The following is a 72,089-nucleotide window of genomic DNA, read 5'->3' as shown; positions in this document are numbered from 1 at the left end:
CCTGTGTGTATATCAATGTTCTGATAACATGGCGATTAACACAGCTTTAGAATAAGGGCATCACAGTGTATCATTATAAATAATATTATTGACATCCAGGTTGGACTGGTTATAATACTGCTATGAAAAGATCAATTTAACTGCAGGTGAAACAAACAGCATATCCATTGACACAAGACTGTTTTTACAAGTTTAACCTTATGTGCAAGAATTATCGACTAGCAGCACATATATTAAGAAATAAACCACATGATGTGAAATAAAATTTTAAAAAGATAAATGCAAAGTGTTCAGTGTTTACATAGAGATAAATCGAAAAGGAAATTTAATTATGTGGAAATATGTGACAGTTTCGCGTTCACTCATGAAAGTGTGGCACTCAACGGAAAATTGAAACGGATCCATCATCGAAAGACTTTAATGCACGTTATAAACCATGACATAATGGTAGCTAGGATGGTCAAATGTGTGATAAGGTACTAGCAGCAACAGCAACAGAAGGTAAGGTCACTTAACAAAAGCTGTCTCAGGAAGACCACTTGTGTGCAATGTATGCATTATCTTACGTTCACGAAGCAACATCAATGATAGTAATATTAATGGATATATGGAACATAAACCTTTACAAATGACTTAATATATTAATGTTTTATCTCTGTAAATTGCTAAGAACCTAGCAAAGATTCCTAAGATTGTTTTGCACGTCTTTCAGGCTGGTTTTCTTAGTACGCCAGACCACATTGGTGCATTTTAGACTTTGAGTCTATTTCATACAAAATCATTGCATATAAGCACATATACATGAAATGTTGACATGGGCTGGCACTAAATACACATTCATTCTGACACTGACTAACGTTCCTTAATTAAAGCTTTTTTTCTTAGCAAGCTTAAGTTCGATACGCCCTTTCTTTGCCGGTAGCTCTGCCATTGCGATAGATAATGACAAGCTAGGTTTACCGTTATTTATTGACACGCTCGTGACACGTACAATGTAGTTAATCTAAATAACCTGAGTTCCTGATGAACAGGTGAGTAAATTGTAATTAACTAACCGGACAACAAAGTGTTAAGATCAATAGAATTTTCATGCATGATTACCATTGTTGTTTTAGCTGACAATGACTGAGCTTACTTCAAAGTGCGAGAACATCCGGTCTGATCCAGTCAGAGAGAGAGAGGGAGACATATTACTGCGGGCCTTGTGGCCCAAATTACAATTTGTTGTATCAATCTTTGAACGAGACATTCTTGTCCACCGAAAGTCTTACTTTCCTGCAGCAGAAGATCAATGTGCCTATTTAAAGTATCTTGTAATTGATATCATTCGACCACACACTCTTAATGAGCTATAAGGACGTTAGTTGCAAGCAAAATCAGTGACAGCACAGAGAGGTTCTAAATTAATAGTTTCAATGAATGTATGTAATCTACCATCTGGGATCTTGTTACTGATCCCAACAATACCTATAGCTTCATTATGCGGTTAATCTGTAGGTATCAAAGAAGGTGAATCCTTGTTAACTCGAAGCCATGGGTAACAGAACATATATCAATAATCCACAGTTCGATACAAGCAAATTGAACTCAAGCGGAAGAAATTGTGTAATAGTAAAATCGTTTCTTTCTCTTCTGAAACAACAATGTCTTGAACCTTCTGTGACATCATCAACTCTAGAAATTATCAAGAGAACAGGATATGGCGATGACAGACAGGCGAATGATTGAGCGTCATATTGCTAGTTTCAGTTGGCATTTCCCAAGAGACAGTAATTCTATTTTCAGAGAAACTTGAGAAACTATGAAGAGAGTATCAGCTTAAATGTATCCAAAGCGTCTGACATCAGACCTGATGCACCAGGCAAAATATGTCTCGCGATAATCTATGCCTGTTTGAAATGTATTCAGAAAAAAATCTTCCAACGATTTGAATCACATGTTTCATCACTTCCCAACAACACATAGTGGAAGCATTTGACATCACCACCAATAAAGGCAAAGAATGTCCAATCAGCTGGACATGTTATGGCCTCCGTTGTCTGGGATGCCGAGGGTATCATCATGGTTGACAAATCTTCCAAATGACCTGACAATACACGGATCATATTATGCTGCACCTTTGAGGCAATTGCGTGATGAAAATAAGACTACGACTCCCGGGAAGCTGATAAAAAAGTGCTGTTCCACCAGAACAATGCGCCAGTGCACAAATCAGTCATTGTCATGTCCACAAGCGACAATTTTTAGACAGCCAAGAGAAACACTTTTACTAACCTGGGATAACATCCCTCCAACATCGTTGGCAAAAATGTATCAATGTGGAAGGGGATTTTGTTGAAAAATACTTCATTTTATTGTCTTTAGATCAAAGTTTTCTATGTTAGTCTCATAACGTATCAATTTCCCCTGATTTGTTTCAAGTGAATGGGTACAGTGCTCACAGTGCAATACAAACACTCATCCTTTGATAACAGATCATGTATGAGCTGCGTTTAGAAGATAACATATCTTCAATGTTGCTTGTTAAAATTAATGGAGAAGCCATCGACAAAGACTACAAAGAAGGGCGTCATACGACTCTTGCTGACGTGATGTTCTTGCGGTAACGTGCATAGTATGTGTGAACCAAGCTGGCACTTGGTGATATCTACTCCACTGGTAGCTTGTGATAATAAAAGCGACAAAAAAGAACGCAGAATGCGTTGTATTAATCGAACCACATCATAAGCATGTGTCCAATAATTACCATAAATTAGTGATGATACCAGGTGTGCACGAAAATGTGAGCGTATCTTGCCACACCAGTGACACATCATAAATACATGCAAAGGCAAGTCAAGGATTCACCTAAACAATTGTGGGGAGATATAGTAGAAGTAAAAAAAAGTTAAAAGTATCATTTTGCTAGGCGATGCGTCAGGTTAGGAAAAGAACTCCAGATGTCTACCATAAAAAAAATTGAAAACCTTTACGAAGACCTAGAATGGTGTAACCCTGATGAATCAACCTTTTTAGCAAGAGTTGCATGACGCTCTTGAAATCTTCGAAGAAAGAGCATGCTCGATTGTAAAGCAATATTGCTCGACATGAGTGAAAGTTGACTATTTGAAAGTGGAAGTCATCCCTCCTGTCATACAGTTAAGGGGAGAATTTTAGTTTGCTTTGACATCTTTGAAGACAGAGCATGTGCGGTTGCATGTTGTGACGTGTAATAGCTGCTGGAATATTACTCGATATAAAGGGAAAAGTTGACTTTTCGAAATTTGACAGTGGCGAATCAATTTCATACCATTTAGTTAACATTCAGTGTAATACTGATGGGATAATGATTCATAACCCTATTATACGAATGTAATAATGTAACTGTGCATTATATAAAGTGGTGTAAATGTTTTGTCTTTGAAATTAACGAAGTGACGTTCCATCTCATCCCAGACATGTTCAGTGGCGGAGAGATCCGGAGAAACAACCGGCCTTTGGCAGTACAACAATGATATGCTGCCTCAAAAAGTCTGATACAACACGTGCAACATGTCGGCGGGCAGCATGATGTAACCTTATGCATTCCCATAAAGGGCAGAACATGATCCCTGGCCATGACGTCCTGGCAGCGGAAGCCATTCAAATCGCCATTAACGATAATGAGTTGTCTTCTGCCGTGAGTTGTGATGCCACCTCATAGCATTACACCGTCTTCCCTCCCAAAAAGTAACTTGAGTAACGCAAGAGTCGCTAAAACATTCTCCGTGACGCCTGTTGACCCTTGCCGGGCCATGAGACCTGTCCACATAAAACGTGGACTCATCTGTGAACAGTATACCGCCCCAATCGTGTCCAACTCTTGTCTACACTGAGTGAGTGAGTTGGGTTTAAAGCCCCTTTTAACAGTATTCCAGTTATATCACGGCGTGTCAGCTTGATGTGGGAGGAAAGCCCGAAGTGATGCAGGTCTCAGACGTTTACCACTTCGGTGAAACCCACGAGCACGGGTATGGTGCTGACAAACCTAGAAACATATCGGGGCGAACCGGGATTCAAACCCACAATCATAGGTTTCTGGCGCGCCCAAGGGACGCAACTCTGCGCAGCGAATCGCAGCGCCTAAGACGACTTGGCCACCCGTGCCCCCATGTCCACACTCAGCTAAGCGTACTAAAACTTGGAAGCAAAAGGGGCGTATCGTTAGACGTTGAGGCCGGACGAAGTGCTCCCCAAACCCGTTGCGTACGTTTTTCTATTACATCGTGTCTACCAAGGAATTATCCGATCTGTTGTAGCAGTTTGGTATCCATTCCGTAAACGCACCATCAGAATATGGTTGCCTTGTTGACGTGACGTCACATGTGGACGACCAGTTTGTGGCTTGTCGTGAGTGTTGCCCTGCTGTAGATAACGTTTCCAAAGAGAATAAAATGTCTGGCAACTTCGTTTTGCTCCATTTCTGTTTGCAGCATTCCCCAGGCACGTGGTCCTTAGTTTTCATTGTGTGCTGTTCGCACTACAGAAACACGAGTGTGAGTACCATGCTCCCAACAAACAAGTTGTGAATAACGACCTTAAAGTCGGAATGTCTTCATGAATATGTGTTAAAACATCCATTATTTTATTTCAGAATAAATTTATTCTTATTAAACTTTTACTACTTTCTCTTACTATACATTTTTTTAATTAATTGTTCGATTTATTATGGGAGCCCTGACTTATACTAATCAGCGTTTAGTTATATACTTATCAACATGTATTTTACGTGTACTCTTCACATCACTATAATGAGAGTTGAAAGAAATGCGTGCCTAGGCTGAGTTAAATAGAGCTTTTTTCAGATTGATTGTGAAGTTTAAAATGTTTCATTGTCAGTGCTGGTTGTTATTTAGAAGGTAATGGACGAGTAACTCTACATTCCTTAAGACAATGGCGCCGATCGCGAGGAACATAATTTGTAAGGAATTGAGAGTTACGAGGATATTCCCCAACTTGAAACACATCCCTACTAGTAGACTTTCACAAAACACTCTCATTTGAAAAGATTTGAAAAACAAACCAGAACTCTTAGTAGCCTGTTTTTATACAGTGGAAGTCGCCATTGCGTGATGCGACTTGAATACGTTCTCTGCCACAGTGGCACGTGTGCCAAGCTCCTGCTGACCATTACCATGCATGTGCATACACATCTCTTTACAATTTCATGAGGTCCTAAACGAGTATTTATCATTCGCCTGTGCTTTTTAACAATGCGTATGGAGATAACAGGGAATATAGAGCCCTCAACAGGGATGTTCACCTGAATTTTTGGTTGCCAAAGGTTTATCTAATTGCTTTGAAGATGACATCGTTATATATGTAGGTAACATGCTGTTACACAACATTATATATATTATTCTTTTTAGCATATTCGGATTATACAGATAATTGAACATACTTAATAGTTAATTTCACACGGTACTGCCATGTGTCATACTTCATACTTCACTTTATTTGAGTACTTGTTGGCCACGGGCCTTTTTGTACAGACGAAATACAATTAATGTGCCATGTGTCGTCGTAGCAGAGCTTCCTCAAATCATATAATGCGGGATCGAACAGCTCTGGCGGAATTTGAAATCATTCACTTATCAAAATTGAATAAATAGTTTCCAAATACTCCAAATCTAAATTAATTTACAGTTAATGTTGGTTTAAAATAATGAATATCGTAAACAACACAATGACGTCACGAATGTGTTTTTAAGCAATAATAGTCGTGTAAGATGCGGAGTAATGGGTCTCCCTTGTCGACAGTGAGGTCTGCCCAATTTCCTGCATAATATCTCAAGGATGTTCTAAGCACGTTCCGCTGTGCCGACGTCTGAAGCTTGGCTGAGTAATGATAACCAAAGATGCCTCGTCAATGGAAATTGTTTCAGACGAATCGCTGCGATGGCATTGCTGTAGTGGTAGTGGCGCCTGTCCTACAGGGTAACGTTTTATGAATGATCCTATTAATGATCACTGGTTTCACTCTGGATGACGTAATCATTTTTAACAGCAACCGCAACGCACCTGATCTTGAACGTCCATCGATCAAATAAATCGAAATTATGGGATATTCGTCTGGAAGACATTCGGACAGTTCAAGATTTTTCACCTCCAGGGTGGCCCTGTCGTGCAGAGTTGCGTCCCCTAGACTTAACAGAATCCAAAGATCCGGAGTGCGAATAACAGTTTTTCTGTGATTGTGAGTGTTGCTTCTTGACCCCAAAGCTCGAGCCCCTTGGTTCTATGTGGCAATGGTGATGTGATATAACTACAAAAATGTTCGACGTGACTCACTCACCTAGGTGCCTTCAAATATACACCGATATTGAGACCGTGTGGTGTTTCAAATGTGTACATTGTAACGTAGTAAATAGTGCCGAACAACTAAAGCAAAATTTGGTGTACTCGTATTAACTCGTAATAACACGATACCAATACACGTAATTTCGTCTGTGTCAACAAAGACAGTGGCCGACGAGGCTCTTGTTTATAGATTTGTCTTCAGTCCTCTATGCTGCATTTAGATGAGCAAATTGAAAATGCTCGTCTGTAAACATACCGTTAATATATAAACAGACGCCTGCCTTGAATACACGCAGGGTCAGGAAGACTCGCCAAATGAAACAGAGAGTACAGAGATATTTCCTTCTCGTTCTCAGCTAAGTGTTTTTGGAACGAAAGCCGTTATCATTCAAAATGCTAACCACACACGTTTTATTCAATGAAATTAAAGTAGTTACCGTAATTAATAGACGTGTGCCTTGAAAAGACATCTCTGAAATAGATTCCTGCGTGTCTGTTGAAGAATTTACTTATGTCACTGAATATACTCAAACAATGGATGGCAATTAGCATACTTTAATCGCATAGGTTGAGGCACTCACAATTATAATAATATCAATTCATATCATGTGGTTACAGTCACACGTAAATCAACACCAAAAGAGTCAGAACCAAGCCATGCAAGGCGTCGTTCTGAGTAAACATCCCAATTAAATATGGGCGTCATATGATTGTGAGACGATAAACGTATTTGACAGAGGAGCGCAGCATATATCAAGCTGGCTTCCTTCAAATAAAACTCGCGTGTCGTCATGTTTTCTGTCCATGTTAAATGGTCAATTGCTTAAGATATCCCACGTCGGAAAATTGCCGACTGTGGCGTTAAACATCACGAAATAACATATTTTCGTCGCCTAGAGTGCTAACTTACAGTAAAACATTAAACTGCCTTCCGCTCAGCATTGCGAAAGAAATAAATGACGCGGTTGCCCGCAGGACAGACTGGGCCAGAACTAAATACTTCTCGGCACATGTGCTTTGATGATGTCGTACAGAGGCTTATCACAATTACTGATACAGGACTTAAATACAAAAAAAAAAATTATTTTGATTAAATCTTTATCTCGTACTTACCAAGCAAATTGTAGCATTATCCGTCACGATGGAAGATATGAAAATAGATCTGTATTCACATTATGGACAGTCGAACCTATTTGATTACAACTCATGTAATGATCAGTAATTCTCTAGCCACCCGATACGAGACGGGATTATATTGTCTGCAAAATGTATTTGATGTATTTGAGTGTTTCTGTTAAAAAGAATGTTTGGTTTGGTGATTTATTTCGTTAAAGGGGAAGTGTACACGCAAAAATCACTTTCTTTCTTTTTCTAATCAAAACGCAATTTTAGAATTAGTTAGTATCTGTGTTTGAAAATATACACTCATTTTTTTTCACAGTGAAAGTAGGAAGCTCACAATAGTGTTAAAATGATATGCCGTTATGAGGCCTTCGTCTTCCGAGACAAACAGGCCTGAGTTATCCCCCTTAGATTATGACGTAATTGGTGCCAATTCAACTGGGTCCCTGTCTATTCTCAACGCAAAAGATATCAAGGACCAGTTTGCGGTAAAACAACATGGTCTACGACACACTCCGGCGCAGTGGTGACTCAGCATAACACAATTCTGGCTGGCATCTGAGACGCTAGAATCACAAAACTGTACCTACACCACGCGAAGCGGCTCTAACAAAGCATGATGACGTCATAATGTTTATCAATTGGCACCAATGACGTCATATTGCAAGGGGCGTAAGCCATGGTGTTTTTGTTATGGAAATAGAACACTTGGTAAATGTGAAAAATATAAATCGTTTTAGTGCAAAAAATATGTTAATTAAATATGATGTTTTTATATTTTTGTCTATGACACTTCCATGTTAACACTTTTAATGTGGAAAAAGTACAAGAAAAATTGGTTCATTTCCGTGTGAACTTGCCCTTTAACCTATTCCCTTATATCCTAGCTCGTGGTTTGAACACAAGTGGTAAACGTCTATAACGTCATCGCTTCAGGCTTTTCCCAAATATAAAGCTGACACGCAGTCATAAAGACTTCATGGAGTTTGATCAATGTGTTTTCATCATCCGGTGGTTGCCAAGACAGGCAGTAATTATATTAATTAAAAAGAAATCCTTTCAAATGTGGCTATAGAACCTACACACCCCGAGGCAAACCTTTGAAACTGTTGCCATTGTGAGTCTTAACAGAGCAATCCTTTGGACATGTAATATGAAATGAAGATATTTCAAATCAACTGACAAAAACGTTTGGATAATAGATGACATAAATCAGATAAACATAATAAATTTACAAAGATAGATCGTCTTTCAGTTTAAGTACTGGTTCGATTTATGATTAACAATCGTTATATGTTATAGTTTCAAGAACAATTAACAAAACGTAATTCACAGATTCACGACACGTAGCTGATAGTTGTCTGACTCTCTTTGCCTCAATCTTTGAGCAAAGGAAGCGCTCAGCATCATCAAAGAGGACTGCATTTTGAATCTGGAGTGTATATGTTTGATGATGGCTGTTCACGAGCATGTTACACTGAAACCACGAAAGCCAAGTGAAACATCGATACATGTATTTACCCATGACCACTCACTTCACATCTTAAGGCCATTAACGCAGCAAATACAATGCAGGATGATCTGTCCGTTTAAATATTCTTGGCTCCAGAAAGGTCGGGGTGATGGGGATAGAGCTAGGAAATTGAGCATATATAGGGACAGATTTTGACTCGGGATTATATATTTGTGTCAACTCATTCGACCTCTTGACAGCGTGAAACCTCTACCGGTGTGTTAGTATATGTGCATGAAGTGCATTTGAACTTACGAGAGGATGCTTAGTCTAAACGCCCATATATACTGAACAACAAAAGTTCCTGTGACATTGAATAAGAATCAATGCAAAGTTATGTTTTTTACCTAATCTGAAACAATTACGGTTTGCAACAGTGTTCAAATGGTTTAATTTGCCATACTGACTTCAGAAAATGTCTGATTTCATAACAAAAAATGAACATGCAAAATGTAAATTTACAAATCAATAGAGTGTGTGTCCTCTGGTTGCGTTGCAAGCAACACATCTTCGTCTCATGGAATGGACCAGGCGTCGCACAAAGTCCTGTGGGATATATGTCCATATCTGCTGCAACATGTTTCTAAGTTCAAGGAGTGTCTGTGGAACACGTGGATGACGTCGAAGGCGCCGACCCATCTCATCCCACATGTGCTCAATTGGTGAGACATCAGGGGAGCGAGCCGGCCAGGGGATGACATTCACTTTGTTTTGTTGAAGGATATCCTGAACAAGTCGAGCAATATGAGGCCGGGTGTTGTCATGTTGAAAGGTAATGTCATGGCCATGACGACGCAAAAACGGTAGAACAATAGGGTCGATGATCTCGTCGCGGTAGCACTGTCTATTGAGATTTCACTCTACAACTATCAAACGGGTCTTCTGTATTGGTGTAATCCCACCCCATACAATAACGCTGCCGCCCCCGAACCGATCTTCTTCCATGACACAATGATTGACGTAACGTTCACCTCGACGTCGGAATACTCGAATCCGTCCATCGCTGTGGATGAGGTGAAACGAGACTCGTCAGTGTATAGAACTTGTCCCCACTGCATGGCCGTCCGGCGTAGATGTTGTCTGCACCACTGTAGACGTGCTTGAAAGTGGTTTCCTGTCAAAATGGGACGTCTGGCGGGTCTTCTGGCGACAATCCCTGCACATCTTAGGCGACGACGTACGGTGGGTGAAGATATTCGTCGAAGGACAGAGATGCTTCTTGCAGTCACTGTTGCTGGCTGGAATCGATTTCGTAGGTGTGTTGTTCGGATCCAGTTGTCTTGTCGATTATTGGTTACGCGTGGCCTGCCACTCCGAGGGTGGTCTCTGACTGCATTCGTCTGTTGCCAACGTTGCCATAAACACCAAATGGTGTTTCTGTGGACGTTAAATTGCCTTGCAACATCACGTTGACTCGATCCTGATTCAAGCCTATCAATTTTCAGACAGGCGTGGCATTTCGTAATGTTGAATAATTGCGTAATGTTTTTGTTTTTCTGAGTGGTTGTTGTCACCACGATGCTAAACGATGCATTTGGAATCCCGTTAACGCACATGTTTTTATACCCATTCTTCGGTAGTGAAATGCATAGGGCTTGCATAAAAGTCAACTTTTGCATGGAATGCATGCTTTTCTGTAGCATTCGCGTTTTTGGTGACTTGATGCCATATATGCACTACTATATTGAAAACCAGTTGAAGGAACTTTTGTTCTTGAGTATATGTTAATCAAAACGACATACATGATGTCTTTTTTGGCTTATATATAAATTAAGAAGGAAGATGAGGATTTTTTTTACACACTGGAAAATGTCAAATTAAAAACTAGCAGAAGCTCTCAAATGAAAATATTGCCATGAAATATATTGGACCTGTCCATATACCTGAGCAATAGAACAGTTTTCCTTCGTACGTTTGCAACTTGATTGACATGCTATTATGAAGAAGGAATAAAATGAAAGAAAAAATCATTTTACAAGAAGTTAAAAAAAGCAAGTCCTATTGGGGCATTTTTACCATATGTTTTTTTCTGTTTAATCAACATCACCCTACTAAGTCAACTTGCATGAAAGAAATAAAACGCACCCCGAAAACTTCCAAATCAGCCTTTGTGACCACAATGTGGCCTTACTGCTACACTTTGTATTCTGATGTGCTGTTAGTTGAAAGCATGCACGTGTTGAAAAGTCTAATTGTCAATATCCAATGTATCCTAGTTCAGGGCTCGCATATTGGTAAACCTGTACTTCTGTCTTAATCCACTTAAATTACCAGCCTTTCATTTCCTTTAGCCAATTCGATTGGCTAAGCTACTAGGTCTAACGACCAATGCGAGTTTCAAACCAGCGTTGGCGGTATCAACAACAAAGCGGCCAGTCCTATTGATTAAGATAGAGTTTGACAGAAATTTAACGTTGAAAAACTGACTGACACGCAAAAGAGAGACCTCAAACAAAGATTTGATAAAAAGGATGTCTTCATGTCAATAAATACTGGCGATGGTTTTGATTTCTAGGCATTACGAGTTACCTCCCTTTCCCATTTTCTTTTTCCTTATCTCGACGTTCAATTGGTCGATAAAATCAAGTGCCGGTATTTGAAATCACGGAAATCTTGTGGATCGGTTCAGGTGTCTGTGAAGGTTTACCGAAATGCGAGCAGTGGAGATATAGAAGATGAATTCTCATTCATATGTACGCGGCCGATTACGTTTTTGTCGATTCTCAAACTTTGCAGATCTTGTGGCCCCAAATGAGCCCTTATCAGATCATTATTGTCGTAACATTTGGAAAAAACAATCTGTATAGAGAGTCCACCTTACAATGTCTGTTTTGTTATTTTTTTCTCATGATATACATGGAATATATACACCAGGAAAATAATTCAGCACAAATTTCTATTACTATCGATTATAAAAAAACCATGTTTTAGAAGCGTACCATGGCACTAGTCATTTGACTACTGACGTTTCGGTGGGTATCAGTGGTATACATGGCATTTTATAATAATGAGCGAGTATGGTTTTACAACGCCTTTAGCAATATTCCAGCAATATCACGGCGGGAGACACCAGAAATGGGATTCACACAGTGTACCCATGTCAGGAATCGAACCCAGGTCTTCGACGCGACGAGCGAACGCTTTTATCACTAGGCTACCCGACCGGCCCAACGGTATAATAAATACAGAATGGGTGGTAAATGTAGATTAGCAAATTGATTGATTAAACGTACAGTACGTTTAGTCCTTCAGACAAACTCGTCTGGTTGCCTGGCTAATTTGTCGCCGATTTTGTCCAGGTACCTGACTACGTTGACTCATTTGTGCTCTTTTATTAATGGCATATGTTTTTTCACTCCAGATGTTTTCCCTTGATGTTGCGAGATACCAATATTTGAAATTGTCAGTAGTGACTGTAATTTGATAAGACCGTAGCGTGTACATTGTATGGAAAAGTACACAATTACAGTTTTCTTTCCAACATGTGACACCGTGTAAAGACAAATTTTCTTTCGCACAGATAATGGCGCCAAACCTTTGGCAGCTGGAACTGTTTTGTAAGCTCCGAAATCGCATCTTGTTTATTTATCATTTAAGGCCTGAAGTGTACGGAATCGTAGTAGAGCCACGGTGAAATTCATTTGTCCAAGTATCTCCTACGTAGGACCTACTATCGCCTACGTAGGACTTACTATGTCCTACGTAGAACTTAGTATGGTCTAGAATCACTATCTCCTACGTAGGACTTAATATCTCCCACGTAGGACTTACTATCTCCTACATAGGACTTACTATGTCCTACGTAGTCACTCTCTCCTACGTAGGACTTACTATCTCCTACGTAGGACTTAGTATGGTCTAGAATCACTATCTCCTACGTAGGACTTATTATCTCCTATAATAGTATAAATAAAGACTAAGATTTCAAGTTTATGCATTCAATGCTACATTTCGGTACCTGAACACATAACCTTTATCGAACAAATGATTCTTTTGAATATAACATTTCCACTTCTCTGAAGTCCTGTTGTGACATTTGTCAAGGATTCCGATCTATACAAACACAGAAGAGGTTGTTTAGGACGTGATCTAACATTACTCCTATACAGATGTAACGGGAGACGTTTTTGGAGTAAGGTTTAATAGTGTAACTTGTGCACCAATTTGACAGACGCAATGACATTACTTCATATTCATAAGCGAGATATTGTTGTAACAAAAATTGAATCAGCATAATACTACCGACCAATATATTATTTTTCACTTGTCAATGTAAAATCCCTTTATGAGGTAAAACAATTCTGCACGTACTTAAATTTGTTTCCTTTATTAAAATTCAGTAGCAGGCCAAATGTGTATAGGAGTTATCATTTTGAAATTACTTAAACCGTTTTCCGACGGAAGAAATGTTACAAACACTATGAAAGTAACATACAAGTTCAGTACCAATGGCAATTCAGCGTATATCCATTACAGAATAACAATATGATATATACCATTTAAAAGGGAAAAAACATTATACAAAAACATGTTAAAATATCTTACCAGCGGCATATTCTTCATGCTACATATATAAGACGACAATAACGGACACGGTATCAATCAAAAGTATGGACGATACTTAAATGATTACCACCTTCAAGCAGTTTACATCACATAAGATCTCACTTCCTACAAATTGTACATACAATGTCTTTCAACAACTTTTGGAGTATCACTACTTAGCTTACTGAATCGATCATCTGAACCATTTAACTGCGTTCTTTTGAAAGCCAGTTTGATCTGTCCATTTGAGTAATCCACTGTCATGTGCTTTGTGCTTGAATAGTATCTTTTAAGAAGCTTCCGACGAGTCCTGATCAAGGACGAGCAGGTCAACATTATTCTGATCCTTGCTCTCATCCGCTTGCTGAAGAGGCAATATACAAGAGGATTCATGCAACAGTTGGACGTCCCCAGCCACTGAGCCATGGGGATTATGAGATCTTGTATGATTCTCATTTCTTCGCTGTGCATATCTGGACTGTTGAAGGACAGCTTTATATTAATGGCGTACAAGGGCATCCAGGATAGAGCAAACAACAGCACAACAATACCCAACATTTTGGCAACTCGAACTTTAGATCTATGTATCACGACGTTTTCAGAAAATATTCCTCCAAGATCTCTGTTCCATACTTTGAGTCCAATCAAAGAGTAGCATATGACGATGAGTAGGAGGGGGAAAATGTAGCAAAACAGAAAGATGGCAAGGAAGAACTCTTGAGCTTGTTCAGGTCTAGGCCAATCCAGAAAGCAGATGTAGAGAACCTGTAGCGCTGTCTTGAACTCTATTTGCTGGTAATAGATAATCCATGGAATCATAATGGAAGCAGCCAATGTCCACACGACACCCACTGTAAACCGGACAGACCTCATCGTCAGCTTAAACTCAAGGACGTGGCAGATTGCAATGTATCTGAAATGAAATTAGAACATTATTTTACGTATGCAAAGATTTCTCCACATCGTACATTATAGAAATAGTGTTTACTTGAACAAACTCGACCTGGATAACTCTCTCTTTGAAATAACAAATGTAAGTCTTCTTCACGACAATGCCATCCAACAGCAAATGTATATTTTCAAAATGAAATGATATATTTATCTTTTCAGTTACATTGTATAAGTGTTTGTTTTGATAGTAGTGATTATCATGTTTCAGATAGTTCGTATACTCACAGACTAATTATGATTCCCATGTTGACGTTGTGAATAATAATAACGTCAACGCCATAGAATACCCAGTCTCGATTATCCGTCGAAACAGATGACATTGCGCGTCAAAGGTAAACTAGAGGTGAAAATTGCATGAATCGATCACTTAAAATCAGTGACGACACCAGGTGTTAACGAAGAGGTTAAGCATGTCATGTCTTACCGGTAGCATCCGCCACATTTTTAATTATTCCAGTCTATTTACAGATATATGTGGGTGGGCATTTTCATGTGTGAACTTGATTAACATAGGGTCTTCATCATTTTGGATAAGGACAACAATACTCTATCTATATGTTCAATGTAATATTTGCTATATCAAGGCAACATCAATTTAATAATTCAAGTCAACTGCAATGTAGCACTACTTCATATTGAAATGGAGTTGGCTGCCATAGAAATTATTCCTGGAAAAGTATGCGGATAAAATAAACACAAATTGAGCCATGATATTTTGACAGCAACGACAGAAGGAAATGCTTACTTGTAAGTCGTAAAATCAATAAACAAACTGGAGTTTGCACCTATGTGACAGCTAGTTGGCAACTTCCCAGCAAATATCGACCTTATTGCAAAAGTTATTCCACCTATGTTGTCATATATATCATAACATTCTGAGCCGACCTGCTTCCACTTCGAATTAAATACAAATTTGCCTATACTAAGCTAAACCTTTAAAGGAAAACACCTCACATAAACATACTTTCTTTAAGTCTGTGAATGATAATAATTGACAACATATTTCGCTGAAATGTTATGGTTATGGTTTAAAAGTAAATTATGTATAACACCTGAATCGTATTTCTCCTTATACCTGAAACACCCGTCAGTTAGAGAAACACTGGGCTACGCACAAATGGCGGTCTCGCCAAATTTGCTGCAAACAATTCAGAAACCCTTAGTTTGTCTACAAAACTAGAAAACTGTATTTCAATTGAGTATATCAAGACTTCACTAATTATATACAGATAATGACTCAGCTACAACCATGGAACTAATAACGATGTCTGGACGAAAACTTTTAATGAACATCCGCTCACAAAGCATAGTGGCCCATCTTAATGAATATTCCCGACATGTCGTGACTTGACTTCATAGACGACGATAGGAGACGATGTATCTAGTCTGGCAATCCGCTTTGCAATGGCATCGAAAATTTCTTTGATGTCGGAGGTAACTCTTGTTACAAACTGATACAGTGTACATAGATTTCGTGTGGTCGGTCGGTCGATTCGGTCGGACGTTCATTGATTCATATGAAGTTGACATCGCCTCGAAATATTGTCGCAATCTTGTCGATCGATTCTTTTCAACCAAAATCGCACACTAATACTGATGAAGGCATATAAGAGTTCCAATTAGACCGATCACGTACGAAGTCAGCAAAAGGTTTCCTACTAACACCATCCTTATTAGTTTCGGGTATTCTCCAATTTATTAAGAGCAGATCAATGGTTTTAGGGCAAGTAACAAACTGTGAGACCCACAGAAAGAAAAACAAACAAATCATAGAACCGTTGCATGGACATTTATGAAGTTGTGGGCCAACATACTATTTTTATCAAACATAACGTGCATAACCCTCTCACACTCCAATGGAAAGCTTGATGGAACTGCTCACTGATGGTGGCATATCAGACATGAAACTCTCATAAGAATTAGACATGTGAGATTCGTATAAATTTCAATATGGTGTTGCACCCTTATTTGAAAAGGATATAACAGCGTTAGTGTGATTGAAGCGTTTACGCAAGACAATTAAATTGGAACCAATTACGTCATGATCTAAGGGGGTTAACTCTGACCTGTTTAGATCCATAAACGAGGGCCTCATAACGGCATAATATTTTCACACTTATTTTGAGCTTCCTACTTTCAAAGTGAGAAAAAGCAGTGAATATTTTCCAACGCCAGAAAACGATCGATCTCTGCCTAAACAGATTCTATTGGGCGTAAAAGGCAACATATCTGTGAAAGATATAAATGGATCCCTGGTGTTGGTTTAATAGGTAAGCATTTCGGTAGCACCAGCCACTCACACAATCTTCAAAAAGCAAGTGTCTGTCTGTTGCCCGAAGCCGCAAAAGAAGGTGATGTTCGGAATTAAATGTTTGTCATTTTTTAGTTAGATGATTTAAAATAGATTATACCGTAAACCAATGTCATATTTCAGCATATTCTATAAGTTCTTTTGCTTTTGATAGTCAAATTATGATGTTCATGGTCGTGAGTGAACGTCATATCCACATCAAATATTTCCCTTAACCAATTGGGTCATGTTTGTGTCTGTGCTTATGAGAGGACACTTTTCATCTCAGTGCATCGGTTTTCTCCTCATATAACGGCCCTTGATCGAAATGTTGTACAATAAACTATTTTCTCGAGGATAAGTGAGTATCATTATTGCCACGCCGAGGGCGTCAGAACGAGGTCACATGTACGCATATTCAATCAGCGTGAAGGTAAATGGATGTAAATAAATAATGAAACCATTTTTTACTTCTTGTTTTTGTTGGAACACGAGTATATAATGGACTTTTATCATGTTCGGGCCTTGTCTGTTCTCCGAAAAGTAATAATCTGGCATTTCTCAGCTGAATACGAAGAGTGATCCTCACACAGTAAACCCATAAAGTCAAAGCCAGACATGATAATTGATTTACATACATAACACTGACAGTAACGTCTGCAACATGATCGCAGTTCATTTCAAGACTAGGTCATGCATTATGGCCTAGAGGTCTGATGTCTTATTAGTGACAAGTAGCGTGTTCAGTACGTCTCATCAGGACCGTCTCCTGGTAGAATAATAACCAACTTTCACTTTCGAAATACCAGTGCTTACAGCTGGTTCAGCAGGTAAGTAAGGTAGATGCATTTACCTGTCTATTGCTATAGCTGCCAGTGTGTTGACTGAAGCACACACAGACACTCCTTGAAGGTACGGAACAAGTTTGCAGAGCAGTGCCCCAAACCGCCAATCTGAAACAAAAACGATAATGTCATAACTCTTTTTTCTGTTGAAGGTGGAAACCTCATGATTATTTTCTTGAATTAGATGAAACGAACTGAGAGGCAGATCGATATATTGATGAAAGTGACACACACACACACATAGACATATGTTGAAAATACATTTTTCTTTGAAAGATGGAATGTCCAGAATGTCAAATAAACACACACACACACACACACACACACACACACTCACACTCACACGCACACACTGAGCTCTCTTTAGAATACCACATGGTCGGCTCCTAATGGGTAATCTAAGATTAAGGCACTTGATCATGTTCATGTGACAATGGTCGATTGAATGAAATTATATCCGGATACAAAATATGACATATTTCTACAGACTACCATTGTTTTCTATGAGATTTTGCTTGTTGTTTAACGCCGCACTCACCAATATTACAGTTATATGAAGGCGGTCTGTAAATAATCGAGTCTTGACCATACATCTTGAGTCTTGAGCATCTATCTGCGCAATTGAGACACGATGAAATGCATCAACCAAGTCAACGAGCCCAACCACCCCATCCCGTTAGTCGCCTTTTGCGACCAGGTTAATTGCCTTTTACGGCAAGCATGGGTTGCTGAAGATCTATTCTTGTTAATCAGTCGAGAAAGTTACGTCCCCAATAATTCCTGGTACGTTTTCCAGGCTGAACGTTAACTCCTAAACCAGTTACACACTATTGTTAAATTTGTTTAAACTTCGTGTACATATATATTCTTATTGTACTATGTCTCACCAACGCGAACAATTCTATCTAAAAAGTAATTAGCCGTAACAGTGTTGTGAATCATTTATCGGAATATACACCTTACGATAACAAATCCAATCATAATGAAAATGTTTCCCCTGAAGTAATTAGTTTCTTGGAAAATATCGTTGACCTTGGGACTTTATTGAGTATGATGTAAAAGAACATATCGTAATTCTCCACAACAACTACCCTACTTTGGTTACTAATTGATAAGTCGTGAATAAATATGATAAGAACAAGTCTCATTTTTGTCTTAAATGTACAGACTTTATAGCAATCGGATGTCTTTTAGTGTAAAGTAGCTAAGATCTATTCAGTTTAAAGACAAAGGTAATTTAAACAGTTCACGTTTGCGTTGTTATTTGAGATCACAAACAGCAAAATTACTAGCTGTGTGTGTGACGGCGAACTGAATGACCGAACCATAACCAGGCCAGTGAGTGATGTTATCGGAAACATCGATCCTGCGTACACCGTCGGGGTATGATGACGCGAACAACTAACCGATCCTGACCACGCCACCCAATCCACTTAACCGCCTCGTTCGACAAGCAGAGGTTGCTGTGGACCTAATATTCCTATGGGTTCCTTTCACAGGATACACACGTCCATACAACAACATATCGTGAATTCAACGATACGTTCCAAAATCAACGTTAATTACCAACTGTTTATTTATTAATATACACTGTTTTAATTCTCTTGTGGGTACAGGGGACGTCACGCCTTGGTTGTGCAAGGGTCGAATAATACTCCTCCCAAAGAAAGGTGATTTGACTGATCCCCAAAACTTCCGCCCTATTACTTGTCTGAATACACAATACAAAATATTTACAGGATGTCTTACAGATATTGTGTCATCATACTGCGCATCCAATGACATTATTTACATGGAGCCAGAAAGGGATGTTGGGGTTTTAAGGATCAACTTCTAGTTCAGAAAATGACCCTTTAAGGGGCTAAAACGTACCACCGTAATCGCTCAATGTGTTGGATAAACTAAAGAAAAGCTGATAATTCTGTACTTCACGAATGGATTTTGAGGTCACTGGAATGTTTTGACTTCAGTCTTTAATGACTTGCTGGTCAATGGGGCAGGTGGTGACTTCGGAACCCATTTCTATCAGAAGAGGAATATTTCAGGGCGATTCTTTCAGCCCTTTGCTTTTCCGTCTGTCACTAAATCCTTTAAGCTTTTTGCTCAGCAAAGAGGAAGGTTATCACCCGGGACCTCCGAAGCAAAGATTCCCAACACCCTTTACTCACCTTTACATGAATGACCTTGAACCTATTGCCAATGGAGGATCCACACGCTAAAAACAGATTCTCCTTGTCGAGTCATTTTCTAATGATATCGGCATATCCTTTGGACTCGACAAATGCAACATTCTTCATTTGAAACGTGGCAAGGTAGAAGAGAGGGAGGATCAGTCAGTTTACTTGGAGGAGGAGTTATTGACCATCTTATGGGACGTCAGGCCTATACGTACTTAGGGATGCAGATTAGGGACAAACTCCAGAATGCCCATTTCAAGGGCAAACTTCGGGCACAGTACAAACATAGACTAAACAAAATCTCGAGTTCAGAGCTGAACGCTCGCAATGAAGTCAAAGCCACAATTACTTATGCTGTGCCCGTCCTTTCGTATTCTGTTGGTGTTGTTGAGCGGACGAAAAAAGAAATCAAAGGTAGTGACACCCTCACACGAAGAATCATGTCAGACAATAGATCCCACCCCCCCTCGCTCTTCCCTCAATCGCTTATATTTACCAATTACGATGGGAGGGCGTGGTTTGAGTAATGTGGAGGCTCTTCATGATAGAATTGTTTTGTGCACTTTTGCACACATTTATTTGTGTGATGATCCTCTTGTGAAGCATGTCAAGACTTATGATGAAAACAAGGCACTACACAGTTTTCTACACCAAGCCTAGGATGTGGGACATAATCTCAATGTCGGTGTTGTTTTTTATGGTTTTGTACTGCTGGACGGTACAGAAATCAACGTCAACCAATCGAAGTGCCATATCAAATCGGCCCAGACTCAGTTTTTCAAGGAGAGGCTATCTGAACGACCACTGCATCGAGTTTATGTGCCATGTGTTGAGAAGATCAGCAATCCTACAGAATCCTATGCGTGGAGGAAGTCGTCCTGCCTGAAAAGTGAAACAGAAGGCTTTCTGTTTCCTGCTCAGGACCATTCACTTCCTACTCAAAAACCGTCAATGTGTTATTTTGTATCAAAATGTATATATGAAATGTAGATTATGTAATGACTTTTATTAGACTGTCCAACACATTGTCAGTGCATGCCCAGCTTTCTCACAAACATGTCTTAAACGACATGATGGTGTAGCTCGATCATTTTATTACCACATGTATTGCTTGTGGTTTTGACACAGAGGTCCACCCATGGTACGACCCGGAATATGAAGAGGGCGTCATGGAAAATTATGAATACAAAATTCTTTGAAATAGGCCCATTTACAGCCTCAGACGTATCCAGGCCAACAAACCTGATCTTGTCCTTTTTTATAAATCCTATGAAATGATTTATATCATTGAATTTTCTGTCCCCTGTGACTCTAATGTGATTGACAGGATTGAGGAAAAACATGGCAAATATGCGGACCTCGCTTTCGAAATGTCACGCTTGCATCCCAAGTATCAAGATGTCCGACTCCCCATTGTTCCCGGTTCCTTAGGTTTGGTACCTCCCAATCTGTTGACTGACATTGGGAGAGTACCCAGGTTTGCTACCAGGAATACAGCTCTTCCTACAATCTGGGTAATGTAGAAGGCTGCAGTGTTGGGGAGTCTTCACATTCTCCGAAAAGTTCTGGGTGGGTTCGACTAGGCAGCGTTTCCTGGGAGAAGACCCATTCGCGGTTTGTGCTGCGTGTAGAGGGGGCAAGGGCCCTGATCTGAAGATGAGCCTAACCAGCGTGACTGTACCAGGATCACCCAAACCCTCTTTGCTGCATTTTTGTATTTTAATCTGTAAATAATAATAATAATAAGGCCATTGATATCAGCTGTATTTTCACACACTGGCATGCTCAAATCGGTACACTATTAAAACCCGGTCAATGGTTCAGTGTGCACTCGATTTTTATTCTCACCTCCCTGGGGAAAATAGAACCCAATCTGCTTGTAAGGTTAACAGTCACATTAGCATTAGTGGAGTGCACGTGATCGATCCGCTGGTCCGAATCCACATTTCGCTTCCATAGATATATATCAAGACTTCACAAACATACTAGTCCATAAATGCCACATCCGTGCTCGCTGATTTCACTGAAGTTATTAACGTGGCTTATTTTCCGACATAAAGTTGACCTGCCGTGGTCAAATTAAAACCAGTGAGCCTATGTAGATCTTTGTACAGTGGCAGGGCTTAACACTGGCCTAGCAGCGTTAAGCCAACAGGCTTATCCTTGTTGTTATTCGCAGTGAAATCTCGTTAGTCCAGGCGATCTTGTTTGGAATATGCATATATTCGTAGCCAAATAGGAATACATATGTACTTCATCTGTGTTCTGGCTGGTGACCTATGCTTAGCTTTGTCCTGAACCAGTTATTGCAAACCTTGTGTCACGTGAATGTAGAGTGGTGTACGGAAGGTTACGAATTGGCTTGTAAACCACGAGGGTTATCGATGTATGTAACGAATTTACCATTACAAGTTACATTGAATCATTTGGAATCACCCGGGCAATCAAATAGTTAGATGTTTTAACGAGCAAAGATACAAAGCTTCACGTTGGTGAGGACACTTTAAATATCGACTCACTTAAGCAGTACGTTAGTAAACGGTTCACGGCGGCCTGTAAATGATGAAGTCTGCGACAGGTAAACCAGTGTGACAAACGATCAACGACGTAGAGAGTAATACCACACATATTGTAACCACCTGACCCTCATCAATTGGTTCCAGTTGGGGCAGGGCATTAGAATGCCCCGAAATCCACAGGGGATTAAATGGACAAAACACATAGTTGTTCACAATTGCCTCAGAAGAGATATGCTGCCGTTGCAGTATCGCAAAAGTTGGTTTGTGATACATATAACAACTATAAGATAAGTGTAAGGACAATGTATAGGACACGATTAAAGTCGTTGGACAAAAATAATAAGATTATTTCAGAAAATCTATCTTCATGATTGTGAAAGTTGAGGACGTCTGTAGGTACATGTATTACAAAATTTCAATGTTAAACGTGAACAAAATGCAACTCATGACTGAATGAACTTATTTACACAAACCATAAGAAAAAAACATGTGAAGCCATCTTAATGGCAAATGTCATATTTGCGAGTTTCCGATATCGCAAGGAGCGGAGACATCTCTACTCTGCTCAATAACACTTTTTTATATCAGTATTGCTGGAAGATGGTACCCTTGGTGAATAACATTCGCGAATCTTAAGTTTGATAAACAAAATCAGATACATAATATTTATCTTACCTTACTAAGACTGCATTCATTATTAAAAGACTTCGTAAAAATGAAATGTTATTCTCCTTCTTTGGTCACATTCAATCATTCATATTTCATAACACTTTATCCAGTTTTGGCCGATTAAATTATAGCTGTTCGGATTTGGCCGATTAGATTATAGCTGTCTGGCTCTGACAAGCCAGTGATTGATTATATGAGCAACGATATCCATCACACCGTGGTGGCGCACACACAGCAACTTCACTTACAAATAATGCCGATTCCCATTATAGTCGGTGTTTGTTAAGCCAAACGGCATTGAGAACATATCCCAATTTGAATTGACACGTATTCTTGCGGACAAAAGACGAGTAACCCAACGTTTTCCAAATAACTGTCAATTCATTATATTCGATTCAAAAATATGTACATGTATCGTCGGATCACATGTTTTCGAACATCATACGTTTTCGATTACTCGCGCTATAACAAGGGGTGTGGCATCACACAGACATTGTAAATAATCGGACGATGACCGGTTTTTAAGATAAAGTCGTCTTTTATAAGTGAGTGAAATGCTTAATAGTTGTTCTCATGATTAGCGAGAAAACTACGAATGTTTCTTAAGCGTACGTGAACCAATAACACGTGGATACATTTATACATCTTTGGTGAATGAAATTAAATGAATTTAAATCTGTAGAATGAAATGATATATATATCATGAAAATCTATGCAGTGAAATTACTGAACAACTATGCTGCTGAAGTAACATTGATCAGACAATACAGTGCACAATAACTAAAGACTGTGTCAGGTCTGACACTGGTTTGAGCAGTCATACACGTTGCATGAGTGAGTGAGTGAGTTGTGTTTTACGCCGCTTTTAACAATATTCCAGTTATACCGCGGCGTGTCAGCTTAATGTGGGAGGAAAGCCCGAAGAGATGCAGGTCTAGGACGTTTACCACTTCGGTGAAACCCACGAGCACGGGTATGGTGCTGACAAACCTACACAGCGAATCGCGGCCACCCCTGCCCCCACGTTGCATGACATACACGTAAATATAAAACTTACGTCAGAGAACAAGTGTCGCTTATCCGACGAAACTGGGCGTAAAAGGCAAAAATAGCGAAAAGTATTTGAATGGATCACAGAAAATCAGCGATGACACAAAGTGCATTTCCTGCATGTAGCTACAGCACTGTTACGAGTTCACTCACTCACTCCAAATTATGTACTTCACTACCCTGGTAAGCATAGTTCGGATCTGGAGTCCAGCATGATCATGACGGTGATTATATTATCGTTGGCGCGGACACACTCTGCTCAAGCGAAATCCTAGAATAACCATCCACGAAAATTGGTTTATAATGTAATTATTAGAATTTGACTGTCGCCGTGAGTAACAGATCCTCTATCCATGATAACAGGGACATCTCATTAAGACTCCCGGCAATAACAAGGTGCAAATTCTTATCGAAAGTCCCAAGAGGCTTCTTAATTCGCCATATTCAGAGGTATGAGATCTCGTATGCAAATCAATATTGTCTTTTGCTAGGCATGCTTTATTCTGTCAAAGGGCGAGCTGTTGAAAGTTCATACAGATTGTTCTATGTGACTTTGACTTCATGCAGATCCAGACAGCTCGTTTGTTTAATGCTCATCATCATAACCATCATCATCACCTGAATTTAATCCTCTCAGATGAATAATACAAATTTGGACAGCAGAAAGCAAAGTACAATAAAGCCACCTTTATATCTATAGCTCAAATATGTACTACAATATCGACATTTGGTCTTCTGTCAATCCGAATCGAAATCCCTCATGTCCATGGAACTATTCAACGGGTCACGCGTTGTGAACGAGTAGTTGACCTTGTTTGGGGTCCACCTGTATTCGCCTCGTAATTGGGTACTCGAGTAATTCATGAATTCAAATTCAGAATGAGCACGGGGATGCAATCATCAAACGACTCTCACCTACCTAAAGACCTTACGGAATTCACTGGACAAAATTTTGAGGCAACAACCGTCTGCCTATATTTATTATTTTATCAACATTTTCTTTCGCATTCAGGCCTTACAATCCATTATTTTCATCGCTTTTGACTTTACCAAATTAACGGATACCACACACAACGGTAACACATTATGTATTTCCCCCACCTGAAAAGAATCTACAATAACCATACTGAAATAAATCAAAGCTTTTTCCTGGCACATCCTCCGTCGTTTTGATGAAGTGGAAGAATTTTACCAATGGCCGACCACGTGTTATGAATTCGGTGCATTTCCAAAACCAATGAAGATCCATCAGATGTGAAGACTAATTTAACATGTTTCATAAATGAACAGTTTCATCCTGATCAAGCAAGAGTTTGAAAAGCTCTAAATGGTCCTTCAGTTACTTTTACTTAAATAGCGGAATCATTCATTCAAAATGAAGCTTGCTGATTCAGTCGTTTCTCCCATAAAGGCCATAAGTGCATGTGTTTAGATCACTGAAACGTAAGGAGATTCATTCCGTGCCAGAGAACGTGCTTGCAGGATTGATTACAATATTGTGAGTGCACTGTGTCATGTCATACATACATGCTCGCAATTGTGACCCTTTTCTTTGAAAACATTAATCAGCCCGATTTCATGTTCTTGACACCGAAGATGTCATCGTATCCATGTTTGCAGTACCGTATTCGAATACCTGCGCGATTGTCAGCGCTATACCTGTGTTAGTGGGTTTCACTAAAGTGGTAAACGTCCAAGACATGTAATACATCAAGTTGACAAGCCATATATGTCATATAACTGAACTAAGGCGTTAAACCTAACTCACTAACGCGTCTTACACATGTGTCTGTCAGGGGAGATGGGAAGGGGAGGGAATCAAACGCCTGAGACAATGACGTTATCTCATACTTGTGGAGACATTCGCCTGTCATTGATGAATATCTTGGTCTTAAAACATAGTTTTCCAAGGTAAAAACGGTTTCATGCATTGATTTTCTGTCAGCCGAGCAAGTTTTTTTTAATTCAGACATTTATTTATTACCATTTAGAACAGATATAGAGAGTGATGTACGTAGATTTGACTTGATACACATGTATGTGACTTCGAGAAAACACATGTTTATTTACAACATATCTACGCAACAATTACTTCCTGAGAATTTTAAATATCCGTTTTACTTCGCTGAAACTTTACCTGTAGATTCTTTACTTTCTTTTTTGTTTGTTAAACGCCGTACTCAGCAATATTCCAGCTATATGACAGCGGTCTGTAAATAAACGAGTCTGGACCAGACAATCCAGTGATTGACATGCTGAGGATCCATCTACGCAATTGAAATCGATGACATGCATCAACCAAGTCAACGAGCTCAACCACCCGATCCCGTTAGTCGCCTTTTGCGACCAAGTTAGTCGCCCCACAGCATGGGTAGCTGAAGACCTATTCTACGCCGGATCTTCAATGGGATTGTCGTATCTCCATTTGGGCCAACGTTGAAATGACCTGGACGTGTATTAACGACGTGTATTATGAGCGAGGAAGTATTGTACTTTGCTTTATCATTTATTTCATTCATTATTAAACTACGTGTATATCTTCAATAGTTTGTTTTCGGTGGAATTTACAACTAAGAGATGGGTGTACAATCATTTCGTACTAAGGGATGGTCATACCAACACGATTATCATTACCTATTATCGAAGGTGTACAATCACTTCGTACTAAGGGATGGTCATACCAACACGAATATCATTACCTATTATCGAAGGTGTACAATCACTTCGTACTAAGGGATGGTCATACCAACACGATTATCATTACCTATTATCGAAGGTGTACAATCATTTCGTACTAAGGGATGGTCATACCAACACGATTATCATTACCTATTATCGAAGGTGTACAATCATTTCGTACTAAGGGATGGTCATACCAACACGATTATCATTACCTATTATCGAAGGTGTGCATCATTCTTATCACATGTTATTGCACGTGTCGGCTGTGAATCCGAACAATGGTTTTTTTTCTGGGTATAATTGTACTTTAGCGTTTAATAATGATCTTTTCATTACTTGTTCTGACACGAAGGTTGGGGCGTTACGATATAGGTCTATCCATTGGATATCCTTTTTTTCCTTCACTGGCTCGCAAACAAAGAAAAGACGACGCCGAACTGGGAATTCTAGAATGTCATAAATGGATGGATGATTGAAAAATACTTTTTTCAGTGCCTGGAGGCATTGCAGGGAATATGAATAGATCCTGAATTCTTTACTTCTGATATTGAGTTGAATGTATTCTAGAGGCTGTTATGAAAGTTTTTTTCTGTTTTTTTTTAATGAAAAATAAGTTTTTAGATCCAATGACCTCGGAATTTGCTTCTTTGCAGCTATCTTTGGATCCATCCTAACAAAGTGAGCGGCAAAATGTTCTAAATTGCACATATTCCCATTAATAAACGAATTAATTTGTGTCAGATTTGTAAACTGAATAACAGCATGATCTACTTGCGGCCTGATAAACGGCCATGAAGAAGTAGGCGAAAACTATTATGGCGAGTTAATATCGAGATCAAGATTGACATCTGTAATATGTGGTTTGATCCGAATCCTTAGTGGTGGAACTAATTTTGGGTTACTCTGAAATAGGTCCTCATTGGGTGGAAAAACTCATTAGCAGGCTTGGACGGAATAGCTGATAATAGAAATTATCAGTCCCTGAACAGGTAGATGTACCATGTGTTTGCCCTAAAGCAGTGTGCAATTCATAGATGGAGAATGGTTCATTGTAGTTCTCACCATTGTCAGACTTAAACCTATTTTACTATGTTTTAAATTTCCGAAATGTAAGTATATGATTGTTGAAGAAGAATGTAAAGCTAATTTAAGTTTCTCCCACTTTGTTTTCTATATCAGATGTATCGTGTCACCTTCCTTAAGATTAGTAACACTAGATTTGGAACCTTACTGTATTGCACTATATCCCAAACGTTTAACATTGGTGTTCTTGAATAATGTTCAGATGGATAGTCCTGCAAAGACTATTAGTTTTATTAGGGGTGCGACGGACTTGAGCATTTACAATCTTACACCAAATTAAATTATGGACTGTGGGGTGTTTCCAGAAATACTTTTCTGACTTCTTTTTCAAGCTTTTTCTATCTTGTCAGTAATAAACCATGCTTTACGTATATGTGGATTTGTAAAGGATTTAGGAATCCATTAATCGAAAATTTTGTTTAATTCGACAGAAGAAACTATCAGTAATGTTTAAACCGTTAATTAACTAATACATTATTTTCCAAACAAAGACCATTTTGCCTCGATAAATTACATCTTGATAATGGCGGAACATCAGACGGATGAACTGCTGGAAAATGATCACTTGAACAAAGGCGTCATGGACAGACCATTTAAATTCGTTCCGTAAACTGGAATCTGTGAAAGACAACTGAAGGCAAGAGTAGGTACCAGTTGCAGGGCGTAAATCTTTGAATCATTTCAAATACACAATTAACATTGGAGAAGATGAAATCCTCAAGGTTATTTTCCGTATTATTTGTGTTTGTATCACTCCAAGGTGGGTTGTGACCATTCAAATCGTGATGACACAAGGCTTAGGCAACTGATCATATAATGCCTGAAGATCAGACTGTAAAGGGCTAAAGAAAGTAGAATATATATACTCTCCAGAACGTAGGAGATCATGAAATATAAATGTTATGGTCGGTCGTCAGAAGAAAGATTAGTTTGTGAAATGACAGCCAAGATTTCGGAGCCAAACCCTAACGCCCTAAAACACCAGAAACATTGCACATGGATTTTGCAATTCCATCGTGCACGTGGGTCGTGAGGGCAGTCTTGATTTTGATACTTCAGTGAAAGGTCGTGAAATTGGACAGTACCATTAGTGTGTTTAATTTCATAAACAACAGTAGCACATAAGCTCTCTCATCTTGCTGTACTTCATTTATGATTAGATTGGGAAGGCGTAGTCTACAACCTGATGAATGCCTTATGGTTACTGACACGTTTCCAACTTGTACAACTCAGGGATAGATAGCCAATATGTTTAGTGTGTATCAGTCTGTGATTTTCAGACTTTGAAAGAGGTTTCTGCCGACACAATATGTTAATGACTGGTCCGGCCAAGGGCTCCATAGGTCAACAGCACAAGTCTAGATCGATTAATTAGAAACCAGGCCCAAACAGACAATCAAACCGTCGTTCACTCGCGCCGGGCCAGCGGAGTTCAAGTTATAATTACTGACCAGACCATTAGAAATCGTCTGCTTGCAGGTAATCTGCTCTGGAGCACGTGTTACACCACTGTTATCAAATCGACACATTCTAGCCAGACGGCAATGTTATTTAGAACGTAGAATCTGGGGGAATCGCCGGTGGTCTCGGTTCTGGGTAGGTCGGCGTGGACGTGTCTGGATGCGTTATGCCAGATTGCTTTTGATAGGACAGTAATGATAGGGGACAGGATGACTGCCAGAACACCTCTGCATATTGTCAATTGTAACACCACACAACATTCTGGTCAGCCATGCAGGCCAACGTTTTGATTTTGAAAATGATAACGCTCGTGCCCATTGTGCACGTATCGTACCTGACTACCTACAGCAGCAAAACATCACCAGAATACAATGGCAAGCCATGATTACTGACCTTCCCAACCATAGAGCTCATCTGGGACGTGATAAGGTGACGTGCACGCCAACGTCAAAGGCCACCCTCTATGTTAACCGAACTGGGCTAGGCTCTGCATGAGGTATGGACAAGACAAGATTGATCCGCACCATGCCACGCCGTACAAACGAATGCTTGACCAATCGCCATGACCCATTATTGATAATGTCGTCTCGAACATGTATTGACTGCACACCACTGTCGTCTCTTTTGGTTGTTTGCACCCTTACAATACACCCCCACAATACACCCCCAACATGTTCTGATGATTATAATGTAACATCTAGAACTTTTTTCTTATCCTTCAATTACCATTGCTGAAGATCAATATTATAACACTGGTCTTCAAGGGTTGAAGGTGGTATCAAACTAGTTGAGAACGATGCAGCAGTCAATGATGCTGAAAATTGTTTGTTGTCTGTTGAAAACTCTGGTAGTGATATAGGCTCATGCTTGGTGAACTTAACCCATGTCAAATCTGTTTAGTAATGAACTGGTTCTGTTGAAACAATGTTTTAACTGACGTATATGGTTGATTCCGTTCAGTATTTGTCAAAGGTTTCTTTGCTACGGTGTACGTGATGGTTCTTGTACATTTTATTGTGCTTTGCATTTTTCTTTTCAAAAGTGGACAATCTAAAGAATGATGTCCAGGCGCCAGGAAAGTTTGTACATTTTTTTAAATTGATGTCACAGTATCTGTGAAATTAGAAGTTTCACTACAAAATGCACAGATGACATTGTGCGTGTAAAAATGTACTCCATGACCAAATGTATAGGTGTGGGATGTAGGTTTCAAGATCCAGTTTAAAGTATCCTGCTTTTACTGATTTAGGCCCTATTCGAAAATGGAAAAGGTAAGTATTTGTATAGATCGTTTCAGAATTTTGACGCCTGGGAAATCTATTCACATGTGTTACTCCTTGCTCTCTCATTTCAGACACTATATCCAGCTCGGATAGATCTTCAAAGAGTCGATCACGATCTCTCATGATCCATTTGCTGGTGTTGAGGGACCTGTGAGCAGATACAGTAACAGTGATTCCGACAAGTTTAGCTACTTGCTTGATTTCTTTTGGCACATTCATTGATTATTGATCCTCAATCGATAGACATTAATACATCACCTTCTATTACACACACACACACACACACACACACACACACACACACACACACACACATAATATATATATATATATATATATATATATATATATATATGCCCATAAAACACAACGTAAGTCTTATCATTTATTTATTATGCGTCATGTAACGCACACACACACACACACACACATATATATATATATATATATAATCAATTGTCTTGTCTTGTCTTGTCGGGTGTACGAAGAATATTGGTACGCTGGGGATAAAAGGATGATATACACTAGAGAGGAATACACCAGTTTGGCCCATAAGCCACCCCCTTCTCGTACCAGCATATTATACGATATTTTCAAAAACAAACAAGTCAATAACATATACAAAGCTAACGATGACAGAGCAAAGTACTCAGGGCTCGGCATGAGTGGCCGATTGAAGAATCGGGCCCACGCTATCACCCGTCCGTCCAGTTGAGAAGTAAGTTTCAAAGAAGTGTACTGGGCACTATTCCTGAAACCAGTGCCCTCAACTGCCAGACTCCCGTTCTCCACCGACACAGGGGCTCAACCCACGGCAAACAGGTTGCTCTATTACATCGTTTCTTACGACTAAGATGGGGTGTTGGGGTCACATTGAACCCAGGATCCCCACGGGGCATAGTGACGTGTGTGACATTTATTATGTATTCTTTCTTTTGAATATGCATATTGAATAACATAGCTTAAGCGAATGATTAAGTTGAACGCCGCTTTGAACAGTATCACGAGATTTGAGATAAACTTAATATAAAGAGGAAATATTCGAAGTAACCAGGAACATTTCGCAATATCAAGAATATAATTGCAAAAAACGAGAAAATCGTCGAAGCAACGAGAAAAAAACTCGAGTTTGTAAAAATAGAAGTAAAGAGAAACTCATTTTATTTAAAAACTATTAATCGAAGTAACAAGAACAAACTCGGAAGTTTCGAAAAAACAACAAATGATTAAACATTGAATTAAAAAATATATGCGACCAAAGTGGCACCATTAGGCTTGCGTGGTTTAGCCCTGAGGTACAATCGGTCTCCTCCCATTAGTAAGACCTGGTTGCACATGTTAATCAGGTAATTTACCCCTATCATGAAAATGGACTTGTCTTATTTTTCTTATAGACAAGTACAATCAGCCAGCAATTGTATGCTGGTGACACACCAAAAATCATACTCAGGATTCGGATTCACGATTACAGGATGACACGCATTCTTTTTCTCTGACGTTTACATTCTATATTCATATTTATTTGATTAAGGAGTGCAGTGCTAAATGCATAAGATACATCATCAATAAACCACTGGCGCCGAAGCAAATACCATTTCTCACTCTGTCTAAATCAAACATTGAAGCTGAGCGTATCAGGTGAATATTCATGGCAGTTCAATTCCTTGGCTAATTCTACACCAAAGTATGCACACATTTGTTATAGGAACCGATATAGGAAAAAGGAGTAGCAGCCGGAGCTAGTTACACTGAAACATGTAAGGGCATATGAAATATTGTGTAATCCGGACATGAATATGACATGTTCGAGACAACGATGCATCGTTGAATGACGACCTGAACACGAGCTTCCTAGATACATCAACCAGCCGTCCCTTCACCAAATTCTGACTGCTAGCTGTTATACATTCGCAAGTATCACTTTCCAACTGATTGAATAAGTATAGTATATATGAGAATGGTACAGAAACTGTGTGATTAAATATGACTCGGACATTTGTCAGTCCCAATAAGTGACCGATCATGTTGCACACAAGGTACATATTATTTATATTTCCCTGTTAATGATCATAAGTTTACGATGATTTCAAAGATGTATGCATTGATATTGTCAGCCCCATAGATAACGTAGGGGAAGCAATAGGTTGAGGGGGTATTCAAATTCAAAACGTCAACGACAGAGAATAATCAATCTCGATTATTTGCAAAGGCAAAATAATTATAAAAATTATATGAATGGATATTTAAATTGATTGTTTGTTTGTTGTTTAACGCCGCACTCAGCAATATTCCAGCTATATGACGGCGGTCTGTAAAATAATCGAGTCTGGACCAGACAATCCAGTGATTGACAGCATGAACATCGATCCACGCAATTGGGATCGATGACAGGTATCAACCAAGTCAGCGAGCCTTACCACCCGATCCCGTTAGTCGCCTTTTACGACAAGCATAGTCGCCTTTTACGGCAAGTATGGGTTGCTGAAGACCTATTCTCCCCCGGAATCTTCACGGGTCATTAAAACTCAGTGATGACGCCATATATCATAAAAAGGGGTAAGCATGTCCCGCCTTTACCGTTTACCCACGCAATTTTCAATGACTGTGTTTCCTGCCTAACGCCACATCCCGCAATTCGTCTGTCGTGCGACGACGGTCTGTAAACTATCAACTGTGGACCAGACAATCTTATGATTGGTATTATGAGCAATGCCGCACGTCGTCGCTGTACGACGCCTCGTTACCAACCAAGTCACACAATCAACGAGTGACGCACGTGTGCGTTGTTAATGGTTATTTGCAAATTCCTATATGCCAGGGGTTGGCGAATGGTTCTCAGTAGAAAGTGACAACGATGGCTACATCTCTGGACCAAGGCGTATATAGCCAAGGTGGCATGGATTAAGTCCTAAATAGAAACAACAGTAATTAATCATTGACATACATTGTAGTTGCACAGCTCATTCAGAATGGCAGACAGTCAATGTTAAATACAAAGGGGATTAATTATGGGGATTAGCATCTAATAAATAACAGCAAATAAGTGATTCAAAATATTGACATGTCATGACTACAGGGTACGAATATTTAGGCTTTGTTTATTCAGACAACGGGTGTCGAAAATCAGCCTCTATGACACATTAAAGATGGTGCAAGTGTGTAAGGATGTGTGGCGGCATATTTCATGTCAATAAATTTCTTTGAGAGACTAAAGTGTTGCTCTTGAAGTTGTAATATTTTTAATACTGTACTCTTTCATGTAGATCGTCAAAGTGACACGACTTAGCAAAGGATTCTGAAAAAATATCATGTTAAAAATATCAAACGAAATTGTTCATCACGTATTTCAACACGAGTTACTGAGAAGAAAAAAAACAAACTTTTGCAAGATCATTTACAGTGGCTTAATTGAATGAACGGAACACTACAAAGAAACATCAAACATCTTGTTAATGCCATAATATATATAACAAGAAGAATTTACCTGTCATTAGAATTTAATCCCACTATGATATCATATCAAACAATTTGAAAATACGTTGCTGTTATATTTGAATGTGCTCTCTTTGTGTAAGAGGTCGAGTGGATAGAGCGTTTGCCTGGAGAGCGGAAAGTCGCGGATTCGATATTCGGCAGCGTCATACCAAAATACGTTAAATTGAAATTAGTACTTGTTGTTACCGTACCTGGCGCTCGGTATTATGGGCATGAAACGAGGGCTAGAGGTACACAGTGTCTGAGGGGGTATTTATGTTTAACTGCGAAATGAATATCAGTGGGATAGCTCTATAAAACTGGCATTAGTCAAGTACTCGTGAGTGATATATACCAGTTGATTTCACCAAATGTCCATCGTCCACGACGGGCTTGCTCTTGTGACCGCTTTGGCGTAACGGTTACTAAACTCATTACACTCAGCAACACACACACAGCAAAAGAAGTGTAGGTTTCCGTCTTCCGGAAACCTTCCGGATACCTACCCATTTTGGATCCGACCCGGATACCTTCCGGAAACCTTCCCCAAAAAATGTCAAAATTTGGGGGGTGCATTTTGTTCATTTAAGTGTGAAACACACACAAAAAATATTTTGAAAATACCAAGAAATGTGAAGGTTGCTGAAGGTTGCTGAAGGTATCTGGGAGGTTTCCGGAAGCAAATTTTCTTCATGTCTTGTTTCTGGTTATTAATATTAGCCTGTGCATATGAGATAGCTGTTGTAATATTCTGTGTTATTTTAGTTGTAAATATCCTCCTAAAACTGAGATCACGGTATTTCAACAATCGTGACGTTTGAAAGTATCCTGCTGCCATTTGGGAATTATCGGTATGCGGCATTGTAGAGATTGGCGTCTTGGGCCTGGTCCTAGTAACAAGAATTCTTTTGGAATTTCTGTGGTATACATAATAATGGAATTGTTGTTGTTACATAGTGAGTTGGGTTTAACGAAGCCTTGGACAGTATTCCAGCTACATCTGTTTCGATGTCGAAAGAACGCGCCATTAAACCCTTTCCGTAAACAATCGAATCACTCCTTAATGTCCTATACCTTTGAACTACATTCCGTTTGTGCTATCGCCGGTTTCTTTGTAGTACCTGACATAATCAACCTGTGATGGGTAGTTCAAAGAGACATCTGAACAATAAAAGTCGAAAACATTTGTAGTACAAACATAGCATCCTTCAACTCCGCGTGGGTGAACAAATCACCTACTTACTGTAAATAACGCAAGATGATCTTGGCTCAACGAGTGTCTGTGTCTACCTTTGTAATCCCTATTATCTCGGATGAGTAAGTTGATATGGTGTTTGCGCTCATGGACAATGCTAGAATCAGCTTCATCACTAATGGTCAGGAATACACGTCAGGTGAGGCGAAATGGGGTTTAACGTCGCGTCCAAGATCATTGCACTTATATAGCGACGTGCGTGTGTGTGTGTGTGTGTGTGTGTGTGTGTGTGTGTGTTTGTGTGTGTACTAGTCCGGACTGATGCCGATTTATAGTGCTAGCTCACTGAGATACCATGCCGCAGTTTAACATGAATGCACCACTCAGACACAGTACACTGACTCCGAGCCGACCAGTCCTTGTTTTAGCCCCTTAATGCTGAGCGCCAAGACAGGGTTCCTTCCTGCTCATCAGCAAGTACCATCTTTTAACGTCTTTTGGTCTGACGCGGCCGGGGATCGAACGCCGGACCTTCCGCTCTCCGGGCGGACGCTCTACCACTAGACCACGGAGGCTGTCTGTACATGTCAAGAGTAGTCTGGAGTCTCTGCATCTTTGAACATTATTTCAGTTAAACTAAATGAAGGAGAATACTCAAAAGTGACACACAAGCCATATACATATACCACCTTTGTTAAAACAAAGGAGTTCATGTGTTGGACTGATAAACCCTGGTTGCTGCAATGTGCAATTATTAACAACGAATCGCGACGCCTAAGAACAAGCGGTTAGACCTCGTACAGGTTTAGAGACTCACTGGCAGCTTTTAAAACTCCTTCACTTTCCTGAACACAAATATTGCACACAATTCTTTTCGTCAAGACTTGTGATATTTATTGGAAGGGTCTTATAGGTGGTATTTTTTTCAACTTGATAACGACGAAGAAGATCACCCTTCAAACGATGATGTTTCTTTTGCTGACGTAAGCATGTGGCCGGTTCCTTCATAGACGTGGGAAGAATGTCCTGAAGCCGGTAAAGACATTTCATTCTATTTATTAACGAAAGCAATAATACCATACCTAAGGCCACTCCAGATAATTAACAGGCTCACATTATACTAATCCCTCTTAGCAGTACAATGCCATTAACTATATAACCAACAATCTGAATCCTTTACGCCGATTTTACGCTCCATCAAATTTATCCAAAATAGGTATTTGGTGAAGTTGTCGTTAGATAACTAGTGTACTCTCTGTGCCGCTTCAACCGGAAATTGCCCGTTTTATTATACTTAGAAACTAAACTCAATAAACCCATCTCATACATATCTAATGTCATCAGGTCCAGTGGTAAAAAAAAGGAATGTGGCAAAAAGTGATAGGATATGGATAGTCTTGCTTTACAAGCACGTCAAAGACATCTTGATACCCGTTGTGCATATAAAGGACGCTCACATCGCCGATCAGGCCTGGTAATCTCTCGTATTTGACCTATCAAACATACTTCAGATGAACGCATTCGTAGGCCAGGATAATGTCTGTTAAAGGTCTTTGTTAACCAACACAATAGCATATATGACACGACTCTGAAATGCCATCAGAATAAAGTTTGAGCATCAGCAGTTACATGTATGAATGGTTTGCTAAACATCACATCCAAATATCTTGTGTGAGCTTATAATTTGTTTGTTTTTTGTCAGGTGATTCTCAAGGTAAGACAAGACATAATGCAGACTGACAAAACCATTTTATACAAATTGGTAAAGTGTAAATCTAACTGATTTCCTTTAAGCTTTTAATAAAGGACATGATTCTGACTTTTATATTTGCTCTTTTATTATCTCAAGATGACATCAAAAGTTTACAATATTTCTTTAAGTGAATGAGCGAGAAAGTTAGCGTGTCAGCTTGTGGGAAGAAAAGCCCGATGTAATACAAGTCTAAGACGTTTCGTGAAAGCCATGGTCACGAACCAACGATAATTGGAATTTTGCCTAAGGGACGCATCTCGGCACGGGGTATTGTGGAGCCTCAGAAGACTGGCTCACTGTTTGTGTTGTCATTGACGGTGGTTGGGAGAAATATCCTATGTGTGAAAGTCGTGATTCTACATTATCGCGTCTAGATCAGGGTACAAATGTAGGGAATGAACCGCCTCACCGATCCTGTACACCCGATGCTGAATACCTGTGTGTGCGTGCGTGCGTGCGTGCATGCGTGTGATTAAAACACATTCAGTGTCGTTGCATTGGATTAATAAGCCAACTAGACTTTTCTAAAGAAAATGGAATGCAAGAATACATGCATATGAACGATGCCACGTAATTAACTTCGAATACTTAATAATGTATACGAATGAGAAACAATTAGAAGAGTGCAAATAGATTAAATTAATCATTAGGGAAAAAAAGGTACAGCTGGATATTGGTTCATAATTATGATTATGACTTTGTCTGTCACACTTTTAGATATACCAAGTTGGGGGTATTTGATATTTATCTTTTAGAGTTAGCTATGAATATATATGCAACATACTTTATATTTGGGATATGCATTTCTTAGTAAAGTACAGATTTAGATATTTTTGGGGGTGGAGTCCTATCCAAGATTCGAAACCACACTTTCAGAGTGAAGCACCTATATCGTTGGCGCTAAATGTTACCCTTACAGTCGTTTTTTAGACAACAGTTTTGTTAAGATACTGTATTTTGAGTTTGGGATAACCGTTTTTAGATAACCGTATTTGAAATATTTATGATAGGGAAAATCATGACATACACATTTTTGCGAGTTCTAAAGCAGTCTGATATTCATGATGAGCAGGAACACACTTTAAGATAGATGTGGGCTGTAGCGATTGCAAAAAACGTATGTTCATGTTCTAATTGTTTAATGTAAATAGTTTTAGTGTAAATATATGTAGATATTTTCACTGGCAGCGAATGAATGAGATACCAGTAAAAATATCAAGTGCTGTCATGGACGGATTTGAACAGCACTCGACACCAGTGAGTGGAACTTTACAGAAGGGTATTTGTATTAGAATTAGAGTTATCCGCCCTTGTTGTGCACATAAACATGGCAGGTGTGATCATCCGGGAAGTTTTGAAAAGGGACAGATTTTAGAGGGCAGGATGTAGCTTGATAACAAGAGGAAGATCCGCGGCCTTTTCCAAGACATTAAACCGTGATAAAATTCAAAACATTCGTGAGTCAACTAATATCAATTCTAGGGCCTGTTGCTTATTGCTGTTGCCAGATTTTGTTTGTTTCCTGTTTAACGCCCAAATCAGCAATAGTACAAGTCAGCCAGTCTGACCACCCGATCCCGTTAGTCGCCTCTTACCTCAAGCATAGTCGCCTTTTACCGCAAGCATGGGTTGCTTGTCGTAAGTGGTGACTAATGGGGTCCATTTGTTTGACCCATTGTAATGCCCTCTTGTAAACATAAAACTATGTGTTTAAGTATACATTCGTGAATATTAATTGAACTTGAAATTTGTGGTCATTTACTGATGACCGCCTCCAAGGTCTAGTGGTAGAGCGTCCGCCCGGAGAGCGGAAGGACCGGGCGCGTCATACCTTAAGACGTGACTTGTACTTGTTACCCTGGTGCTCGGCATTAAGGGGCTGGTCGGTTCGCAGTCAGCATACGGTGTTCGAGTGGGGTATTCATGTTATCTCAGCGGGCGAGCACTATTCAATCGGCATTGGTCCGGACTAGTTCAAGCAGCCACACACACACGCACACACATGTGCATGCACGTCGCTGTATATGTGCAATAAGGCTGAACGCGACGTTTAACCCCATATTATCTCACCTCATTTACTGAGGTAACCTCTGCGTTTCAATCTGAAAAGCAGCTCGTAACACAATGACGATGATAATAATTGAAACTATTGCCTTCTTTCACTGAAAATATTGCACCATGCAAAATGTTAGATGAGCTCACATGTCTGAAGTTTCCTTTCAAACATTTACATGTTGGTTCCCATTGTAATTGCTGCCTAGACTGTAATCAAGAGCTTGTCGTAATATGAGTTAGGGCGTTGCAGTAGAAGCATTACCTCCTAATTATACATGACACTTCTCCTCGGAGAGTTTTACGACACCCTCAGGATGCATTCATGAAACGGTCTTAAACTACACGCGGTCGTTTCGACTCTAACGCCGTGTTGAATGTTAGATCACCTTGATCTTTCTCATCATCATTCAATCATTTGCAATGATATATAGATATCCTTTTAATAACTTTAGTAAGAACAGTGTTTCGGACACTAACCTTCAATCGTATGGTACGCAAGGACATGTTCAGCGGTTTTGCGAACCCCTGGTGGTAAGCAACACTGTAACGAGTTTTGTGAGTTCAGGTAAATTGTATGCTTTTATTTCGTTTGGATTCCATTGATGTTCCTTTCTTGTTAAGAAAGCGAGTATGGATACTCCAACGGCAGTCACGACGTTTAAGGCGCCGCGATTCGCCCCTGCAGAGTTGCGTCCCTTCGGACACGCCAGAAACCTATGATTGTGGGTTCGTATCCCGATTCGCCCCGATTATGTTTCTCGGTTTGTCAGCACCATACCCGTGCTCGTGGGTTTCACCGAGGTGGTAAACGTCTGAGACCTGCATTACTTCGGGCTTTCCTCCCACATTAAGCTGACACTGTAATACTGTTAAAAGCGGCGTTAAACCCAACTCACTCACTCACTTTTAATTGCGGGAACAAGCTGTACATTGCAGCTTTTAAGATCTAGTAGTTGGTAAATATTAATGATTATCAAGCGCAGGATCAGCGCATTTGACCCTTAATTATGAATGAATAATGAATACAAGTAGCTGAAATAAGACGAAATGAGTTTATTTCATCGAAAACTAATAGTCGACTTCATTAGTTAAGTTAATTTAGCACCTTAAAACGAACATCTTGCCCCAGAGAGGGGAGAGGGGAAGGACAGAAATATAATTTAAGCAACATAGCGACGATACTATCATGAGTACAAAGATCATGTTTCTTACAACAAATCAATAGTCATGATTATGGTAGTTGGGGTATTGTTTTGCCACTTATGAACACGATATACGGTATTCTGACAGGGACAGCAATGGCGAAAGAAAGGTAAATAATTAACGAACCATGAAGATCCGAGTTGGAAGAGGTCTTCAGCAATCCGTGTCTGGACCAGACAATCCAGTGAATGATATCATGCTTGTCGTACGAGGCGACTAAGGGGATCGTGTGGTCAGGCTCGCTGACATCCCAATTGCGAGGATCGATGCTCATGGTGTCAATCACTGGATTGTCTGTTCCAGACTCGATTACTTACAGACCTCTGTCATCTACCTGGAATATTGCTGACTGCAGCGTTAAACAACAAACAAACAAAATGTCCTCATATCCCAAAGTGAGTGGACAGCTAGTGATATAAGGAAGTATGGAAATAAGATCACTTTCAAGACCTTAATAATTCACATTATATATTTAAGTATGAAAGGTAAGCTGTTATTTTAGGTCAGCTGTTATTTTAGTTTTAGTGATTGTCCATAGACAGAAGTGGAGTAGTGAAATTGCTAGTGCCGGGAAAACTAATGTCACAGTTTAAAGACAGGGGGTCACTTATATGCTATTCCGTGTGTAATCGCCACATTCAAGACTGTTGCGATAATCAATTTAACAGAACATACCAACTTAAGGTTAGGTCAACAGAAATAAATTGCGTTTGCTCGTTAAACGTAAATTACTTTTTAACAGAAACAACTGTTAACTTGTTTTTGTCTCCCGTGTAGCTTACGTAGCCATTGCGTTTTGAATCCCGCCAAAAGTAGAACAAAGATTAACCTTGTTTAGATCATATAAAAACTGTATCCAACTCATAGCTGTCTTAGATGTACTTCTAAAAAGAGACAGGCGTTCTACACAAGGGTAATATATTGCTGTTGATGGTTTACTGGTACGTTGCAAGTAAATCAGTTCTAGTGACAGGCCACATCCTATTTTTTTGTTTAAATAGCAAAGTGTGGTACCGTGTGAACATGATGCCTAACTATTTCCCTTGCGCTCTACAATAATGCACGTCTACGTGCACCTGCTCGCTTGGAGATTGTTTTTTAGTTTTGTAATTGTTTTTACATTGTTTCTTTTTCAAGTTGACAGCTCAAGGATACGACTGTCAATCAGTTTTAAAACTGTTCCCACGCATTCTCGGCGAGATTTGCTTTTTGTTAGAGTTTGGTGGGTATTGGCAAACTCGGTTGCCCTAGGTCTATTTATATAACCGAACAGTGACTTTGACGGACGAAGCTTACGCCTTTTCAGGAACGTCAATACATTTTCAATATATATATATATTTCTGAAATCTATTCTGTAACTTGTGCTGAACTGTACTATAGTCATCTGGCATCTGCTTTTCTAAATCAGCGATAACATGTGATCCAGACTATTGAGTCATGTTTCAGATCTAGTCTCAAACGGAAAGGTAATACCATATATATTACCTGGCATCCTGTGATATAACTCAGATTCTGTGAAAAGCGGGTTAAACCTAACTCACTCACTCACGCGGAGAGTATCGTATCAGAGTAAAATATCTGATTTTAATGATTTTAACTTGCTATTCGATTTTTTCGGCATACATACTGATTAACTGGAACAAAAATATAATGATTTGAATATAATAGATGTCATCATGTGGAGAAACATACATGCCAAAGTTCAGGTTCTTCAGTCTGTCAATTTCAGAGGAGAAGAAGTTTACAAAGCCAATATGTCTTTGGTCAAAAGAAGGTCTAAAATCGAATAAAAACTGCTTCCCACTAGAAACTAAATTAATTTTTTTAAATTATAGAAAAGGGCTGAGTAGTAGCCACGAGAGATATATGACTTTTATATAATCGAAGTACAAAATATCAAATCAAGCTCAAAATTTGAAATATCGCAATAAACGGAATGGGAATGTTGATACCCACAACCAAATTGCTTGGGCAAACTGGGGTCTCATCATTGGTGGGGACAATCATGTGAAATTTCCGCGTCAGTGTTTCAGTGGTTTCTGAGAGCAGATAGTTGTGATGAAAGGGGGACAAACAGCCAATAATATTACCTTATTTGATTTTGTTTGGTGAGCCCAAAAAGACACATTGAATGGTTTCAATAAACCTTGCATAGGACCTGTTCATACTTATTTTCATATACTCAATATTCAAAGATTTGTTTGACAAAGAAACATATGTTTGAAGGTATCAATTTGCTTTACTTTTTCTAATTATCTTTTTGATCTTTGAAATAGGGCTCAACATATTTTAATCTGTCATAAGAAATAAGAGTTATTATGAATATATTTGCGCATTACTGAAAAAACAAGAATCGGTTCTCTGTTACATAATGCACTTTCTTCGGCATGAAAATCAGACTATGAAAATCCGCAATGTCATTATTGAAGGCAAAATGCAGTCCAACTTTGCGCGCAAATGATAGCCAGTATGTTATCACGGTAGTACTGCCTGTAATGAATGATGTGTAATGGCGTTCTGTCAGATATGATGACTATACCCCACAACATCACTGAAGTAACACCACCAGGACGTCTTGTTAGCGTTTGATAATTGATCACCTCCAAAAAATACCCCACCTATCAACGAAGCCTAAAGAGAATCAGCATTTGTTCGATTAGACGTGGTCATCGCCGATTCTAACAGTGCTTATGCTGTCTGTGCCATTGGCTGTCGAACACGCAGATAAACTGAAGTCAATTTCAAAGTTTAACAAGCCGAAGACTCTAACACCGGTAACCCTGTGTAGGTGGTTGGCGATTTTATTGGCTGTTTGTCCTCAAAACCCTAGAACCGGACTCCTAATGAAACAACTATGATCAACATTTCCCGATATACATTCCGATAATCACATACTGTGACACATTAAGAGTACTGGCTACCATATGCTGACGGTACACGTCTAAAGTCTGCCTGTGACCCCAGCCTGTGTTAAGGTGTTGTCATTTTGGACACCAAAAGAGCAGTTTGAGTTTTAAACTATTCAAGTATTAACAGGCACGTGCACAAGACCGTCACCTTTTTGAGAAAACGTGAAGGGTATATCTGGGTGTTTTGTTATCAAGAAGAGATGATATATTCCTCAGTATTAATTCTAGCATGCATCTGTGTACATCGTGCACGCTTGTACAATTATATCGCAAGTTTGTATTTGATATACAAATTGTAGACAAAAAGGCATATGCAATATTGACGCGTACATAGAGAATACTACACTCATTCTCGTTAGACACCATTTTTACGAAAAGAGTGGATTTTTTATGGAATCTGAGAGAGCGAAAGCGAGGTTAGAAAACATAGAAAGTTTACGAGTTTCGTAAAAATGGTATCTAACCAGAATGAGTGTGGTATATTATTGATTAAATATGTTAAATATGTATGTAAGTGTAAATACATAACAACTTTTGTTCGTTGACAGACCAAACTGAAACCGGTTGCAAAATCTGGTTTCGCATGAATATTGATATATGCCCAAATATGGGCATTGTTGACATTCCTATGCATACGCATTAACAACATGCGCCTGCAGTTGTGTTTGCAAACATAACAGCACCGACGCTCGAGATCCTATTGGAAGAATTCCGTCAACTTATGAGAATTAAAGCGCCATGTTTTTAGTACGCAGGACACATAAAAGAAAATTTGAAATGTCACATTAGCGCCGCGTTTTGAATATCGGACCAACAGTCAGTCACTCGCACTGCCGGGGTCCCGTCTGTGCAATCAAAATGGTTCGGTTTCCTTGATCTATCAGCTGAATTTATATCAAGTCCGTACCATTTTGGAAGAGGGAAATCAGAGTGTTCGCCAAAGACATTCATGATTACTGTACCACCCTTTACTGAAGACGTGAAAATCAACACGCTCAAGTCTGCTTGCATGTCAGTGACAGCTTCGAACGAAGGGCAAGTTCACCACCGGAATAAGGAAAGAAAACCGTGATCTACTCAGTGTTTTACGCTAGAGATGGGGAATGTTATTTTTCACCTTTAGGATATTTTGGGTCACATAATCAGAAATAAGGCACACTTCTACGGAGTTTTCGAGTGATTTGTATCGGACATGTTCACTGGTTGTGCAGACGTCAACACACAACTCCCGAAACAGTGCCACAAATTACGCTTCGAAGAGGACACTGATGGCACAACCGGATCATCCCAAGTAAGTCTAGATATCTGTCCAGATGGTTTAAACTGACTTCATTTCACCACGCTTATCCTTTTACGTTAAATCAAATTGGAAGTTGCGAAAGTAGTCGGGTGCGTCACGCTTATTGGGAACATCTATCTATTGAACGGTACTCGTACATTGTAAATGGATATAGCTCGATTATATAATGTCTGTGGAAGCTCAATGCATAACTTATATAGGATGCAAACCGAATTTGATGCATGTGGCTATCTTGTTTGGTTTAATAAAGTGTTTGTACGTTAATATCCTTCGCTCACATAAGATTGCTTCAGTTCTGCCCTGTAGCTATAAAATGAATGACGTCTCGCGATTTTTTTATGAATGAAAAAAATAGTCCCGGTGTGACAGAGGTCACGGTTATCCAATCAAAACGAATGAAACAAGGTCAACATTGTACGACAGACATGTGACGTACGGATTTAGTATCATACCACCTGTATCTTCACCACGTGGGTAATAAATTCCAGTATGATCAAAACCCAACAGAACCATAATATATTACGAGCGGTTACTTACGACGACGGGTCACTGCGGGAAATGAGGTATAATGGCGATGGACGGCGGACGACAGCGACGTATAATGACGAACGATGACGTGTAGTGACGACAAACAACGAATGGCATCGATACATAATGATGGATGATGGCGATGGACGTCGGATGACAACAATACGAGGACTAGTCAAACAATTCTTAGCCTCACAAACAAAACCAACAAGTGTGTTAGTGGAACAAAGCTATATATGGGATTCTTCGTTAAGTACAGATTGTAGTACCTTTTCGAGAACAAAATAAGTACTAGAAACTGTACTTTACTAAGAAAGTGTTACCCCAAATATAACATTTGTTACATTTGACAACTTTCAAAATGGCATTGTGTGTTCACAGCTTTCGGGCATGAGAGCCGTGCCAATTTACATCTTTCAGAGGGGTACACAAAGTACATGATCTAGACTACCAGTTGTCAGATTTTCATTTTAGTGGAATCCTCGGTGTGGGTTAGATAGCTCACGTTGTGTGCTGGGGATTAGGTGCCTCACTCTGGCAGTGTGGGTTCTAATCCAGGATGGGACTTCACCCCAAAAAGTACTATAATCTGTACTTTACTCAGAAAGCGTTATACCAAATATACTGAACAACAAAAGTTCCTGTGACATTGAATAAGATTTTATGCTAAGTTATGTTTTTTACCAAATCTGAAACAATTTCGGTTTGCAACAGATAAAACACCCCTGTAAGTGTTCAAAAGGTCTAATTTGCCATACTGACTTCAGCAAATGCGTGATTTCATTAAAAAAAACATGAACATGCCAAAATGTCAATGTACAAATCAGAAGCGTGTGAGTCCACCTCTGGTCGCGTTGCAAGCAACACATCTTCGTCTCATGGAATGGACCAGGCGTCGTACAAAGTCCTGTGGGATATCTGTCCATATCTGCTGGAGCATGTTTCCTGAAGTGTCTGTGGAACACGTGGTGGACCTCGAAGGCGCCGATCCATCTCATCCCACATGGGGATGGGGGATGACATTCACGTTGTTTTGTTGAAGAGAATCCTGAACAAGTCGAGCTATATGAGGCTGGGCGTTGTCATGTTGAAAGGTAATGCCTGGGCCATGACGACGCAAAAACGGTAGAACAAAAGGGTCGATGATCTCGTCGCGGTAGCACTGTCCATTGAGATTTCAATCTACAACTATCAAACGGGTCTTCTGTCTTGCTGTAATCCCACTCCATACCATACCAGAACTTGTCCCCACTGAATGGCCGTTCCGCGTAGACGCTGTCTGTACCATTGTAGACGGTGGCTTCCTGTCAAAACTGGACGTCAGGCGGGTCTTCTGGCGACAATCCCTGCACATCTGAGGCGACGACGTACGGTGGGTGAAGATATTCGTCGAAGGCCAGGGATGCTTCTTGCAGTCTCTGTTGCTTGCTGGAATCTATTTCGTAGATGTGTTGTTCGAATCCAGTTGTCTTGTCGATTATTGGTTAGACGTGGCCTGCCACTCCCGAGGATGGTCTCTGACTGCATTCGTCTGTAGCCAACGTTGCCATAAACACCAAATGGTGTTTTTGTGGACGTTATATTGTCTTGCAACATCACGTTGACTCATTTCTGCTTCAAGCATACCAATGGCTCGCTCATTTTCGGACAGGCGTGGCATTTCGTAATGCTGAATAATTGTGTAATTTTGTTGTTTTTCTGAGTGGTTGTTGTCAGCACTATGCTAAACAATGCATATGGAATCCCGTTTTCACACGTTTTTATGCCCATTCTTGGGTAGTGAAATGCATAGGGCTTGGATAAAACTTGATTCCATATATGTACAATATTGAAAAACTTTACTTGTTTGAAAAATACACGAACATATTGGTGTCAAAGGAACTTTTGTTGTTGAGTATATAACATTTGTTACATTTGACCACGTTCTAAATGGCACTGTGTAAGTGTTGTTAATTATATTTTTAAACATAATCTTTAGGTTTTCAATTCCAGTCAGGAAGAAGTTTTCTGAAGCCACCTTGCAATACCCATCAGGGCAGCTTTTATATAAAAGGTGCCCGCTTTCCACAGAGGTGTTCTTTCAGTTTAGGAAATCACTTGGTGCCAGGTCTGGCGGAAGCTCTTCGAACCCATATTGTCGCACAGCAGCCTTCCAAGTCGAGTGTTGTGAGAAGAGGCATTGTCATGAAGTAGTAGAACACCAGCAGTCAGCATTCCTCACCGCTTTTCTTTGATAAAATCTCAAATTTTGACGCAAAGCAGCATAATAAGCACTGGTTAACGTCTTTTGACTTTCTAAGTAATCACCAAAGATCACAACCTTCGGATCCCAGAATACAGTGTCCATAACTTTCTCCACAAATCTTGGAAGAGAAGTGGAATGGAGCCATTCCATGAATGAACGTTTTGACTCGGGATCATAGTGGTAGACCCATGTTACAAGGTACTAATCTCTTCTTTTTTTTTCAATTTGACGAAATCCTCTTCAATTAGCCCTACATTTTCTCTGGCAATGTCAGTTCTTTACCCCTTAAGATCAGAATTTAGAAATTTTGGCACCCAACGAGCAGATACCTTATCCATAAGTCAATGTTCATGAATAATAGTTTCAATGGATCTATGGCTTCGACCTGCGTCATCCTCGAGTTCAGCAATGGCAATATGTCTATCTGACAGTATAAGTTTTTCTATCACCTTTATTGAATCTTCATTGATGGAAGTTGAGGGACGTCCAGACCTAGGGTCATCACAATGATTGTTCTCCCACCTGCCTTAAACATAGTTGCCCAACGTTTATCAGTGGAATAGCTAGGGCAATTCTCCCTGTGCAATGTGAAGTACTTTTCTCTGAAGTCAAAAGATTTATGACTGCTCGGTACTTTTCCATTTCTGTGTCCATTAGGACCCCTATCACGTTCAACTGGCTGTCACTAAAATGCAGACGGTCTCAACAGACCATATATACTTGCAATGAACTACTCAAACAATGTATATGTGCTACATTGACTTATTCACTTTGTTATTATCCTTTGTCGAAAGTTCAAGCTTAGAACTTTTTTACCAGCCTTCGTAGATGCAAGATAATGACGTCGAAAGACAAAATCAGTACTCACTTTGCGCCTGACTTAAAATCAAAGAAACTGAAAATCAACAAATGGAATGGTGTCCCTGAATGATACAATGTGTCAAAAACTTTAGCCAGCGCCACTTAACGTTGTCAGTCATATCCTTTCAGGTACATTAAGGAAGCTTAGAGTTCGAAGAAGCACTTTTTGTGGATCAACTACACAGCCTACATCGTAATGCATTGTATTACTTTACGTCTTTAAGAGTCATTGAGGCTATGCTAACCCGTCACCTTCTTGGTAAACGTAAATACCCAAATGGCACAAGCCGTTCACCGCCATTTCTTATCACACTATAGCAACAAAGCAGATCATTTGTCTTGTCTTGTGATTTTTTAATTCTCTGAAGTGTTTATCAATAAAAATATTGCGTCAAACGATCAGGCTGTTACACAGAACAATTTTATTTTTTTATCAGAGGACATTGAAGTAGATATCATTTCTAAACACATTGAAGGATCCTAATGGGCTATTTTCGAAATGAACATTGGAATAAGACTTCACAGTTATATGCTCCGAGTATATGTATTCACTAAATATTCCATTTACGGTGTTTGTTTGACAAATGTGTTTGAATCTAGACATACTTATCTTTCATTACTTTGCTAGGCTCCTTAGTACTTGTAGTTTTATACTTTTACGTACACAATTCACCCAGTGCCCTTTAGGCTAGCGCTAAGTGTAAAACTAGTAATCGATGATCTTCCTTTTTTATGATCTTTTATTGAAAACAGTGTTCTGGCACTCATCGAATTCTCAAACATCAGTAAATGAGATCAATTCAGAATGTTCGTTCTATTAGATTTTTATTTGTTTGTTGTTAAACGCCACTCTCAGTAATATTCAAGCTCTGTAACGAGTCTGGATCAGTGATTGATATTATGATCCACGCCGTCAGGGAAAGGCGACATGCTATCAGCTCAGTCATAGACAATCCGCTCTATTAAGTGGTCTCGAAACGAAATATATAGTTCGCTTGGAACAATTCGAACTCGGAATCCTGAAAACCTTGAATTGCCTACGTAGTTTTCGATGAAAAACACATGCACACTCTGTTTTAGTGTCTATGTATACCACTAAAAATGAAAGAACACCCGATTTCTTTATATATAACTGTAGTCATGGTATTGTGTTGATATCTCGCCATCAGATCCCCCTGGACCATCAGCGGAATTACAAATGCATCTACTCATATTTCTATTCACTTTCAAGAGAAAACGCACAATGTGCAGAAAAGAATCATGACAACCATAATGGCCGTGAAGCTGAACTGATGAAATATGACCGCAAAAGTAAGAAATGCACTTGGTATTCATGTGTCTCCGCTGAGACCGAAAAAAACAGGATTAGGGCGATTAAGCAAGTTAATGCATCAGATTTGGTTTGACAATATGTAAAGAACAAGGGAGGCTAACAAATAGGAAGTTTAGTTACATTTTGACATGCCAAAACCTTCTAATCAAAGTATTTAACTGTCTTTGTGACAGGAAGTAATTCATCCTGTTGCAGACAATGTAGTAATCATGGTCATAGCTATTGTTTCAGTAGCACGTGCTACCGATAGGACAGGACATGATTTCCCTTTTCGCGAACACCTGGTGTCATCACCGATTTTCAGAGCTCCATTGGTATAATTGTCACCGTTATTTTGCATTTAACGCCCAATTGAATCTGTGTCGTCGAATAATCGGAACTGACTATTATTCTGGCGTTGACCTATTATACTGTTAATATGAGAGACATAATGCGCATATGATTGTCACAACTTTATGTGATGGCAGCGACTGGACTGTATATACCATAAGAATATTATATACATGTAACATTTTCGACACACGGTTAATGCATGAGTTCTATATTGCAAATAATAGAGTCATTATAAGTGTTCCATGTATTCCTCAATAGGAATCAAAACGTCAATTTGTTGGACTTGTCGTAACTGTAAACAATCAAAGTCGCACTTGATCAAGACATGTACTTTGGGTATGTGTACATACCACCTGAAGGATCTAAATATGTGCATGGTGATGTATTTACTGAATTAGAAAAATCTATGTTGAATTACCTCTCAGTTAGTGATTATGTTACTGTGTTTGGTGATTTTTATGCACGAACAAGGAACATGTGTGATTTTTGTAATTTGATCAACATAATATTGATGAACTAGATATGGATTTGAGTGAACTTATAAGTGAATTAAAACCTGAATTAGTATTAGATGAACAAGGCTTACCACATGACAGAAGTACACAAGACATGGGTAGACTGAATAACTTTGGTGTTAAACTCATTGAAACATGCAAGAGCTTAAACATATTTATCTGTAACTGTCGTCTGGGAAAAGACATATTGGTATAGAAACTTGTAAAGATAAATCAGTAGTTGACTATGTTATTACATCACCTCTGTCCCTGCGACTCTTCACAGATTTTGAAATTTTGCATTACTCACCACTTTACTCTCTGTCAAAATACCTCATCAGAAACTAGATGTCCAAACTGAGCTTCCTAGTACTCCATCCACTTGTACTTGTGAGAGGAAGAAACACAAGCGGTATGACGCAAATTTATCAACCATGTTTTGTCAAAATATCAACAGGGGTATAATGAGTGAACCGACAGAGCGAGCACGTGCAGCGCGTGAAACTCAGGTTGACGCGGGAGCGATCAACGGCATGGCCCGCGATCTGGGACACGCACTTGTTGATGCTGCATGCACTACATTTGGTGTCAGGAAGAATAATAAAACGTATACTGACCATAAAAAGAAACGAGACAAGCCTTGGTTTGACAAAGAATGTAGAATCCAGCGTAAAAAAAAGTTTTAAAAAAGCTAAAAATAAAATTAAAAAATTAAATTCACCTTTAAATAGAGCTCATTACCGCCAAATGTCTAAGAATTATAAAACGTGTATTGATAAACGGATAAAAAGTTACAAAAATACTATACATATCGCCTTCCAGGAAAACAATAAACGTTCGCCGAGAGAATTTTGGAAAATGTTAAATAGAAATGATAGTAATAAAACAGAAATTACACCAGATATAGATATGTTTTATGCCTACTTCACAGAAATTAATGAACGTTCAACATATGATACAACCATCGATTACAACTCACTAGGCAACCTTACATTAAATACTACAGTTCTTAACACTCGAGATTTCACCCGAGGAAATTACATTTGCAATGAAAGGCCTGAAGAGGATTAAAGCTTCAGGACAGGATTTTATAGAGAATGATTATTTTATAGATGCTAATGACACGCAAATTCCTTACAAATTTCTTTAATGTTATATTATCATCTGGACTGTTGCCAGAGACATAGCTTACGGGGATTTTGAAACCAATCTATAAAGGGAAGGGCAATCGCCTAGATGCTAATTCATACAGACCCATAACTATATTGAGTTGCTTCGGCAAACTTTTTACCCGAATATTGAATAACAGATAAACTAAATTTGTTGATGATAATAACATTTTAAATCCTTCACAAGCAGATTTTAGAAAAGGGTTTTCTACTTGTGATAACATTTTTGCATTGCAAATGTTGATGCAAACAATGAAAATATCAAAAACGAAATTATATTCGGTTTATATAGATTTCACTAAAGCATTCGATAAAGTATGGAGAGTTGGTCTATGGCATAAACTTTAAAAAATTGGAATTGAAGGAATGTTTTTCACCCTGGTCAAGAACATCAAATCTAAAATTAGTATTAATAACCAGTTCTCTGACGATTTCACTTGTCATGATGGTGTACTACAGGGTGAAAACCTTTCCCCTCTCCTGTTTTCATTATTCCTAAATGATCTCGAACAATATCTGCTGAACAATAAATGTAAAGGTGTTGATCTTGCAAATCTGATCGATACTAACCTAACAATATTTTTCCAGCTCCTAATACTGCTCTATGCTGATGACACAGTTATAATAAGTGATAACCCTAAAGACCTACAAAGATCGTTAAATCAGTTTTCCGACTACTCTGCTGTTTGGAAGTTAAATGTTAATCTAACAAAAACAAAAGCGGTGATCTTTGGAGCCGGACCTGCAAACAAGTCGAAATTATGTTTCACTATCGGCACCGACACTATCGAAACCGTAGATTCATAACCTTGGCCTAAAACTTTACTACACAGGAATAGACGATACAGTCAAATCGATGTCAGAAAACGCAACTAAAACCATGTTCAGCTTACTCATGAAGTCCCGAAATGTTACTATGACATTAGATTGCCTCTTATCTGCATTTGATGCAATCGTCGTCCCTATACTATTATATGGTGTCGAGATCTGGGGGTACGAGAATCTAACTATTATAGAAAGAGTCCATCTAAAATTTCTTAAATTAGCTACTGGACTGAAAAACGCAAACCCAAACTTTATGTTATACGGCGAACTGGGTAGGGAACTACAGAGTATTAAAGTTAAATTAGCTACTGGACTGAAAAACGCAACCCCAAACTTTATGTTATACGGCGAACTGCGTAGGGAACTACTAAGTATTAAAGTTTATAAACGTGTTATGTCCTTTTGGCATAAGCTAAGTATATCATAAACCCCAGATACTTTACAAATACATGTATGCTATCTATACAGAAGTTGAAAATGTCCCATGGTTAAAATGTATTAAGAATGTATTAGATAATTGCGGCCTGTCATATGTATTTCAAAACCCATCGGTATGTTCCACGCCATGGCTGCCCTCAATGGTTGAAAATATATATATAAATCTCAATTCCGTCAGAACTGGAAATCCACTGCCGAAGTAAGCTCCAAAGTGTCGTATTACCAGTACTTGAAGAATCAACCGTCATTTGAGAAATATCTATCGCTCTCAAAATCAATATTTCTCCCTATATTAAACTTCAGAACTTCTAACCATAGATTACCCGTGAAACTGGTCGATTGTTGAACATTCCCAGGGAAGACCGCCAGTGTCCACTCTGTGACTCAATCGCTGTGGGAGATGAATTTCACTATATATTCCGATGTGAAGCTTTTCACCAACAGCGATATGACTCTTAAATATTATCTTATAACATTATCTTCAGTTTCCAAACATGTCCCAATTTAAGAAATTTATGACCACAGACAGTGTAAGAGATCTAAAAGGCCTATCTAAAGTCCTTAACAATGGGTTCAATTCAATTGGTAAATTGTATTAGATTCCATGAATCCTATTCTTGTTAAATGCTGTCAATTTGTACATAATAAAAATTGAATATGAGTGTATCTCATGTACCACCGTGGGTGTTTTTTTCTGAGAATAAATGAGCTTGAGAGTTTGAGTTTGAGTGATAAACTCTTATAACAATGAACAATTAATACTTTCAATAAACACAACAGGATTAATCACATGCTCAGATTACCTCAATCTCATTAAAATCATATCCAAGTTCTCGCTACTGCTGAGGACATCCCATTACAGGCGATGTGATATAAGCAAATATGCAACATTTTTATCGATGAAGTTCAACATTGATGTTTACTCATATACAACGCTTCTATTGATACAGTTTAACATTAATGTTGACTAACTCTGGTCTCAAGGCGGACAGAAAAAGAGAGACAGACGGACAGAGAGGTGGGGAGAGTGGGAGACATACAGACAGATAGACAGACACAGAAAGAGGGTTATAGGACAGGCAACGACTGATGTTGTTTCTTTCTAGCTGACAGTTTCAAGGTTTCAAGATTTCTTTTTTGCACTTCCCGTTTGAAGACATACATAACATCAAACGAGAAGGTCTAAATGCCAACATGTTTTCAATGTGACAGATGCCTTTGCAAGTTGTCAATGATAGTCATTTCAAACATTTCCCAGGAGAGTAAATGTGCGTATGCTAAAAACAGTTTAGTATTTACAAATAGGGGTGACATTTAAAAGTTTCCTTTGTTTTTTATTTATATTTCAAGGAGAAAAGATGACCCAGAATCCAGACCCACAAGTGTAGATTTAAATGTTACACATGGTGAATATATGGACATAATTACTTACCCAATTACGTGTATAAGTTTTCGAGTAGGTGTAGTTTCAAATGCTAGATAAATGTTTTCAGGATAAATGTCATTACTTATATTCTTATTAAAAACAATTGCTCGTGAGTTTTTTTCCTATTGATCTTAGTGTTCTTTCATCTTTAGATTACCAATGTGCATGTGCATTTAAGTATCGAGTGCTGGCCTCGATGCACAACAAAGTTTAAAACCAAAGTCTTCCTCTGTAACAATTATGATAATATTTTGAGTTCTCTCAAAGCATGCACATGTCAAATAGACAAGTATTTGTCACAAACTGACGAAATGTCCCCTGCCGCCTTATGCGATATGTGTTTTTTTTTCCAAATATTTTATTCCTTTTGAATAATATTAATTTCTGTGTTAGATACCTCCAAGGAACTATTTGTCGTAGTCCAAAAGCCAATATCATCAAACATGAAGGAATCCAGAAATTAGTTCTTGAGATATCGCAGCAACACTGTTTTCCATCTCGAATAACAGATTTCCCTGCTGTTACCTTAAAAATTAAGTTAAGGTCACCAAAATCGACTGGTGTCTGCGGAGTCTGTATATACACCATAGTATCAAATATGAAGACAATCCAGCCATTAGTTCTTGAGATATTGCGGCACCGTTTTCCAACTCCAAAAGCAGATTTGCCTGCTGTGACCTTGAAAATGGGGTCAAGGTCACCAAAACCGACTGGTGTCTGCGGAGTCTGTATATACACCATAGTTCCAAATATGAAGACAATCCAGTGTTTACTTCTTGAGATATCGCGGTAACAAACAGGTGGAACGTACGGACGGACGTACGGACGGACGGTCGTGAATACTATGTCCCCAGTGAGTTCAGGGCGATTCATCCGGCACCATCTAGATGAACAGTTGATTTATGAAAAAAAGCCTAAGGCCCAGATAGATATGTTCTACTTGTTTCAGCAATGAATAAATCTATATAACATTTATTTATATCACTAGGGGCACGGGTTGCCCAGACTCCGTAATAGGCCATGCAGAGTTGCGTTCCTTGTGCGTTCCAGAAACCTATGATCGTGGCTCGAACATCCATTCACTCGTTCACTCCTTATATACTTTCTCGAGTAACAAGTTCCCATGCTGTTATCATCCTCTTTGTTGTACGTACTATTTCATTAGGATGTCTCCGATTTCTGAATAATTGAGTTGCTGTTGTTTTAGGCCACAATCAGCTATAATGTAGATGTGCAATGGGGCCCGTACAAAATCGCATCTGGAGCAGACAGGCATGATATTGGTCTATAACATGAGGGGCGTGTCATACAATCAGCCAGATCTTTGATTGTAAACTCTCATACATCATTCCAGACGACTCTTACGACAAGCATGGGGAACTGGGGACCTATTCTGCACCGGGATACTCCAGTGGCAGACTGCTGAAAGCGATTGATCACATAAAGCTGAACATTAAGGTGACCCAGAAGATACTTATCTAGTCTCATAGCACTTAATGTGACAACTGATTCTAATGCCATTCAGTAACTCTCTCAGCCCAGAATTCCAGCCGAATGTGTGTACGTTAAGTATGCAAGGATTTCTCAAAGCCATAAATATCAAGACGTATGCAATCATAACATATCTTGCTTTTCTCATACGCATGAACACTGTGTACAACTGTCAAAAAACCAATGGACGCTTTCCATAGAAAAAAGGGTTTACCCAGAAACACTGATAACGTCATTTATCGCTCTTTTTCCTCATTTATCGCTCTTGCGCCTCGTTGCTCGTGACTCCGTGATAATTCGGGGGCAGAATAGGAACCTATTTCTTTCGACGTTCCGGTCGATGAAAACGATTTGTTTGATTGTTTGTTGTTTAACGCTGCAATCACGGGGGTGCGTAAAACAATCGAGTCTGGACCAGACAATCCAGTGACTGACATTATGAACATCGATCCACGCAATTGGGATACGATGACATGCATCAATCAAGTCAGCAAGCCTGACCACCCGATCCCGTTAACCTTTTACGGCAGTTGCTAAAGACCTATTCTACCCCGGATCTTCACGGGTCTCCGATGAAAATGAGAATGGTATCTGGTTGATAACTATATAGTTTGTCAATGAATCCTGAACTGCATGGGTCATGCTGTCTACCACTGATTATGATGCAGATCGATTTAGAGGCCATCGTGATGTAGCTGGAATATGGCAGACGATAGCGTAAAAATATTCACTCAAAGCAGCATCTTCATGAACTTACGCCTATGGTTTGGCTCCAATCGTCAACACTGATCTTCAGCATGCAAGTAATACATGTACCTGTATGAAAAACAGTTTCGTGGTCTTAAGCATAACTAATAGATGTTAAACATTTTACATCAGGATTTAGTAGAGATTTCGTAGGATAATTGAAATTTGTGTCACTGTTAATTAATGATTATAGAAAGGTTTTTGTCGCTCATATATACTTTTGCACAGAGTGGAATATGAATCTACCCTAACGGTTTTGTTCTCATTATATAACAAGCAAGGCGCAGGAATTCAATGTGTTAAGTTGGACACGTCAGGAACCTTTGGTTGTGGGTTCGAATACCGGCTTGCACCGATTATGTTTCTAGGTTTGTCGGCACATTGTCAGTGCTCGTGGGTTTCAACAAAGTGGTAAGCGTTTGAGACCTGCGTCACTTTTGGCATTCTCCTTTTACGTAACGGTTTTTCCATTACGCAGACACGCCATCACAGAAATAGAATACTGTTACAAACGGCGTTAAAACCCAAATCACTCACTCATTACATAAAATATCAACCAATAAATTTCTTTGTATGCCACATAAATTCCAAAAGGATTCCACTTGTTACTAAGGTCTACACAGATATTCCGAAAAATCCCAAGGCGCCAATCCCAACAATGTCATGCACAGATAATACCAAAATGGCAGCAGGATACTTTGAAACGCCACGACTGCTGTCTGTCACACATTGACCCTACTCTACGCTAACTCTTTTTACAGGACGGTATATATACACTAAGAAAAAAAGCACACTCTAATATATTTCATTATTGGTCGGTTCCAATATTTGTAACAGTCATGAAAGATAATTACGGGAAGATTTCTCGAGATAATGTAATAAGTCATGCGTGACTAAAGCTCACGTGCCACGCGTGGTATATGCCCGTGCAGCATGCTACCTTCGAGTATCTCCAAAAGCAGTATATCCACACGTTGAAATTGCCTTCTTTAGCTCGGTTATTACATGACATTGTGTGACCATGGCACGAAGGCGATTATCAAACGGCACAAGATGGCAAATAATCGGTATGCATAACGCAGGAATGTCTTGTAATGCCATTGGTCTGAATTTGGTGTATCATCACATAAACATGCTCAGACCGGTGATGTGAAGGGCCGTCCCGGATCCGGAAGACATCCTGCGAGACACATCGCGACGACAGGGATCTTCTACGTCTCATACGCCGAGAACCCTTTATAACAAGTACTCGTTTGAAACAGCTGTGGTTGACCAATCGTCGTTTCAGCACCAGAACCGCCATGAACTGGCTTAAAGCAGCAGGACTGCGTCCCTTGTTGAGAGATCACCACTCAGATTATTACACTTATAAAGCGAGCACCTGTGAGAATTATAATGAGCTCGCAATTGGCAATTGTTGATAAACGTAAGGATTTGTTTCGGATGATTTTAATTAGGTAAGAGAGAGGTCTATCTCTGGCTTCACCATCTGCCAGGGAGCAGAAGACAGATGACGATAAGGTGATGTTTTATTTAGATCTGTTTTAGCTGTAGTGATGTGTGGTTGAATTCGGATTCTGAGTGGGCGAATAATGTTGGACAGATTTTGAAAGAGGTTTTTCATACTGAGGGTGGAAAACGCAATTGTATGCTGGATTTGATTTATTTGAATACAATATAGTGATGTTTTGCAGTGAAAGTTTAATGTGGCACTGTTCAAGTGAAGACTCACCAGCCTCCAATTACAAACTGTCCACAGGAGAGGTCCTAAAAGCATCAAGACAGCACCGTATTTTTCTAAATTGCTTTTGCAGGCTCCACCATAGACAATGGAACCATAGTCCAGTTTGGAGCGTATTAGCGATCTGTACAAGTGTTGTCTGATCCTCTGCCCACTCGGAATTTGACACGACTTTTAACAAGTTGAGAGCCTTCAGGCACATTTCCTTTAGATATTTAATATGTAGTGAGAATGTGAGATGACGGTCAAATATGAGGCCCAGGAATTTGGCCTCCTCTAGATCTACTACCTTGATAGGAATACCATCTAAAAATAAATCTAGATCCTTGTGAGGTTTATATTTAGTACAAAAGTGAATACAGCATGTTTCGGATTTAGAAAACTTGGAGAAGTTTTCGTTCGCCCGTTTTTTAATTTTGTTAAGACAGAGCTGTAGCTGTCTTTCTATTGTATTCATATTCTTACCACGACAAGAAATGTTGCAATCGTCCACGAAAACTGAAGCATCAACGCTATTGGTCAATACTTTTGTAACTATAACTTTTGATGCTGAAATGTGACTGAAAGTATGCTGCCTTTAAGGACGCCCTGATCTGGATCGAAATGATCAGACAAAGTAGAGCTCACTCATGTCTGTTGTTAAGATTGAATTGAGGTAATCTGCCCCTCAATCCAAATTTATGCAAGTCTTTTAAAATACCATGTTTCCACGTTGTATCACATGCCTTCTCCAGATCGAAACAGATTGATACAGTATGTTGTTTGTTGTCAATGATTTTTTTTATAAAGTGATTCTCAACGCACCAAATAGTCAATGGTACTTCTGTTTTTTTCTGAAACCACACTGAATGTCACTGAGTATTGATCTCCAAGTACCAGACTAATCGATTGTTGACCATGCGCGCCATGGTTTTACAAACACCAGCTAGTTAATGATATTCAAATTGTGGACAGTTGGATGTCGTCTAAAATATTTCTCGGCTTTCTTCCTATTTTTCGTAGCTTGTTTACAATTATTTTCGAAACATGGTTTAGGTATACGAGGATTTGTATAGGATTTAGGAATGCTTTCGTCTCCAATAGTATTTCATATATCTGAAAAAAAAATGTATAGGATGGGGGACATTACTGAAACTGTCAGGTTTTAGTTTTTCAGTACATTGCATTTGGAATAAAGACCAATTGGCTTTTGTAAAGTTCCACCTTGTTGAAGGTTGCTCGTAAGACAGATTAATAGTTGGAAGTATTGTTTGAAAATGTACACTTCCACAATTGTCATCATGGATCGACCTGTCAAATTCATTTAAAATATTTGAATATGTCAATGATCTGGGGCAGAGTATGTGCCAGTGGCGGGATGAAGATAGAACCATCATTGAAGATGCTTAAATCATTGTCTGAGATAAAATCTTCAAGGATTTGTCCCTCATTATTTGTATCAGTACGCCCCCACAGGGAGTTATGACCGTTTAAATTGCCCTTGATGATCGTACAAAGTCTGAAGATCTGATTGACGGATAGTTGAGGAAGGTGGAAGATACAGTGAACATATGGTTCATGCCGCAGTTTGAACAGTTCACATCCTTCCTGCTGTCAGTGGTCTCGTGCTTGTCACTGCAGCGGTACAAACAGCAGAGGCGTGGAAGGACTTGGATCCATGTCCAAATGCTTGGCAGGTGCAGCAAGGGGTTGGAATATACACCTCCACTCCGATGTTACAGTATAAGATTCAGGGATAGATGCTCGTGCAAAAGTGAAGAGGTAGGTGTTGTTCGGTTGGACCACCCCATCCTTCTTGAAGGTAAATCGTTTGACAACTGTGACTGACTGTTGTTCAAGTTCTTTGGCTATATCGTCTTTGGACATGCCGGACAGACAACGACTTCTGTCACGGACAATGCCCCTACACGAGTTCAGTGTCTTGTGCACTGAGACAACAACCTTGATATTGCACCGGGCACGGGTGTCTGAGTCGTCTAAGACTGAGCGATTCGCTGTGCAGAGTTGCGTCCCTTGGACACTCCAGAAACCTATGATTGTAGGTATGAATCCCGGTTTGCCCCGATTATGTTTCTAGGTTTGTCAGCATCATACCCATGCGCGTGGGTTTCACCGAAGTGGTAAACGTCTGATACCGGCATCACTTTGGGCTTTCCTCCCACATTAAGCTGACACACCGCGATATAACTGTAATACTGTTAAAAGCGCCACTAAACCCAACTCACTCACTCAATTTTATGGGTTCTTCATGAAAAGCTTCTACAACCAAGAAACGTGGCCAATAGTCGGATCGAGTGGGCGTAGTATTTTCTTCAGTCTCTATGAGTGGTCTTTTTTAATCAGGGTGTTGGGAAGCCATGCCAAAAGGAAAATGATTCTGCACACCTTCATCCCCCCCCCCCCCCCCCCCCACCATTGTGTCAACAAGGACAGTCTTTTGCTGCAGCAGATCTCTAATCTGCATAGCAGCATAGGGTTCTAAGATAGTTTTTTATAGATTGATACAGATATTATAGACATGATGAGAAAATTTATTTTTAAACACAAAACAGTTTATGCACTGGGCTTGACATGACCAGCCAATTGATAGAATCTGGCCAGTTCTACTGCCCGTCCAGGCAGAGTTAGGGTCAAAGTGGTGTGTTGGACTAAGGATCACTATTGCTGGCTCCGTCGCCCTCAACCACCAGACTCCCTTCCTCTGCCGACACAGGGTTGCAGCCCAAGGCAAACAGGCTGTCCAATTTGGTCGCCTTTTACGACCAGCAACAGGGTGCTGAGGACACATTCTTGTTTATCTTCCCCGGGTCCCCACGGGGATGGAATAGTGAGATTCGTGTTGTGTGCTTTATCAACATACATTTCCTTTAAAGGGTTTGGATAAGTGAGAACATGGTTCACTGTCATATCAACATTCAACTCGTTCGAATGGTTTGGGATAGTGACATGATTGTCATTTCAACATTCAACTCTACTTATGGTTTGAGATTGTCCTGTGTCATAAGTGTTTGGGATAGTGAGAAGAGTGTTCTGTGTCAAATGAACATAAGACACTTACAATGGGTTTGGGTCAGTGTCAAGATTGTCTGGTGTCATAAGGGTTTGGGACAGTGAGAAGATTGTTTTGTTTCTTATGGGTTTGGGATAGTGAGAAAATTGTTGTGTCTCATGTCAACATTCGACTCCTTCTAAGGCTTTGTGATAGTGAGAAGATTGTTTTGAGTCATATCAAAATTCGTTTTTCTTTAAGGTTTTGGGAAACTGCAAAGCTCTGGGGTTATAACGTTTGCTTATCATGTATACCGAGAAAACGTTCGTTGTAGGAATATTGCTAAAACCACACGAAAACCATACTCACACTTCGGATTTGACACGGACATTGCCATAAAACATGTAAATATTATCTCATACCCATGATTTAGGAATAGAGGTTGCATGAGGGGCACGTTCCATAAACCTTCCTCATCTTCCGGAATTAACCGAGCAAGAGAGTTAACTGACTGTAAAAGTCCAGTTTCCACTCTTGCTGAACTAGGCTGGAATTATGGAGATATGTTGTGGCTTGACTAACGAGTCTGTGCATAGTCCAATCACAATCGAAATTGACATCCGGTTGGTAAAATGTCGTGATTTGATACATTTTGCGAAGTAAAACCCTTTTTATTACAATGTATATATATGTATTGATCATCGATCGTCTTCACTGGGCGCCGCCATTTATTTGAAGCAAATGCAAATGACACGAGATGTGGTATCTGATTGGTCAGGAGGAGGGCCATAGAAGGGACATAGCTCGTAATAGCCACTGGTTGCGCTATGGTCGAGCACGGAACTTCCAGCCGAATTCGGCAAGGGTTGGAAACTGGACTTTTACACTCAGTTAAGTCAATTGCCTCGGAAAGAGAGCTTCCCATTCCAGTATGCTGCTTGATACAGTCACTACATTATGCTCAAGTAAATCTCAACACGCTGTTGTGTTGTAATCGCGGCCTTCTTTATTTCAATGAAGATGTTTCTTGCGTGTTTAAAGGTCGTTGGAAGATCATCACATTCTGTGTCTGAAGACCAACCCATCAGGAATATCAAAGATTTACAGTGCACAAGGTCCAATGACACATTACCTGGTTACCTCTAACGGGAAAGTGATAATTACTCCCCCAGGAAGACAGGGCAGATACTAATGGACGAGGAGACCTAAACGTGATCTTCGTCGATATCGAAGAGTCAGCTATTTTGGTAACTATGATTGTACGTTAGACGTACAGGGATGTTACATTACCAAATTATTAGCTATTGGAGTATGGTATGAGATTAAACAAAACGTGTAATCATTTCTTTTCTCCATCAACGTACTATCCGTAAGATAAAGCGATGTCGTCTATAGCTAGACCTAATATACTGTCAAGTCATCGTATCTTTTGGTCGGGATTTACGTAATTGAGTAGCCCCGTGCTCTGTTGCTTATAGCTGATGTCGACATTTATCCATTTGAGATATAAATCCTTTGCTCGGGGAATTGATTCTATAGATCTTACGCTAGTGTTGTAATGAAACTAAGCTTATCACATTGAGCCTGCCCATAGGACGAGCATTAACATCACAGCTTCATTTAACAACCACAGGCACCGTACATTTGCATCGTTATCGCCAAGTGTGTAGGCAGTAATTGAGAGAACATACTCCCCAGCAACAAACAAACAGTCCGATACGGTGATAATAAATTGTGTGCTTGGACCCACTCAAACTACATGATCTCTCTTGGGATCCTTATGGACATACACTTATGTGATAGAGTTTTGGTGTGTCAATATCAATTTAAGTTCGAATGGTTAAAAAAGGAGAAATGGGGTCTAACGTCGTGTTCAACATTATTGGACTTACGTAGAGATGTGCATGCACGTATGTGTGTGTGCCGATTTTACAGTGCTAGCCCACTGAGACACCATGCCACAGTTTAACATAAATAAAATTACTCAGACACAGTATACTGACTCCTTATTTAACTCCCTTAATGCCAAGTGCCAGACAGGGACCTCTTTCAACGTCTTTTGGTTTGATGCGGCCGGGGATCGAACCCCCGACATTTCCGCTTTGCGGGCAGACGCTCTGCCAGTAGATAACGGAGGCGGTCTGGTTAAGAATAGGGAGTAATGGGTATTGCGCCATATCATCTCACGTGACATTTAACCTTATTATAAATATCACAAATTCTGAAGTAAACTGCATTAGCTATGGCTTTATCAAACGTAGCAGTTTCATTTTTCTTATATCTTAGAGTTTTATTGTAGAGATAGAGCGTAATGTACAGTAAATCAAAATGCCAAATGTTATGTTCTGGACTTCTAAATGGCGTTTAGATGTTGAAAATGGCGTTTATATGTTGAAATGACAACAAAGCTCTGAAGAAATGCGCTTTAACAACATTACGAGCGAGAAATATGAGCAGATAGAATAATAAGCATACCGATACATTTTTACTGGTGGATGGTGTACTGTCACTTCGTTTAATATTCCGACTAAGTCACGGCGGTCTGTAAATAATTGAGTCTGGGACACAAAAAAACAGTGGTTGATATTTTGATCAACGGCCCCACGGGGACCTCTATCCATTTGTTTGTATGTTGTTTAACGCCGCAGTCAACAATTTGCCATCTACGATACGGCGACCTGTACATAATCGATTATGGACCAGAAAACCAGAAGTATGGTATCATGAGTAACTGTCAAACGGATCACTACTCCACTGTACATATAAAAATATTTCGCACTAGTTACAAATGTGCAGATTTAAAACATTTAGTATGCTGCTATATTGTGTGCGTGGCCAATTAGGTTTATATTTTGTAAGGCATTAGGAGAATTTCGATATTATTCATTATGTAATGATTTCGCTACGTGTCCTAGTGTCGCTAGTATTGTGAAAAATAGTATTAGATGTTTCTTATTCAATTATGGAGCCAGTATGATGTACAATACGCACATGTTATGTCTAAGCTATAGCAGTATGCTTTGTTTATACAGTTTGTTGGTTGTTATTTATTTAGGCCGCACTCAGCGATATTCCAGCTATATGACGGCGGTCTGTAAATAATCGTGTCTGGACCAGACAATCCAGTGACTGACATCATGAGCATCGATCCACGCAATTGGGATCCATGACCTGCATCAACTAAGTCAGAGCGCCTGACCACTCGGTCCCGTTAGTCGCCTCTCACGACAAGCATACTTGCCTTATACGGGAAGCTTTGGTTGCTGAAGACCTATTCTACCCCGGATCTTCTAGGATCTGTTCATACAGACTATAATGAAATCAGCTCGATGTTTGTTTGTTTTTTAACGCCGCACTCAGCAATATTCCAGCTATATAACGGCGGTCTGTAAAGAATTGAGGCCGGACCAGTCAATCCAGTGATTGACAACATGAGCATCATCAGTCCACGAAATTGGGATGATGACATGCATCAAACCAAGTCACCAAGCCTGACCATCCGATCCCGTTAGTCGCCTCTTACGACAAGCATACTCGCCTTATACGGAGCGTGAGAAGAGTCCCGTTAGTCGCCTTTAACGGAGAGAAAGTGAGAGATTGGATGGTTGTTTAACGCTACACTCCGCAATATGACGGCAGTCTGTAAATAATAGAGTCTCGACCAGACAATCCAGTGATTAATATCATGAGCATCGATCCACGCAATTGGGACTGATGACATGCATCAACTAAGTCAGCGGGCCTGACCATCCGATCCCGTTAGTCGCCTCTTACGACAATCAAAAACCGACACACACACACACACACACACACACACACACACACACGGAAGGAGGGTTAAAGGACAGGCAACGACTGATGTTCTTTCCAGCTGACGGTTTAAAGGGATTCCTTTTCCCCGATTGAAGACGTACATTAAATTAAACGAGGTCACAATGACAACATGCTTTCAAATTTGACACATGCCCTTGCAAGTTGTCAGTGATGGTCTTTTCATTCATTTCCCAGAAGATGAAATGTGCGTCGAGAGCATGTGGGTGGGTGTGTGGTTATCTGCGTGTACTGGTCCAAATTCGTGTCAGTTTTATAGTGCTAGCTCACTGAGAAACCACGCCGCAGTTTAACAAGAATACCCCGATCAGAAGCATTACATGATTCCGATCCAAGGAGTCCTTGAATGCCGAGCGCCAGGCATGTTAACGAGAGGTAAATATTTTACGCGACCAGGGATCGAACCATTCGCTCTCCGGGTAAACGCTCTCCTCACTGGATTCCGGAGGATTTCAGCATGTTTCTATGATGATTTCTCATGATTTAAATTTACGTTACTTGAATGTATACATAATTGTATTAGGGTTAACTGTTATGATTTAACTTCAGTAGCTGATCCTTAAATGATACGTTTTTGTTCATATGGTAGAGCATTTTGCAAGAACTCGATTAAGAAACTGTATCAAATGGCAATTTCTAAATGCATGTATGTCAGATGATGACTTGAGCCATGTCGTTAAATTTTAATGAAAATGGACGACAAAAAGCAATAATTACCACAAATCAATATGTATCATTTTCACATGATGACCGCGTCCGCCCGGAGAGTGGAAGGTCCGGGGTTCGATCGCCGGCGGCGTCACACCAAAAGATGTTAAAAGATGGTACTTGCTGTTACCCTGTTTGGCACTGGGTATTAAGGGGCTAAAACATGGACTGGTCGGCTCGGAGTCAGTATACCGTATCTGAGTGGGTATCCATGGTATATAATTCGGCATTGTATCTCATTGGGCTAGCACTATAAATCGGCATCACTCCGGACTAGTACAAGCAGCCACACACACGTGCATGCACGTCGCTTTATAAGTGAAATAATCTTGGAAGCGACGTTAAACCTCAGTTTACCTCACCTCACCCCATTTTTACAAGTTTTTAACTTGCATTACATACACGTACTTTTAATTAATCATAGTTATGAAGTGTATCCGAACATAAGATTAATTTAGATACATCCTGCTTATACCGGAACTTCTCAGATGTGACACATTGTACACGCTGACCCCTCACTAACCTCTTGTTAAGTAAACCTAATTGATACGCTAGACTCTCTACTTAAATAATCACATCCACTTAACAATCAATTTGTGAATTATGTTCCAAGAAGGTAACACACCACGATGAGTGATTCCAGAAATATCAAGGTAAGATAGGGTACTCACCGTTAAAGAGATTGGTCATCAGGGTAATGGGTAGACAGAATACAGCAACCATTACGTCAGCAACAGCAAGATTTGCCAGCAGGACGTATGTTACGGTATGGAAGCGACGATCACGATAGATAACTGCAATAACGCTGGTGTTCCCTAAGACAGCAAGTATGAAGACGGTACCGTATGCCAGTGTTAATATTGTCACCATGTAGGTAGGTTGTTTCACTAAAGGATAAAATAGCCTTTCCGACAAGTCCGTCCAGTTATCCGGAGACGTCGCATTTTCGGTCAACGTTGTCCAGGTTGTTATCTCCATTTTTTAAATTCTAAAACAAAGCAGTCTCCCGGCTTTCACAGACTCCCGTCACAATATTTCTCTATTAGTTTTATGTCCAATCTGTTCTTGGTAACTATTCCTCGAAGTAAAGGAAAACAAACATCGTGGCGACACTTTTACTCCAGCACTTCACGCTGGTCAATAAACGAGTGGGATCGCAAGAGACACTTGACAGCACCCTCGGCATCCTCGCCTCAGACTTGGAGAAGAAGCAGCACGCTGTGAATGAAGTTTGATAATGCTACTCAGTGATGCTTGGTGGTGCAACACACAGGTTGAGCTGAAACTGACAGGTGCGGTGCCCGCCTCTTATGGACATGACATGTCAGTAACAGAACCAGCTGCGTTTACAGACCTTGATTCTAGCTCACTCTGCCCGGGGACGTTTCCTCCTGATGGTGAGGGAAGCGATTCGCCTTGGTAACGAATACCCGCAGTCCTGTCCTAATGAAACCGTCAGTGCCTTCACGTACGATGTCAATCAACGGGATACAAAGTGCTCTAGTTAAATTACTCCACTGAAGTACAACTGTAGATCATGGGTGTTAACTGTGATATGATGAATCCTTGAAGTGGGCGTACTTCAACTTTACATGATTGTTGGAGGAGAATTTGTACTAAATTGATAATTGAGATAATTGTTAAACAATTGGTCGTGGTAATGGCAAAGATTAACTTCACAAAAATATATGTAAAAGCTTTATACAGTTATAAACGATAACATTTTTCTTCAAGGGGTCTAGTAAAACACATTTTTCTCTATTTCTTGAGATAATTATTCTGGTTTCTTGACAAAAAAAATATATTTCAATTCTCACATGCGATGAAAGGTGTGTCGAATATTTGGTAGTTCAATTATTGTTTATTTTTTTGTTAACCATATTAATTACAATGGAAACTGAGTTAATGATGATGTCAGTCTCTTGTTTGAGGTTAGCCTTGATATCAATAGCCTTTACTAACTGGGTGTAACAGTTTCTCTGCATATTTATGCATCAAATAGCGAACTTAAGGGAGTAAAAATACACTTGGCCTCAACGCCACTTTGAAACTAAAAACATTTGCAGAAGACACGAACGAGGGTTTGCGTATTCTCATGTTCGTAGTCGGTCTGAGAAGAGATCCTACCCACACAACGTCACACGCAAGGAAACATCTTCCAACTTCAGCTGCAATTAACTAAACTGCTAGCAATATTCTTCTACAAGCACAGTTTAGACAGAAAAAACACGTGTAAGAGAATCAATGCATAACAGGCACACAGGACTCCACTGTTTTAAAAGGAGATGACATTTAGAAGTACACCAGAATATCAACATAAGCTTTTTAAATGGTGAAAGGTTTATGGCTGATTTTTATGTCGACGGCGCTTTTTCAATACATGGAGGTAAGATGGAAGCTGTTAAAGCAATATTTAAATTTGGATGATAGCTTGGATAACGATAAACTCCGGCGAGGAACGATGACACACCCAACCATGTCACAAATTGTACAAACAAGCCCTATGTTTGTTACCTATAACCATAAGTTTGTTTGATGTTTAACGCCGCACTCAGCAATATTCCAGCTATATGAGGGCGGTCTGTAAATAATCGAGTCTGGACCAGACAATCCAGCAGTTTGGATCGATGACATGCATCAACCAAGTTAGCGAGCCTGGCCACCCTATCCAGTTAGTCGCCTCTTACGAATGGCAAGCATGGGTTGCTGAAGACCTATTCTACCCCAGATCTTCGAAGAAAGATTAGACCACAGTTACTTGATCTTCAGATGTCACTGTATCATTGAGTATTTCTAGACAAAACCTTCAAGATTTTAGTAAAAGTTTCAGCGAATTATTAAAATGCTCACAGCTACATGCTCTACATGATATATGAAGTATAAGCAGAACATTCACCTCCAGCAACAACAACAAATCGTCATCCATGATTGCAAACTGCGTCTCAACTATATAAGTATATTTCGTCATTTCAAAGGGGGCACGGGTGGCCGAGTCGTCTAAGGCGCCGCGATTCGCTATGCAGTTGCGTACCTTGGGCACGCAAGAAACCTATGATTGTTGGTTCGGATCCCGGTTCGCCCAAATTATGTTTCTAGGTTTGTCAGCACCATATCCGTGCTAGTGTTTCTCACCGAAGTGGTAAACGTCTGAGACCTGCATCACTTCGGGCTTTCCTCCCACATTTCCTCCGATGTAACTGGAATACTGTTAAAAGCGGCGTTAAACCCAACTCACTCACTCGTCATTTCAAATTAGGCTTTGGAGGCTCATACGAAGCTCAAGACCAGCATCGACAAGGTGACCGCCATGATGCTTCAATTAGAGATACAGTTTGCTAGTAATTATCTTGATGTCCGGAAGATATCCTATCTGCTTGTCTGTCCCTCAGTGCCATTGGTAGTGTTACATGTTTCCAGTACCGGCTATGAAAGTGTATCTGGAGTCTCGAGTTGAGCCTTGATGAAACCAGCTTACTTTGCTGCCCCACACCATAAATAGACTATTGCTGTTATTTGATGGTTATCTCCAAATGGATCATCCATATTAATTTGTCGTATCCACATTTACCACGAACGTATTCCCGAATTGTTGACAGCAGCAGTTTTGGTATCAGTGATCTACTGGGTCAACGCAGAATAAGAGCAAAATAATAACCAGGAGGTTGGCTACTAATACATGTATCTGTTACATGTATCCCAACTTAAGGGCTAATCTTATAATGGTAAACATAAATGGAATGTAGACGGCTAAAACATTAACGTTATGGGTCTGAAATTTCACTGTGATTTATCTCGGAACACAAAACCTATGCTTAAATCAAGAATGTATCCATCTATCATAATTACAAAAAAGGATGATGAAAAGTAGTTTGTGCGATATGATTTAACCTTTTGATCATGCAGAGGGAAGACCCATATGCCTTTACAGATTAAGTTCGATTGATACTCCAGCAGAACCGTGAAGATCCGTGGTAGAATAGGTCATCAGAAACCCATGCTTGCCGTTACAGGCGACTATGCTTGTCGTAAGAGGCGACTAACGGGATCGGGTGGTCAGGCTCGCTGACGTGGTTAATGCCTGTCATCGATTCCTGGAATTCAGTGATTGACATCATGCGCATCAATCCACGCAATTGGGATACGATGACATGCATCAAACAAGTCAACGAGCCTGACCTTACGATAAGCATAGTCGCCTCTTACGACAAGCATAGTCGCCTTTAACGGCAAGCATGGGTTGCTGAAAACCTATGCTACCCACGGGTCTAACAAACCAACCAACCCCAGATCGAGCATTGATGACGTATAGAGCGTCCAGTTTCTATATCATTAGTGTTTCACGCGAATGCAGGTTATGAAGAATATCATTGAGTTTAAAAAAACTCTCCTCTTTGAAATACGGTTCTAAATCCAAACATGTTTACCCGCCAGACATCAGGACATTGTGACATAACAATCCATTTTACAGTGCTGACGGTGACGACGGACATGAAAGAATTGTTAAACCATAAAATGTTTGAACTTTTTACGATCAAAGAATTTGAAAGGAAAAGCCATAACAAGTATGGATGAATTGCAACCAGTAATAGCTATCGTGGGAATAGATGCCTTGAAGGAACCTCAACAAGTATATTTGCTAATGTAGTTATTGAAGTTTAGTGCTCATGATCCCATAATCAGTTTGTATTCACACTGACATTCTATTTGCAATAAGAGGGTGAACGCGTTCATTCTTAAAAAAAATCCTTACACAGTGGACAGGTCATTGAAGCTCCTGACTAGAATAGGTCTTCAACAACAAATGCTTGTCCCAAGTGGCGACTAACGGGATTGGGTGGTCAGGCTCGATGTTCATGAACGTTATAGGAAGGGCATACTTTGAAACTCTCTTGGACAGAATGACTATGGTCCCAACAAATCCCAAAGTTGTATTATTTCAAGGTTTTTGGATGTACATAATCGAACTGGTGATGTAAAATGCGATCATAGTAGAATTAAACAAATAGTGCCACATAACTTTAGCTCACTTGGATGTAGTCAACATTTTAAAATGTCAAAAACGACAGCCACACAAAGAAGGTTATTTTTAGCACTGACGTTTAAATATTTTTGCTTTACTACTGAGGACGAAACATATATCTAATTCGGTTATATTTTGAATGCAATGGACGAAATCTTCTTTCAATACGGCCCTATGGATTGGTTGGCTGGTTTGTTGTTTAACGTCATACCCAGCAATGTTCCAGCTATATGACGGCGGTCTGTAAATAATCGAGTCTTGACCAGACAATCCAGTGATTAATATCATGAGCATCGATCCAAGCACTTGGAATCAATGACATGCATCAACCAAGACCGTGGACCTGACCACCAAATCCCGTTAGTCGCCTCTGAGGAGGCCATAATGAAAATAGGATTGGAACATCACATTTGGGGGTCATTATTGTATGCAACAGTAACTTCTACGATCTACATAAGATTCCGGTTTCAAACTTATCTGTGGAGAGATGATGTTTACAGTGCGAAGAAATGTTTAGAATATAAATCAAGGTTCAGTGAGTGAGTATGTTTTTTATGTTGCTTTTTGCAATATTCCAGCAATATCACGGGGGGGGGGGGGGGGGGGAGAAATGGGCTTCGCACTTTGAACCCATGTCGGGAATCGAACCCGGGTCTTCGGCGTGACGAGCGAATGCTTTTAACCACTAGGCTACCCGACGCAATATTGCAAAACGAATATAAGTGGTCAGCCTTATTACTGACTTGTTAGTTTTACATTGCATTACATTTTGAACAGAAATGTCTTAGTTATAGCCATAAATAGGTCTTTCAGTATGACAGCCACGGATTTCCGAAGAGATTATGTCGAAAGAGACAAAAGTTTATTGAGTGCGAATCACCGTAAGAACACGGGCAAAGTGCAAAAAAGTGTATCAAAATGAATATTTATAAATATGACGTCACAAAAAAGGAGCGTCTATGGTGAACGTTACCACTATTTGATAAGCGTATGAAAAGGCTTCCGTACGCGGCGTACGGACACTCATCCAGACCATATGTCCAGAGTGTTAGGCAGTTGTCCGGGTCATACCTTCTCACATCCACTCGTTGCCACAGAGCTGGAATATTGCGGCGTAAACAACAAACAAACCAACCACTCCTTGCATTTTGTTGCTTTTTCTAAGTTCATAAGCATACACGTAATGGCCATTTACTTTCCACGCATCGTATTACGTATTTGTTTCCACATGTATGTATTATGTGTAATGTAAACAATACGACATAGCTCAGTCTATTATCAAAAGTTAAGAAGTACGTCTTACATGTAAGCTATCTCATCTCGACTGTATGCCCCTTTTACTTCGTTTAACGTCTGTAAAGAGCCTTATAATAACATTTTTCAGAACGAATAACAAATAGGAAACACGTGATTTTGTTGGAAAAAAGGACAATTTTAGATCTTTCCGAAAAAGTAATTGGGCTGTTTCGACTTCCCTTCTGCTTAGCATGACAACGTGAAGGTCATTGAAGA

At 39.7% G+C, this 72,089-nt stretch overlaps 1 protein-coding gene across 1 annotated transcript; it reads right to left on the bottom strand.

The window, feature by feature from the left end:
* Positions 1 to 13,624: 13,624 nt before the first annotated feature.
* LOC139467707 (neuropeptide SIFamide receptor-like) lies at positions 13,625 to 66,535 on the bottom strand. Its single transcript, XM_071249218.1, has 3 exons — positions 66,229 to 66,535; positions 17,593 to 17,692; positions 13,625 to 14,411 (listed from the first exon to the last, which is right to left on the bottom strand). Exons 1-3 carry the CDS (start codon positions 66,533 to 66,535, stop codon positions 13,625 to 13,627), a joined length of 1,194 nt encoding a protein of 397 aa, XP_071105319.1.
* Between the last annotated feature and the right edge of the window lie 5,554 nt (positions 66,536 to 72,089).

This window comes from Haliotis cracherodii, unplaced genomic scaffold (assembly GCF_022045235.1).
Source record: "Haliotis cracherodii isolate W230 unplaced genomic scaffold, xgHalCrac1.p SCAF_2, whole genome shotgun sequence".
Lineage (NCBI taxonomy): Eukaryota > Metazoa > Mollusca > Gastropoda > Lepetellida > Haliotidae > Haliotis > Haliotis cracherodii.
The sequence above is the reverse complement of the archived record's forward strand: the minus strand, read 5'-3'. Positions and strand labels throughout refer to the sequence as shown.

Excerpts from the sequence above, each read along its gene's own strand:
- LOC139467707 (XM_071249218.1), bottom strand. The coding sequence starts at position 66,535 with ATGGAGATAACAACCTGGACAACGTTGACCGAAAATGCGACGTCTCCG. Across the intron at positions 17,693-66,228 it reads GATGACCAATCTCTTTAACG|ATTGGCGGTTTGGGGCACTG; the intron begins GTGAGTACCCTA and ends TTTTTGTTTCAG. Across the intron at positions 14,412-17,592 it reads GCAGCTATAGCAATAGACAG|ATACATTGCAATCTGCCACG; the intron begins GTAAATGCATCT and ends ATTTCATTTCAG.